General features: G+C 33.9%; 5 protein-coding genes and 2 pseudogenes across 8 annotated transcripts; 5 read left to right on the top strand and 2 right to left on the bottom strand.

The window, feature by feature from the left end:
• Positions 1-20,798: 20,798 nt before the first annotated feature.
• Positions 20,799-26,558, top strand: LOC18439246 (non-functional NADPH-dependent codeinone reductase 2). The gene is made up of 4 exons (XM_006849415.4): positions 20,799-21,194; positions 22,783-23,023; positions 25,022-25,201; positions 25,982-26,558. Exons 1-4 carry the CDS (start codon positions 20,872-20,874, stop codon positions 26,204-26,206), a joined length of 969 nt encoding a protein of 322 aa, XP_006849478.2. The 5' UTR covers positions 20,799-20,871; the 3' UTR covers positions 26,207-26,558.
• A 1,241-nt stretch (positions 26,559-27,799) lies between these two features.
• LOC148782214 ((1S)-1,7-diacetoxy-luvungin A aldo-keto reductase pseudogene) lies at positions 27,800-31,588 on the top strand (annotated as a pseudogene). Its single transcript, XR_016053211.1, has 2 exons — positions 27,800-29,277; positions 31,140-31,588. The product of XR_016053211.1 is annotated as a (1S)-1,7-diacetoxy-luvungin A aldo-keto reductase pseudogene (transcript).
• Positions 31,589-37,995: 6,407 nt separating this feature from the next.
• LOC18439247 (uncharacterized) lies at positions 37,996-38,712 on the top strand. Its single transcript, XM_006849416.2, has one exon. It carries the CDS (start codon positions 37,996-37,998, stop codon positions 38,710-38,712), a length of 717 nt encoding a protein of 238 aa, XP_006849479.2.
• A 2,125-nt stretch (positions 38,713-40,837) lies between these two features.
• Positions 40,838-41,954, bottom strand: LOC18439248 (protein MAIN-LIKE 2). Its single transcript, XM_006849417.1, has 3 exons — positions 41,523-41,954; positions 41,246-41,410; positions 40,838-41,158 (listed from the first exon to the last, which is right to left on the bottom strand). The coding sequence occupies exons 1-3, from the start codon at positions 41,952-41,954 to the stop codon at positions 40,838-40,840; spliced, it is 918 nt and encodes a 305-aa protein (XP_006849480.1).
• Positions 41,955-45,978: 4,024 nt separating this feature from the next.
• Positions 45,979-50,067, top strand: LOC18439249 (non-functional NADPH-dependent codeinone reductase 2-like; annotated as a pseudogene). The gene is made up of 4 exons (XR_016053900.1): positions 45,979-46,346; positions 46,427-46,670; positions 48,834-49,013; positions 49,262-50,067. The product of XR_016053900.1 is annotated as a non-functional NADPH-dependent codeinone reductase 2-like (transcript).
• A 2,959-nt stretch (positions 50,068-53,026) lies between these two features.
• Positions 53,027-57,856, top strand: LOC18439245 (7-acetyl-epi-neemfruitin B aldo-keto reductase). The gene is made up of 4 exons (XM_011626955.3): positions 53,027-53,599; positions 54,379-54,610; positions 56,301-56,480; positions 57,458-57,856. Exons 1-4 carry the CDS (start codon positions 53,283-53,285, stop codon positions 57,680-57,682), a joined length of 954 nt encoding a protein of 317 aa, XP_011625257.1. The 5' UTR covers positions 53,027-53,282; the 3' UTR covers positions 57,683-57,856.
• Positions 57,857-60,568: 2,712 nt separating this feature from the next.
• On the bottom strand, positions 60,569-67,113 carry LOC18439251 (uncharacterized). 2 transcript variants are annotated; one of them, XR_016053899.1, is made up of 12 exons: positions 66,867-67,110; positions 66,648-66,732; positions 66,241-66,328; positions 65,540-65,689; positions 65,196-65,327; positions 64,592-64,748; positions 64,458-64,496; positions 64,304-64,374; positions 63,787-63,846; positions 63,253-63,317; positions 61,582-61,672; positions 60,569-60,991 (listed from the first exon to the last, which is right to left on the bottom strand). XR_016053899.1 is itself a non-coding variant. In XM_006849420.4 (12 exons), the coding sequence occupies exons 1-12, from the start codon at positions 66,960-66,962 to the stop codon at positions 60,929-60,931; spliced, it is 1,101 nt and encodes a 366-aa protein (XP_006849483.1). In that variant the 5' UTR covers positions 66,963-67,113; the 3' UTR covers positions 60,569-60,928. The 2 variants fall into 2 exon arrangements, 1 of the variants encoding a protein (XP_006849483.1); XM_006849420.4 differs by having other exon boundaries at positions 64,304-64,378; positions 66,867-67,113.
• Positions 67,114-72,089: the final 4,976 nt, after the last annotated feature.

Genomic DNA, 72,089 nt, shown 5'->3' with positions numbered 1-72,089 from the left:
AGCATTAAGTAAGAGAAATAGTATTTGTGCAACGTGTGAGAAAGAGCCTTGTTTCTTGTAGAGAAGTAATTCCCATAGATATTTTCAATGGTACCCCTTTTGTAAAGAGAAATTTAGTTTTTTATTGCTCTCGCGTCTCTATCTAGTGTGTTTGGTAATAATTGCTAAAAATAAAGAGACTGAAAAACAACAAGTGACATAGGTCAAGAGTTCGGTTTCAAGAGTTGCTCAATTTAGTTTTTTGTTGTGGTCAGTAAGATATATATTACATCCCAAAATCTGTGATGTAATTTTCATTGATATAGTAGATTTCAGTTTGACATGTCCATAGATATAGCTCCTTTAGGATGAACTATTTGTTTTTAGCCTATTAAGTATACGATCCTGGTGGGATCCAACTTTTTAGATTCTTATTACACATCTAACAAGATTTTTAAATCGTAAAAAGGTATTTGTTTTTTGGGTATAAATGATGCCATCCTTAAATAAAAATCATTTTATCCATTTGCTCCCTCTGGTAAAACACAAGCTACTAGTAATTTTTAGGACGCCAAAATTTGGAATATAACCTATTGAACATAAAGACCGACTTCAAAAAAGAAGAAACCAAAAAACGAAAAAAGAAATCCAAATGGTACGTTTTATGTGCTTGAAATAATCAACATCTCAAGATTAAATAGAGAGAACCAAATTTTTAGAGGGCAAGATATAGGTGCTTAAGAACTCAAAATCCAAATTTCTTTGTTATAAAAGTAATTATCTGATCATTCATTGTTAAATAGATCCCAAAATTTCAAAAAGAAAGAAAGAAGCCTCCCAGGTAGCACTTTTGCCATACGCTTAGCTTAGATTAGTTGCTAAGTTAACAGGGTTCTAATGGGTCCCAACACTCGGTTTGGTGATTTAATTGGGCCCTTGTCTTGCTTGCGTTAACAATAAAACAAAGATTTAGAGTGATTTCTTTGTTGCAAAGATTAAGGGATGCAGGTGGCAATCCAACTCACAGGCCAAAATGGCTACATGAATGAATGATGGTCGCATTTTCGTGGTAGGGATGGTGGCAAATCTTTTTTAATACAATGATGTTCTCCATTTTAAAACCCAAAAAAGATGTCATCAAGAGATTTAAAGGTTTCATACATTGTAGATACAACGGGGAATTACAATTTTGCAGTCCTGTTTTATGCTCTTTGCACCCATGTACAATGGTGAAAATTATAGCAAGTTATATTACCAAATTTATATTAGGAAAATTTATCAAAATACACAAAAGACATCAACTATTTAAAATTGGATGCAGTTTGTATAAGGCCTGGGTTTTATGAAACAAAATAAATTCTCGCTTTGGATTATTATCCGAAAAGCACTTTGGGTATCAGAAATTTCCATGATGTCTCTAAAGTCAATTTTGAATAAGGACTATGAAATTTGAAGCTAAAAAAATGATACAAATCTTGTGGCTCAGTGAACACCTATTTTTGGCACAAAATGGACTGTCTAAATAATGTGTTTCAATATACATTGTTTTAGGATTTGAAATCCTAATTTTCTTTAGAACCATAATGATCAAGGCCGAGATGATCCATTTGAAGGTTTTCCGATGCTAGTACTGGATTTTTTTGGCGAGTTTTGAGGTGAGGTTTTACTTATTTCGATAGAGCTGCAGCCCTATCAAAATATTTTTTTTTTAAACTTTCATTCATATATTTAAATTTATTTTCAAAATACACATGACCGATGAGTTGAAATAATTGAAAAAAAGTTGGATGTGTTTTTTATAAAGGGCAAGCTTTTTATGCTTCCCTTACAGCATAAAACTTATATATTTCCCCTTATCCAATCGTCCATTCTGAATGGAGGGTTAAGATTGCCCCAATAACAGTGTCACGTCTTTACACTATTTTATTTTTAAATTTTTTATATAAACTATTTTGACATCAAATTTTGGACGTCCAATCCTCTATTAAACTCTCACTAGCAAAAAATATTAAAAAAATATTTTTCAATAAAATAAAATGACCAAAATACTCTTGAAAGCTTCAAGGGGTATTTGGGTCATTATATTTTATCGAAAATTTATTTTTAATAATTTTGTACAGGTGCGCCCCAATGAGAAGATGACACGTAGCAAATTTCATATTCATACAATTTATAAAAAAAACTAAAAATAAAATACTTTGAGACGTCGGATCTAAGATCAAACGGTGAGTGGCTCTCTTGATCAAAGATTGAACGGCTGGCTGATAGTGGAAGCATAGATCTTCTATGCTGTAGAGGAAGTATAGAAACCTTCCCCTTTTATAAATTTCCCCTTACATTATACAAAAACATCAGTACACCTGTAAGGGATGATACACACAAGTTAAAAATGTTCAATTAATAATAGAAATAACACTATGTGGCCCCGCAGGTGGCATCTTGCAAAAACCTAGCTGGGAGTATTTTCTAGACGCCAGGCACTGTAGGGGATGGAATCTACTCGACTAAGCAACCAACCTAAAAAAGGGTTACGCACTCAAAATTTATAAAAATTTAAGCACCAGGGTTTCCTGTTTCCACACACTCTTCATTTTTGTAGGGCCAAATATTGGTCTTCACGAACTCACGTTTTTTAAGTTACTCTTGTGATGATTCTAAAGTGATTCCCAAAGTTTCATATCAAATAAATCATTAACTGGGTGTTTATCTTGACTTAAATCTGTGAATTAGTAATCGATAAAAATTCCTGTATTTATCTCTTTACATATTTCATCCTCCAAACAATCGTCTCTCTCTCCCTCTCTTTCTCTCTCTCATATTTGTTCTTGGTGTAACTCACATGAATTTTAAAAGGGTTTGTATACTATGAGATTGTTTATCATGGTCACAAAGAGGTCACAATCATTCTTAGCCATTAGATCTCAAATTGGATGGCTTGGAGAATGTCTTAAAATTCGAGAAATGTTTTTGGAACTTTGAGTTTATTAATAACATACTTATAACCACCTGATTTAAAATCTGATGGACATGATAGATTGTGAGCTCGTTATATTAAAAGGAAAAGGTGTCTTTGTATACTTTTCCATTTTGAAATTTTATATAGAAATGAAGAACGTTTTGTTTTTAAGAGAAAGGACATTGCATGAACGTCCTTACGTTGCGATTAGCACAATAGAACCGCGGATGTAACCTCTTCAACCCGTAGATTAATCTCAATAAAATAAAAATAAAAAATCTAATTACACCCCCTATGCACATAAAAAAATAATAACTCGAGATTGAATACAGACCATTCAATTTTAAAGGCTGAGGTTGGTATAACTTCAGTGCCCTAAACCATCAAAGTAAGGTATAGCTTCAAATAGTGTCGAAAGATATTTCAATATTGGAAATCATTGTGATGGTCTGAAGATTTATTTTCATCTTTAATTACAAAATTTAACTCTTAAAAAATAGTGTAGATCGAGCATATCTATGAACACTTGAAAATCATAAAAATTGACGGTCCAAAAATGCATTGTAAGATGCACTATTCCCAAGACTTGAAATCTTTTTTTTCCTTCACATACTGAGGTTGATATTATCAATTAAGGATTTTTGGGTATTGAAATCACCTCTGCTAGTAAATTGTTGAGGTGCGTCTTAATTTGATTGTTTAGGGTCTCGCCCTGATACAAACATTTTTCAATTCTACATGGTGATATCTAATTGTTAGAAAATTCAACTTTCAAATGTTTTCTTTTTAACGAACGTTTCCGAAGAGACAAATTTACAAAATGGGAACAAGTGTAACGAAAAATGTTCTGAGAATAATCATCCAAATGTTTTCTTTTGAGAATAATCGATTCATAAGTAGTTGCAAAATTTCAGATTAAAAATAGCCTCCCAAGTGGTCTTCTGACTGAGGGAGTAGAAGTAAACTATGCTCCGAACAAAGCATAGTATTCGTGCAAGAGAAATATTGAAGAAAGATGAAGTAAATATTATATTTTCTTAACTCACTCAAAGCCCAAGGGCTTTGCATTTCATTATACCACCTCTCTTTCTCAACACTCCTTTAAACACCTCAAAACACCATCTTACACATTTCTAGAATTTGGTAAAATGGTAAACACTAAACTTATTCTCTATCCTTTCGCGATCCTCTTGTGTAGGTGTGTTTGTGTTGTTTTAAAGGGAAACTTACATCCATACCCATTTTTAAAACTGTTATAACAAAAAGGGCTTAAAATAGGCTGTTATTATTCGGAAGGACGGCCACTAAATTTTTTTTCTTTTTTTTTGACAAATATGCCTCCAATCCGACTTTTAATCATCGAACCACTTGAAAATATCAATTGCATATTTAGACCTTATTTTTTTGAAGATTTAATACGGTCCGATATTTATAATATCATACCTCATTTTTTGAAGGTTTAAAACGGTAACATCGGACTGCATTTAGGCCTCACTATTGGAAGGTGTAAGGTGGTCATAAAATCAAAAAATAAATTTTATATGCGGTTGATGTTTAAATCATCATATTAGGGGCAAACTTGAAAAAGAAATGACCAATGGTTGACAACGACCTTCACATAAATATTGCAAATTTTTGGACCATTATGTAATAACGGTCAAATAAGATGGTATGGACTTAATTTTCCCCCTTTTTTTTTTATTATGACTGGGAACACTAGAGAAGATACTCGAAGAAGAATTTCAAAACAACCAAAAGAATTGTAGGGTGTGAGAGTTCCCTAATCCCCGGTATATATGTTTTTGGTGGGATACCCCTATTTAACTCCAAAAGGTACATTAGAGTAGAGAAGTGAGGAGATGACAACATATCTCTTGATGCATGGAGTATGATTCTTTCCATTAACCTCAAATTTATGAGCTTGGGAAGTGAGTGTGTCCCCACAACTTAAGCCAAAATATTTTGTGCAGCTGGGTTTGCTATGCAAGGTTTGATAGCAATTCCATTGCTTCTGAGTTTGATTGACCTATAGACTAGCCAATGTTGATGAGTGCATGAGATTGGGTAGGTTGGGATTTGAGTTTCTATCTCTAGAGTTATCTGTCACTAGAAATCTCAGGGCTTAAGTCTTCAATGAAGCTCCAACATCTTAACATAAAAAATTACCAAGGCTTGGGCCATTTATATGCCAAGATAATAGAATGGAAGATTGAAAGTTCAGATCACCTAAGAGTGGATAACTAATTTTTTGCCCCTCTTGTTTTAAAAGGGTGAGTTAGATATAGCTTTTGGGGAAAGTTTGCCCTCTGTGTTGGGTTTATGTGGCCTTTAAAGGCCTTATGAGTGTTTCTAAAATGAAATGATATAACGGAACATAAATTCAGTGGGAGTGTGGCCCCTTGTGGACCATACTAAACAAACGATGGTTGATACCTATTTGTGCTTAACGATCTAGGCCAGTCGGTTGGGAAAAACCCATGTTACCTGAGCATGAAGAACAAACCGATGATGGTTTATGGGTTAACCCTTGATGAGGTCGGAGAACATACTCGGATGATTGAGCCGAGGGACTGTGTAACTCTTGTTTGTGATGGTGGCCTACTGAGACGGGGGCCAAAACTTCATCCATGTTCCATCACATGGCATGCATATTGATATATCATTTGTAAAAGCCAGATATCCTTCTTTAGGTGAAGTATATGCATATACGAGAGATACCCCTATGCGTCATAGAGCTGTGGTCGCATCAAGTCGTGGTGATCTTGACTCGTCTCTAGGGGAGGACCTATAATCCACAGACTGGGATTGCGACTCCTTGATTCATCGACCTGACTTTGGTGACTCGCTAATAAGCCCCTGCTTGGACTATGAGTCATGGAAAATACTGTTTCGGTTCGATAAAGCTACTGTGGTCTGTAGTCCACAGTTGAAGGTAGAGTATCCCGTTATTACATATTGGATTCCTAAAACCATATGGATCATTTTCCCATCATATTAATTTAATTATATTTATTTTATTATTGAAATAATTTTAGTTTTATTATTTGAATTTTTATGAATCTTTCAATATTTTATTTGTAATTTTTTGGACTTATAAAAATACAGTTATTGTTCTTACAAATTTATAAAATTCAAATATATATTTTAAATTATTTTATTCAATTTTAAAAATATTATTTTTTTATAAAATTCCATGGGGGCTCATAGTGCACATGGGGCCCCTATGTGGCATGCGGGTGGGCGCCCACATGTGACACAAAATGGTGGCACGTCGCACCCTCTTTAGATTCTCTTGTTTGCTTTTAAGATAATGTTAGTTTGATTTGTGGCATGTGGTCAAATCTGGGAAGGTATATATTGACCATGACTTTATCTATTTTGTAGCAAATTTGTTTTAAAAAAATATGGTCAATTTGAATTGATATGGATATTATCTTATTTATATTTTGTAGTATTTATCTACTTGATATTATTTGACATATCCTTATGGAATATGTGACATGGATCGTGTAATTTTATAGAATGCGTGATATTTATTTAATTTAAATATATTGATAGGAAAATGGTTTAAGGAAAGGGGGATAATGGTCGAAGCACCTTCCATAATGTTGATGACCCATCTATAGAATGGATGACTCAGATCTCTCACCCCACAAGTCACCCTTGATCGACGGTCTATGTTCAATCTCACAAGAAGAGGGAAGCCAAATAAAACCCTAATATTATTCAAAGCCTATAAAAAGGGATTGTCTCTACCAAAAAATCTCTACACTTTATCTCTTGTACTTAATTCTCATTTTTCTCTCTCATATCCCAAAAAGGGGGCCGCAACACTTTCTCATCTTTGATCTCTCTCTCACATAGTGAAAGAACCTAAGGGTTTAGGTTATCGAGTTCTTTTCTTCTATCTCTCAAATATGGATTTACGGTTAAAAGTTTTAGGGTTTAGCAAATAATCCATCTCTCTCAAACTAGGTTGCTAAAAGAATTCACGTAGTTTGCTAAGAGAATTCACGTAGGGTTTGAATTGTGATCAAAGGGGTTCATGTTCCATTGGTGTGGCTTAGCCGAAATTTATTTTCCCAGTTCGAGATTGAAGCTAGACCGTTGATCCTGCGCCATCGGATGGTGGTGATTCGGTGTGGGGTATAATAAGCCCAGTCGAGGTAATCTCCGGGATTCTTCCTTTTGTTTCTTGCAATCTTATCTTTTATTCTCAAGTATAGTGCATAATTGTTTCAATGGCATCAAGTTGTTAAGATACTGGTTTTATTGTTATGTTGATTTTATTTTGAAATTTATCTTATTACAATAAAGACTATCTGTAAGTGATCTTTTGTTAAAAGAAAGGGTGAAAAAAAAAAAAAAGTATTTCCGTGTAAAAGATCACATAGGTCTTTCTTTCAATCTGGATCAATTCATACTTCACTTTCCTTAAGTCATTTTAGCCGGATTTTGATGGATTCATGGCCATTTCCTTAAGTTATTTTGTCTCATGTTTTATTAAAAAGGGAAAGTACAAAACGAGACCATTTAGCTTTGGTACAAGGTGGTCACATTAATCTTGACCATTGGATGAAATTGGGTGGCAGTAATTAATCCATTGACCAAGTTCAAACTTTGAAAGAATTTTTTTTGAACTTTGTGACACATCCAAGCTATCAAATTTCACATTGGATGACTGTAAGTAATTGTGATCACCTTGTGTCAAAAGTAAATGATCTCATTGTAAAATCCCTATTAAAAAATGCCTCATATCCATGCAGTCATGGGGATTTCATCGACCAAAGTTCATTATACATCAATATTTAATTTAGAATACATTTGGACTTTAATCTTCAAATTAAGTATGCCAGGATATTATGATGGTTTGGGATCAAGTGAGGAGCTTATCTTGCAAATTTTTAGTTCAAAATACTATGTGGGTTGGGAGAAACCGATCAAAAAGTTGGGTGGCTAGCTGTGATCTTTTTGGTATCAATTGAAGAAAATAACCCCATCATCGTCATCAAATCTTTTTCTCAACTAATTCGGATCGGCTACATGAATCTTGATTTACCTTTTTCCTCAGCAAGCCTATAATTCCACATATATATCTTCATTACTGTCATCCATGTCCTTTGGGCCTATCATTTACTATTTTTGAGCTTCTACTTGAACTAACTTGCACCTCCTAACATTATTGTACTGGGTCTGCACCACACATGGCCAGCCCACCTAAGTCTACTTTCTTTTGTCTTATCGCTTATTGGTTCCATACTTAAATTCTCTTGAATGTGTGTGTGTGTATATATATATATATAATAATGAACAATTCCTCCAAATTTCAGTTTACTTCATCATGGGAGTTTGGAGATATGATCCGAAGAGTGCCAATATATCATCCTCTATGGTGCTTGTTTGGGCATCACTTATAAACTTTAACTTATAGTTATAATTTTAAACTCATTTATTAACGAATTTTGAAATTATTGTTATAAGAAATTCACATTTTTACTAATTATTAGTTGAGATTAGTTGTACTTTGAAAATTTTAAGTTGCCCATTTTAAGCATGTTTATTATTAAAAATGTTCATAATTTTAATTTTTTTTTGTCTACGGATATTATTCAGATATGAATTTTATCTCTGAGATACAAGTTTATTAGATTTAATAGCAAAATTTTTAAGAAAGTGATTTTTTTTTAAGTAATCACCCAAAAGTCTGAGATGGGCTAATGATGTAGAACTAATATACATGCTATGGTTCTGGTTAAAATGTGGTTTTTTATTTATTATTAAGGAAACCATTGAGTAGCTCATCACAGCATATTATGTTTATAGAGATACCATGTGTGCTGCCCACTAACCTTGTGTCCTAAGTTTAGGTGTTTAACTCTGTGTCATGATATACTCCAAACGATCTACTACTGATATAAAACCTCTCTCTCTGCACGCGCATGCACATTTATATGCACGCATCTGCCTATATAGTTAGAACTTGATTGCTATGACATTAGTTCATGTAAAATTAAGTTAAATCTAAGTTTACACGTAAAGAAAACTTTATTTTGATAAGAGAATAAAAATCAATATAGTTAAACATATGCAGTTAGTTTGATCGCAAATAAAATTTGGGAAAAACCTGACTATTATTGGAAGATTGTGACTTGTCATATGAGAGTTAGAACCAGTGTTAAAAAAAACGCCAAGTCGGGAATCGCCATGGACGGATCGAATCGGCAAAAAAAATGGGAATCGTCCCGTTCTAGAGAGAACCGGACGATTTTGCACAGTGACTCGCCGATTCACTGTACGGAATCGGCGAGTCCCGTACGGAATTTTTTTTTTTTTTTTTGTAATCCATGATAGATTTTTTTGTAATACTTGATCGATTTTTTTGTAATCCATGATCGAATTGTTTTTTTTTTTTGTAGTCCATGATCGAATTTTTTGTTTTTTTTTTTTTTTGTAACCCATGATAGAATTTTTTGTAATCCATGATCGAATTTTTTGTAATCCATGATCGAAATGTTTGTTTTTTTTTCTTGTAATCCATGATCGAATTTTTTTTTTTTTTTTTTGTAACCCATGATAGAATTTTTTGTAATCCATGATCGAATGTTTTGTAATACATGATCGAAATGTTTGTTTTTTGTTTGTAATCCATGATCGAAATGTTTGTTTTTTTTTTGTAATCCATGATCGAATATTTTGTTTTTTGCTTTTTTTGTAACCAATGATAGAGTTTTTTGTAACCCATGATAGAGTTTTTTGTAATCCATGATTGAATTTTTTGTAATCCATGATCGAATTGTTTTTTTCTTTTTTTGTAATCCAAGATTGAACTTTTTGTTTTTTTTTGTTTGTTTTTTTTTGTAATCCATGATTGAATTTTATGTAATCTATGATCGAATTTTTTGTAATCCATGATTGAATTTTTTGAAAATTTGTGATTTTTTTTTTTAATCCATGATCAAATTTTTTTTTGTAATCCATGATAGAATTTTTTGAAAATTTGTGATTTTTTTTTTTTAATCCATGATCGAATTTTTTTTTGTAATCCATGATAGAATTTTTTGAAAATTTGTGATTTTTTTTTTAATCCATAATCTATTTTTTTGAAAATTTGTTATTTTTGTTTTTTAATCCATATTATTCAAAGAGAAAATGAGAGAGATGATGATTCTGAGGCCACCCTATCCCAGCCATATTATTCACATATCGAGTTCCAACAGCAACAGTGTAGGGATGAGCACGACAGTACAGGTGAGCATGAAGGATGAACAATCTTCGGGGATTTTAGATTGGGAACACAACAAAATACTCACACTCAGGGATTTGGGAATAGTCAGACACCTGCTAATATCGATGATTCGTTTTTAGATCGAATCAATGAATTGTTAAACGAATTCAATCAATGGCACCAGCGTGACCAAGAAGAACAATAACGTCGTCTATCATTTTATTTTTAGATCATATGTTACTAATTTTATGCTTTATTGTAGTCCATGTATGTTGATATACTTATTCCATGATAATTATATGTTTATCCTTTTGTGTGAGGTAAATTAAATGCTGAATGACGGTTCATGCAGGGAAAGAACATATCAATATTCGCATATTCATTCAAAAACATGAAAATTCTTAATGGAGTACCCTCATTTCTTATTGAATTCCTAAAAAAATATATTTATAATGAATTTTAATAATTTTTTCGGATTTTTTTTAAGCTTTATTCTGACCGATGCACCCGATTCCCGATCAGGATCCCCGATTCGCCGATCCGGATCGGTTTTTTGGAAGCCCGATCCCGATCACCGATCCGTTTTTTAAACCATTGGTTAGAACTAATTAAGAGACTTCTGAGAATTCCTACATTCTATGAGCAATAGTATATCACATGTTTGTGACCAAATCAGCCTTTGATTACTCGGTCCGAGTTGTGAGTAATTTGGCTGAGTATTCTAGCTCGGCACCCTGGCGAGCCCAAGTTACCTTGAGTTGGGTGTCCCACTCATAGATATTAAAAAAATTCCAGAAAAATCATTAAAAATCCCAAAAGATAATAAATTTATTTGTTCTCTATTTTGTCATATGTTCTATCATTTCGAAAAAGATTGGAAAGTTTTGTAGCCATAAATACTTATTTTCGCTTATTTCCTTCGTTTTGGATTATTTTGAGAATACCCCCAATCACAAGATGATTTTTTAAAATTTATTTATCTATACTAATGTTTTAACCTATTTTTAAAGTGTTTTGATTAATCTTAATTTGATTTAAATATGCATTTTCTATTTTTAATTTTTATATTTTTTTTTATAATTTTATACCTTTTTTTTTTGGTTGCTATAATATTAGGCACTACTCAGGCCGAATTACTTAGACTCGGTTCGAGTACTCAACTCAGGCCTAGATCGAGTACACGGCCCAAGTCGACCTTTCTAACAATGGATCAAATCAATTCGTCAATCATATAGTTTAGTACATAACACTTTTTATTTTTAATATGGGGCTACATCCTAATTTGATCACCTAAAGTGATGGATAGATAATTAAAAATGTGCATGATTCAATGCATTTCTTTAGATTAAAAATAGTTATAAATAAAAAAATGGTTTATCAAATCACATCTTAGAATTGATTTTAAGAATGTTATTTTGAATAGATAAATGGTCATTACTAAAAGTGGCTTTAAAAAGTAAAATATTTATTCTATGATTTAATTAAATTAAAAAATTTGAGCTCTATTTTTTATTTAAGGTGAAATTTTAATTTTTTTGATAAGAAATTATATATTTTAATTCCCCTTATATTTTGTGTAAAAATTTGAATTTTCAAAACTATAATTCATAAAAATTTCAGTTTTCAAGCTATAGTTCATAAAAAGTTAATTCAATAAATTGTTCACACCTATTTTTTAAGAGCACTTATTATGAACTTTGATAAATTTAAACATGGTTAAAATGTGAATCATAAATAATTGTTAAATCTTAGAAAGTTAGTATGCGAATCACAAATAATTGTTAAAAACTTTATTTTATGAATATAATGTTAAAATAAATTAGAGTTATTTAATAAAATATTAGAGAATTTGACTTTTAAATTTTTAGGCAAAGAGCTTTGTTTCTTTTCTCTTTTTTAAATATTTAACAAATTAGAATTTTCAATACATTTTTTGAAAATAGCTTATGAGTAGTTTTACTTTCCTCTAAAATGAATTTATAATATTTTCAAAAAAATCATACACATTTTGTCTTCCATCTTCATTTTTCTTTAAAATAAATCATATACTCTCTCTCTCTCCATTCTCTCTCTACCCATCATGACTCCTATTCTCTCTCTATACCAAATAGTGTTGGGGTTTAGGGTATAATACAAAAAATGATGGGAGATAAGATATGTGGAAAGTTAAAATTAGGAAGTATCTATAATTTTTTTTTAAAATTACTTATAGTTGTCTTTTTACTGGTTTTTATTTGGATGCAGTAGTATTGCATACCTATTTTGAGAGATATTATTGAAATAAGTTTACATCTTTATTTTTATTCAGCTCTCTCTCTCTCTACGTTATGTTTGTGAACAACTATTGTTTTCTTTCATCTTAATATCAAAAGTAGTTTTGTTTCTATGAATTTCAATTTGTAGTTGTCATGATTATATTTTTTCTGACAATTTTACTCACAGTATAATAGTATATCATTAATTAAAATATTATATTATACATAGTGGATGTTTTAATAACACTTGCAATGTAGGTGCATGATACTAGTAATAGATAATAGATTAGCGGGATTATATGTGTTGCACATAGAAAATAATTAAGTGATTATATAAATAATTACGTAATATGCAATTGACAATGCATAGCTATTCAATAAGCATTCATGTAAATAATATTGTAAATAGGCAACCTAATATTACATTGATATGCGATAAGCAGTCAAATAAATTATAATGCGTAGATATACAGTAAGAATATAAAAGACTATCAAATTATTCAAAGAGCAAAAGGAAGCAGTAACTTCCATTTTTTTTGCTATTCTAATGGTGGGTTAGCCATATGTGTAGATTTGAAATGTTAAATCATTAGATAAATGTATGTATGAAAGAGAGAGAGAGAGAGAGAGAGAGAGAGGTCTTGAAAGAAGATAAGTTTTAATTGAAAGTAATAAGATAGAATTATATTTTTGGAGTTTAGATATATTAATTTAGAAATAATTGAAGACTTGAGGATTAGACAGCATGAGTTTGTGATTTCTTGTTTATATATCTAAATTTGAAAACACTGGATATTTGTTCGAATTTACAAAATATTTACAAATTATGGGAGACTTGAATATTGGAGAGCATAAATTAAAAAAACACATTCAAATTAAACTAAAAAAAAAAAAACACAAAAACCTACAAACATTCTATTGGTGAACCCTAAGAAATTTTATCATGCAAAGACACAAAAATAGAAAGAGAATGAAAGAGGCTACCACATTGAAAATACCTTGTCAGACTTGAACAAATGTTCTTAAAAGAGTATCGAAATTCTAAATCATTGGGTGTCTCACCTATTTAATGCACAAAAATAGTGAGCCTCCAATACACTAGAGTTACTTTTTATTTTTAGAGAGAGAAAATAGTTATCGTTACAAATTTACTTCTAGGGAGAGAAGGTAGTTTTTATTTGAAATTTGAGTGACAAAAATTGTTTATAAAATAAGACTGGAGAGCCTTATTTGTAAATAGAGAGCCTAATTTGTAAAATATATGAGTACTGAGTAGAGACTAGAGAGATGTAACTCTTCGTTGGGTAGTTATGATAGTTTAATTACCTATTAACCATTAAGTACTACAACATCCAATAATCACCTCATCTATCTTATAATTTCTCTGAAGATATGTTCTCTTCTTACCTATGGTTTAATAATGGAATATAGATAAGTATTGAGATGGTACAATATCCACAATACATGGATAGTTCAAGCGTGTACCAGTGCCATTGAACTGTTCAGATTAACGAGAGCCTTATCTAACTGCTATAAAATAATTTCTTTATATTTTTTTGTTATTTAAAAATTATATTTATCTAAAAATTGGGTTGTTAATTAATTTAAAGAGAATCAAATAGAAATAAAAAATATTTTCCACAAAAAATATTGACCCAAATACAATTAGAAGCATTTTGCTTCTTTTTTTTTTTTTTTTTTTTGAAAAAAAAGATTTTATCATTATTTTTGTCTAGTTCCCCTTGTAAAAATTAATTTACCACCTAAATTTTAGATAGATATAATTTTTAAATAAAGATAAAAATAAAAAACTGAAATTAGATTTTGGCCATTGGATATGGCGTTATTTAATCTTAAACCTACTTCTAACTGATCACATGATAAGAACGAAGACTTTATAAAAAGTCAGTAAGTGTTGAACCTGTAATTAAATGGTGTAGTAATCCTCCGATGGAATGAGATTATCGCGGAAATACGCTTTCTCCTCAGGGGCACACGTGCCATTTTCAGGCATGGAAATTGGGCCGGGTCGACCAACCGTCCCGATATTGGTCTAGTTCTAGACGTAAATATTGTATCTAGTGGGTTGGCTTGGCTTCAAATGACCTAGACCTAAGCTACTAGGCTTGGGTCGGGGTCACGGTCGATCTGACCCCATCTGATATTTATTTATAATATATATGTGTGGGGCAAGCTTTTTATGCTTCCCATACGGCATAAAAGCTATATATTTTCCCTCTATCCAACTATCCATTCTGAATGGATGGCTAAGATAGCCCCAATCACAATGTTACATCTCTATACTATTTTATTTTTAATATTTTTTACAAAATATTTTGACACCAAAATTTGAGCATCCACTTCTCTCTTAAACTTACATGAATATATGAAACTTCTCCCATATATATAGAAACTTTTCCTATATGCATATATGAAACTTTTCCCATATTCATCTTTTATGGAGTAGAGGGGGGGGATATGTGTCTTCTATGGAAGGGGAAGTATAGAAACTTTTCCCATATGTATATATGAAACGTTATGTATGGGAAAAAGTTTATATAAGGTGTCTACCTATATGCATCTTCTATGAGGTAGGGGAAGTATAAAAACTTTTCCCATATACATATATGAAACGTTATCTATAGGAAAAATTAAGGTATCGACGTTATATTGTTGAAGTAAGGTGCACATGAAAAATCCATTCAAAAAAGTTGTTCTAACATTGAAAAAGTCCTACAATTCATCGTCTCGACCACGAGATGTATGGATATAAAGAAGATAGGATTTCAAGTCCTAAAACTAGTACATTTTATAAACCATCAATTTTAAAAAAAATTAAGTGTTTATAGATTTACTTGATCCACACCATATCACTTTTGGAGCTTTAAGTTTCATAATTAAGGACTAATAGATTTTTAGACCATCGAAAGGGTTTCCAGTACTAAAAGTATATTTTTTAGCAAGATCTACATATGCGCCTTATTTTGATTGTTTAATATTGACAACATATACAAACCATAGCCTTATTTATAATAAAATTTTATTTTCTTTTATCTAGACCCTAACCCACCCGATCCGGTAGGTTGAGTTAGGTCCGCTTGGACCCAAGGTGGTCCAGCTATGAGCCAATAGGGTTGCTGTCGTGTTTAGGTGCAAGAACAATTTTCGCTAATGAATTTTTTGATTTTTGTGGAGGTTTCTTATTGGAGGAAATCATATATCAGTTTGTAAGGTCTATAGGTGTAATGGATGGAGAAGATATTTAGTCAATGTCTACTTTTTGGTCGTGATTCAAAACAATCCATATATGGATTATATCATTTATATACTCTTTTGTAAGAGCGCGGATCTTATTTTTATGGTCAAGCGACCATCTTGCTTGTGTAGGCCCTTATGTCACCTAGGGGTGGCAATGGGTCGAGTATGGGTTGGGTCCACCAGATCCAGGTCCAGGTTTTGAACCCAGACTCGGGTCAAAAAATTGGACCCATACCCGTACCCATTTGGTTGTTCACCCGTCAGGTCCTAGGTCTGGTAGGGTCCATTGCTACCTTTAGATTTCAAGTCATATGATTTGTCGTTTAATAGTTAAAGTTGACCACAAGTTCTTATTGTATGCGATATTTAGTATACCCGAACGAATATCACTTAAAGTAAAGTATTTTATCTCCAACGGTTTACAAGTACGGATTGGGTATGGGTCGGGTCCGGGTAGACCAGACCTCAACTTAAATAGTGTTTGAATCATTGTTCGCAAAATCACCCGATTTAATCGCTAACCGCCTGGTTAGATGGGAACCGGTTAGTGGCCGGTTCCGATCGGGTCTATACATCGGTCCCAAGTTTGGTCGGGTCTATTGCCACGTCTATGTCGACCAAATGAATTCGCCTGTCCACCAAATGTATTCTCTCCACTAGTCTTTGAACTTTTTTCTAGCTTTGTATGAGGATGGCGTGGGAGTGTTTGAAAGTCCCAAACCCTGGCTAGTGTGCTAATTGTGAAAGGGATGATCCTTAGGAGTGGTGGTGAGTAGTCAGGGCTAAGCAAAGGAACTGTAGAGGGCTGGGCCCAAGTGGCTTTATGTTTTGTTGGGCAATGTTGGTCGGTCTTGTTTTGGAAGTAGATGATTATGTCTCTATGTCTTTCTCTATTTTGTAATTTGGAGGTTGCCTCTTTTATCAATGAAAATTTACTATTAACATTTCCCCCAATTTTTATTTATTTATTTATTTTTATTTTTTATTAAAAAAAAAAAACAAAGAGGAAGAGGAGGAAGAAGAAGGAGAGGATGGCAGAAGGTCTCTTCAAGAGTGGTTGTATTTTGGCTCCTCTTGTGGGTGACAACGTGGAAGAACACTACAAAATGCCATGCCCCAAGGATCCCATCCCCTTGCCCTTCCTTCAATAGAAACTCCCAACATCCTAGTCATAAGAAGGAAAATATTTTTATAGGGCTGCAGCCCTATTAAAATAAGTAAAGTCTTACTTTCCAACTCATTGAAAATTGCAGTTTTAGCATTGAAAAACTTTTAATCAATCATCTTTGACCCTTATCGTTGTAAAAAAAAACCAAGAAGAAAATTTAAGTCCTAAAAGTAATACATTATAACACATTATCTAGACATTCTATTTCGTCTTAAAAATTGCAAGATGTATACTAAAAGCTTCAAACTTTATAGTTCGTGTTCGAATCTAATTTTAAAGCCATCATGAAGATTTCTTATTTTTAAAATGTTTTTTGGACGAGGATTCGAGATGAGGCTTTACTTTCCGAAACTCTCTCTCTCTCTAGTGAGGTATTTCTCTTTGAATCAGAAGTTTCATTATGAAGCCCCAAGTCTATGAAACCCTTCGTATCTCATGTCCATCATAATACTTATCTCATGCCTTAAGAGCATGATACATGTCTCATGCCTTAAAGACCATTATCGATGCCAACCAAATTGTTGATTTTTTATTTTCGTTGATAAAAAAATCAAAGGGATGTCTCGGTGTGTTTAATCCAAATATTGTTTAATACATGATGATTTTGGAAGGAATTTAATAGGATATTTTCCTCATCTATTTGTAGATAGAAGCAAATCCATTTTTGAATTTCAGAGCTACTAAAAAATTTTTAGGCATTACTACCCGTTAGTTTTAGTTTCTTAAGCGTGGTTTTATACAAGTAATTTGAATGTGCAATTAGGAGTCTCAGAGATTCAATAAGAACAGGGTGTACGTGCCGAGACCAATTGCACCTTAATTTTTTTTAGTTAGTGTGTTTAATACTTTAAAGAAAGTAAATTCTTTTGTAACTTCAGATCCACAAATTTTATCTCCCTAAACCTCTTTAATAACTTTAATACCTGCTTTTTTGAAACCCCCATCAAGAGCTCTAAGTTTTTAAAAAGTTATTCAGAAATCATGTTTTTTACCGCAAGAAAATATAAATTTATACTTTATTTTTTTAAGAATTTTTTTTTTAAACTACTCCTTCCCTATAACTTCATTCAAACTTCCATTCCTTCCAGTGATTTGATATTTTGGTTTTTTTTTTGTTTTGAGATAAGCACATTAAAAGTAGGATTAAACTAAGAATCTTAATTTAACAAAAAAAAATCCAATTTAAAAAAATTTCAACAAAATATTTCTTTAAAAAATATAGGACTAAAAAGAAACACAAGCAATATATTCCGAAAAAAAACATAGTAGCTCAAAACAATCGCATATCTCAAAATCATAGGTCGCGTTAGAGGAAAAGTAACCTACTAAAAAATCTTCTTTTTATTTTTGGGCAAGCTTTTTATGATTTCCCTACAATATAAAACTTATATATTTCCCCTTATCCAACCCTCCATTCTGAATGAAAGGCTAAAATGGCCTCAATCACAATGCCACGTCACTACACTATTTATTTTATAAAATATTTTTACACCAAATTTGGGGTGTCCAATTCTCTATTAAACTCGAACATGTAAAAAGTATTAAAAAAAAATTACAACAAAATAAAATGATCAAAATACCCCTAAAAGTTTTTAGGGGTATTTTGATCATTATATTTTATTAAAACATTATTTTTAATATTTTTGGCAGCTGCGCCCCAATGAGAATATGAAACTTACCAAATTTTATATTCATAAAATTTGTATAAAAAAATTAAAAATAAAATACCCAGACACATCGGATCTATGATCAAACAGTGGCTTACTTGATAAAATTGATGGCTAGATGGTAGGGGAAGCATAGATCTTCTATGCTATAGAGGAAGTACGTAAGCCTTTCCCTTTTTTTAAACCAAGAGCATTGTTATAGAGAGCGGGACATAGATTCATTCACAACAAAAAATTTAGGTATCTACGAATATAGGCAAAGTTTGAATATTTGCGTATATACCGAATAGCGATAGATATTGATGGGCTTTATAGAGGCTTTGGGCCAATCCCGAGCCTTGGTCCAAAATTTAATTATGGGCCAGACTGAGCCATGGCCTAAGCTTGTCTCATTCAAGGCCCGGCTCGTTGGAAACCCTTACCATCACCTTCAATCGATTCATTAATCCTTTGGTTGGTGAGAACACTTACTGCCTTTCCTTTCATATGATGATATGAATCATAAAGTCTTTTTAGAACGGTGAACTATATAATACAACGATGTCACAATCAATTATGGCTGTTAGATGTAAAATTGAATATCAAAGTATTTCATGGCTTAAAGTGTAAAAAAAATGTTTTAACTTTGCCACATTCCCCAAGTTGTTAGAATTTACATCCGATGTTTACAAATGATTGTGTACCAAAAGTAGATGGTCTCATAGTGTATAATTCTTTCCATACTTTTTTTTTTTATATATAGAAAAGTACATATCACATTTCAACAACCCTATTGTAGGGAAATCGTACCAAATCATGAAATAACGACAAATAAAATCTGTCAGTCGAGAATGCCAATGTAGTATCATACTTTCCATAATTAAATGAAAGAATATTGTATAAGACTATTTTGATAATTTTCCAATAGAATGACTCCACCCGATTCACTCAAGATCGATGCGCTATGACTAATCAACCACCAAGTTTGGTCCTTTTTTCAAACTTGATTCTAAGCTATACAATAAACCGGCTAAGACAGCAATAGACAACCAACTAGTGCAAGACCTGGTAAAGTTGTTGAATCGGTTTTTTTTTTCTTTCTTTTTGTTTGTATAAAAGAGTCAAAAGATTACAAATCACAATTGAAGGTATGTTTTTAAATTTCTATACCCCTTACAATGTGACTAAAAGGGTCAAAAGATTACTAATTACAATTGAAGGTATGCTTTTAAATTTCTACAACTCAGGTATATCCTAAAAAAAAATTTGATTCAGTATTGAGAAACCAAAACAATTAAGGGTACTTTAGTAATTCTACCTCAATTATCACTTGGTTTAGTATGTTTTGTGTTAAATAACCAAAGTCCCCTGAATTCTTCCGACTTTTTAATATCAAATAGGGACAATTTGAAAATCTATCATTTTTTTAGGGTATACATGTTGTTATAGAAATTTAGAAGCACATCTTCAAGTGTAATTTGTAATATTTTGAGCCCTTTAGTGATATTGAAGTGGTTTCAACCTTCTTTTTGATATTTTCCCAATAAATCCACATTTTAATAAATGAATTATGGTTCAAATTTTGAACTTGAATACTGTTCGGGTCCGGGTCTAGCCGTACCCGACCCATACCTAAAGCCATAGGGTCTATGATGGCAATCATGCGTTTTTAGGCACGCACTAGGTATTCATATTGTCACAATATTAAAAACAAGTACAATATTATTGGCAAAAAAAAGAAAAAAAAACAAAAGAAGCTCATAGTTATAGGGTATATGATGGTAAAAAAAAAAACAAATAAAATAAAATAAATACGGTGACAATATATCCAACAAGACCCGAGACCCCACAGACCCGGATATAGGTCCAAATTTTGGACTCAAAAAGTCCTAATACTCTTCGGGTCGAGGTCCAAGTCCAGATCCGTTGTCATCCCTAACAGAAACCCCCCCCTCTCCTCTCTCACAATCATTTAGGTTCCTTTATCTCTCATACAATTTATTGTCGTTTCCGACAAACAAACGCACCATTTGAGGTCCCCCACTTCATAAATTGGGCATCAGGGGACCATAGGAACCTAAACCGTCCAGAATGAGTTCACCTTTGCATCTCCCTCCACCTCCAAGTTTTCACTTTCAAAAAAGCGACAGCATCCTTATCCAGCACCCGTATCCAGCACCCTTATCTTTTAAGGTAGCACTGTTATCCAAAAGAATATTTCTTTTTATTTAATCAAAATTGCTTCCCTAAAAGACAAAACCACTGTAATCCCACTGCTACTATTTATCTAAACCTTCACAGCACTTCTATTATTGTAGAATCAGAAGCATTTGCTTTGCCCACAGAGAGAGGGAGGAGCTCAAATACTGAATTGAAGAGTAGGCATGGAGAAGGAAATAGGAGGCATTCCTCAAGTGGTTCTAAATTCGGGTCACAAGATGCACTTAGTGGGGCTGGGCACTGCAAAAGACCCCTTCATTGAGGACGAGTCCCTTAAATTCCCAATTTTAGAGGCCATGGAGCTAGGCTACAGACACTTCGACACTGCTATGATATACAAGTCAGAGAAAGCCCTAGGCCAAGCCATTGCCGAAGCCCAAGAGAGAGGCATCATCGATTCTCGAAGTGAGCTCTTCGTAACCTCGAAGCTTTGGTGCACTGATAATCACCCAGATGGGGTTTTACCAGCCCTTCACCAAACACTCCAGTAAGTTGTTAGCTTCTCATTTAAGTAGTGTTTAAAAAATCCTGACCCGAATCAGATAGTATGTGGGCAATTTTGGTTTGAGGAAACCTTGGAGTCGCCTTGATTCCCTCTGTCTTTTACAATTTTTTGTATTTCTTTATAATAATATGACCCAATTCCCTACAGGTAAATCAGCCCTCAGTCTTTTGCTTCTTCTAATTTCTTTATAATATATTGGCCGATCATCAGAAGGAAGACCCGATCGGGCCCTGCTTAATCATAGCCGTATTCGAATTTCTAAAATATTTGTTTTGGGTTTATCTGGGTTGCCTTAAGATTTTTTTATTTTTTTTCTTTTTCTTTCTTTTTACCCTTAAGCACCTAAAAATGGAGAAATCAAAAGGAAGGAATACAAAAGAAGTGTTAAAAATACAAGAAAACTATATGTTAGTTATTAATATGTTTTTAAAATCCTTTGATAATTGTTACGATGTTTTGAGAACTTTTATATATATATTTTTTTTCTTTTCTTAGGTCTTTTCTTTTAAATATTTTTTTTTATATTGTTCAGAATTTTAATGCAGTCTATTACTTCTTTTGGCTTTTGATTATTAACTATTCTTTTACCTTCTTTTTTTTTTTTTTCTTTTTGTTTTTGTTTTTACTCTCTGTAAATTTTTTATAATTTTATTGGGTGTACATGACTCAGCCGAGTCTACTCGGCCAAGTTACTTGTCTCAACCTATTGTTGAATATGATGATATCAAAAATAATGTTCTTTTATTTACTTTCATTATTTTATAAAACTAAGGGAATACTAAGACCTGTTTTTGTCCGGATGTCTTTATAATTATTAATTATAATATATTATTATAATATGAAAAATATTTATAATTATAATATATTATTATAACATGAAAAACATTTATACAGAGCCCATGCTCTAAACAATCAAATTATTGGCTCTAAACAATCAAATTAAAGCCTATCTCAAACATTTCACTAAAAAAGGTTGTTTTAATGCTCAAATATCCTTAAATTGATCATCTTGACATCAATATACATGAACATTAAAAACAAAAAAACAAAAGACTTCAAACTTTAATAATAGTATATTTTGTAATGTACTTTTAGATTATTAATTTTTAAGATTTTCAAGTTTTCATATATATGTCGAACTACACCTTTTTTAAAGCTTTCAACTTTATAAATAAAAATGAGAATATATTTTTGGCTTTTTGGGATGAACCACATAAATCTTAGTATTTTTGTCCCGAGTATGTTTTAGGTTTTATTTATCATATTATGACATGTACTCTCACCTATTTTGTTTTAAGCTGGATTTTAGCTGGATAAGTACATGTTTGTAGTGGATCCAACTAGGATTCTTGTTTCAACATCTAAGACCCCCTCTTGAATCCCAAGACCAAGGCCCAAAGACTACGACCAAGGTGATTTCGTAAACATTGGTTCGGATAAAGAAAATTCTCTTTTCAATATAATCCTCTTATTTTTACCGTTTTATCGTTCTTGATGTATGTTACTACTTTCCTTTCTTTTCTAATTTGAGATTGAATCTAAAACATACAGATTTTGGAACCAATTTCAGGAGATTGCAATTAGAGTATTTGGATTTGTACCTCATTCATTGGCCCGCAAGGGTTAGGCAGATGGAGGAGGGATCGGTGCAAAAGGAACACCATCTCCCTTTTGACATGAGAGGGACATGGGAGGCCATGGAAAAGTGCTGCAGAATGGGGCTCACTAAGTCCATTGGAGTCAGCAACTTCTCATGTAAGAAGCTCGGAGACCTGCTCGCTCATGCCACCATACCCCCTGCTGTTAACCAGGTCCGCCAATTAAACCACTTTTCCCTAGAGAGAGAGAGGGGTTTACGATTTATATCTCAAATATGGGATATAAACTCTTGTGTGTGAGAGTTTATATCTCAAATGTATGTGAGAGAGAGAGGGTGCAAGCATGTAGACCCGGTTGAGTTACTCAGCCTCGGCTCGTAATTGAGGGGAGTTCCCATATACGTACTCTGGTATACTGGAACTTGTAAGTATTGTAATAATGGACTTGAATAGGGAAGAGTTCTTGTAAATTTGGTTCACTCGCCCAAGTTCTACAATTTCAGTAGGGGTAGAAACGGGTTGGGTCCAACCTAGTGGGTCCAAAAATACCCAAATCATGGGGTCCTGAGTCTGGTTGGGTCTATTGCTGCCCTGTAACTATGAAATTTTTTTTTTTTTTATTAGCCCTATTTTTATCAGCATATACCCATAATATTGACTTTATGAATTCCCGCATTATTCTGGTCGGGTCTGGGTGGACCCAGAATCGGAACCGAATAGTATACAGATCTAAATTTTGGACACTCGACCTTTCTGGTCCAAATTTTGGACCCATACCCAGACCAAGGTTTGGTCCATTGCAACCCCTAAATTTGAGGTCACATGCATACAATACTCATCCGAGTATTTTACACAGTATTCAAAAAAATAAGAGGTGATAAAATCCGCGACCTTTTCCAGCAAAAATTTGTCAATTGGAGCTCTAAATCCAATTCATTTGATCCCAACATTCATTTTTAACTAGGAAACTGATAAAGATATCCTAAAACAAGCATCATATCTGAAGATCCAAAAATTGGAGAATTTTTTGCATGATTTGGGAAACTTCGGTTTCTTCAGTTCTGGTTGCCCATCTGTTATGAAAATCGAAGCCTAGATTCATCTTTCGGTCCTTGATGCATTCATATTTTTGAAGTAAGAAATTCTGGTTCTTATTTTGGAATTTTTTATTAATCAGAAATTTTGAAGTCCTTTGGTCTCATATATTCAACTTCAGATCCCAAAAGTTGTTTGGAAAGGTGACCCAACTAGAAACCCGGACCGATATCTTAAGATTTGATATCTGATAACCAAACTTATCGTTGCCAAATGCTACCATAGTCAAATTGGCATTACGAGAAGTTAACAACTCTCACTGTGTTATTAGATTAATGAAAGAGTGGCACAATATTCAAAAAAATTTGGTATGGACTTTGTGAATAAATAATTACATATATGCAATGATCGGATTTCAAATTTAATGGTTAGTAATGATTATGACTCTTTTCTATCAAATATAAATAGTTTATATTTTCAAAAAATATATCTCTACTAACATTTTTTTTTTTAAAAAAAAAAGTCATAGTAAAAGTAAATTACGTGGATAGGTGTGCATGAATATCAAGAAATATGAGGTCAGCAAGTGATCTTTCTTAAACTATCATGATTGCCTTTATACTGGCTAACAACATTGCAACTTGCACTAGCCATGGAATCTAATGAAACAATATAAAAATTTTATCAAAACAAAATTTTAATATTTTTATTTTGATAAAATATCACTCAAACCACTTTCCAAAATCATAAGAGTAGAACAGCATTTGAATGACTACTTGAAACGTTTCATTTCACTCTAGTGCCAATTTAAAAATACTCAATTCAGTTTTTGGAACACTAAAACTTAGGGGTATTTTAGCAAGTTAGCTCCAAGCAAATCACAAAAAACTACGATCTAAACACTATCAATACACAAATACCAATACACAAATATACGTGGTTCATCTTAATTGGGCTACATGACACATTTCTCTCCACAAAATTGGTCTTTAATCTTCATTTCACAAATTCATATTGGAGATAAAAATGCCTCTAAAACAAGAGAGAATTACCATTGGGATAATTTTTGTGTCGCAGCACACCTTTTGCATTAAATTTCATAGCAACACTGATCTCTTGCTGCTTTATATTCCTTTTAAATTTTAATTGTCACTTAAGAAAGGTTGGGGTTGTTAGGTGGAAATGCATCCTCTTTGGCAGCAAAGGAAGTTGAGGGAGTTTTGTGGGGAAAAGGGGATCCAAGTGTATGCATATTCGCCTTTGGGAGGGGCAGGAGCCACTTGGGGCACCAATGCAGTACTCGACTCTGTGGTTCTCAAAGAGATTGCTCATGCCCATGGAAAGAGCACTGCCCAAGTAAGCATCTCTCTCTTTCTTTCTCTCTCTCTCTCTCTAAATAACATGGATATATTGAGGTACTCAAAGAGAGAGCCTACGCCCATGGCAAGAACACAAAGATGGCCCACACCAATGGAAAGAGCATTGTTCAGCTCTCATCTTTCTCTCTTCCCCAAACAAGTTTTAGTGCATGGAAGCTCAAAAACCAACGGGTTGAAATGTGACTACATCTTTAGGTGAAAACGGTCGACAGCTGATCAAAAAAAATAAATTTACATGGCACTTACCGTAGAGAATCAGAAATACAAAATTTAATGTAACATTTCTTTCTTTACAATTTTCTCTCTACTCCCCATTTTGCTTCTTGCTCCTTTATGTTTCTCTCTCTACCAAAACAAATAAAGAAACCCCCAAAACCAAAGGCCTCCCTAATTTTCTAGCTTTTTATGATACCTAACATTATCCTTTCTATTTCGTCTCCATGACCTTCCTAATCCAATACGATCTTATCTCCCATAGCTCGTATTTAATAGGAAGTTAGTTAATGGTAATAATAAAATAATAAGAACCACCTAAAAATTAGAAGAACAGAAATAAAAAGAAACTAATCCCTATTTAATAAGGATTCAACACAAATTAACAGCAAGTATCCCTCTCTCATAAAATGTCATTGATGGGTTTGCCTAAACTAGGCACCTATTGGCTTCAGTGATACCACAAAATTTTTGTAGTGAAACATGAAGCTTATAGCATTGTAGAGAGAGGTCCATTCACAATACATTTGGAATGGTTTTGTAGGTTTCTTTGAGATGGATCCTTCAACAAGGGGCTGGTTTGATTGCCAAGAGCTTCAAAAAGGAGAGGCTGAAGGAGAACCTGGAAATGTTTGATTGGGAGCTTAATGAAGAGGAAATGCAAAAGATTGGTGAACTCCCACCAAAGAAGGCAATTCTCGGTGAAGAATGGGTGTCACCTAATGGGCCTTACAAGACTTTGGAGGAATTGTGGGATGGAGAAATATAAAACCTATGCCCAATACCTCAATAAACTTAGGAATTGAGTTGGGGCTCGAGTGGTTAGCGGTTGAGGTTTAGTAGCGCAACCTCTTGAGTTCGATTCCTATTATTGAAGTACTCAAAAATAAAATAAAGACTTCAATAAGTTCTTAGTTGTTATTATGGGTTAATACTTATTTCCCTTTGGGGTTCTAGATCTTGTTTGTACAGAAAAATAATAAGTTCTTAGTTGTTATTATGGGTTAATACTTATTTCCCTTTGGGGTTCTAGATCTTGTTTGTACAGAAAAATAATACAATAAGTGCATGTTTGGTTTGTATGAAATAGTTTTCTTATAATAAATTAATTTTGTAAGAAATGGATTTCTTAGATTTAGATTTCATATGTTTTTGTTTTCTCATGTTTGGTAATAGTATCAAGATTTCTTATGGAATTGTTTTCTTTCGTTTGGAGAATGTAAGTTATTTTTAACTTTAATTGTTATTACAAATATTGTTGGGAAGGCTTTGATAATTATCTAATGAATACGATATCTTGAAAATTACCTTGAAAATTACCCATCTATAAGATGACTAACAAATTAGTTAACTATTAGATCCAAACTTATTTTAATTTGTTATTCTTTATTTCCCTCTCTCCGAGGGCATGAAATTCCAATTAGATATTGGATGTTACCAATGCAATCTTGGGTTGAGTGAGAGTTAATTTTTTTTTTCCTTTCAGGTTGATTGTCAGGTTCTCGAGATCACATCCCCAAAATTTGGGATATATAAAAAATATTTTTAGTATAAATTTGGCTTGTGGGAGCAGATAGATAGTGTATAAAAGATTTTTCTACAAACCCATTCTCTCTTTAGAAACCCAATCACTCTTTTTCTATATGAAAATTTATTCTCTCTCTAGAAACAAAATCTCTCATTCTATTTTTAAAAACTCATTCTCTCTCTAAAACCCATTATCTCTTTATCTGTTTAAAAACTCATTATTTCTTTCTCTCTAAAACTCATTTTTTATCTTTCTAGAAATCCAATCCCTCTTTTTATAAACCCAATCTCTCTCTCTCTAAAACCCTATTCCCTCTCTAAAAACTCAAAATATACTAGTGAAACGACAATGTAGGAAAAGCCGCTTTCCATTTTCCTCATCACTTTTGCACAACAAACAGAGATTCACTACACCTCAGAAGAGAAGATTTTGTCTTGACATAATATCCAAAGGAAAATCTTGACCTTAGTTCATTTCCAAACTTTATGAAATCGCCTTTCATTCCATCTTATCCAATCATTAAATTGCAGCCGATATACTGATTTTACCGAAAGTACCCCATCACTTTCTTTCTCCCAAATCGCCTCATCTTCTACCCTTGAGACAAGCTCTTGCAATGAAGGGTGCAGTTGGCATACAAATGCATCCGTAGCTGTAGACGTACGGTGCACTTCCAAATTTTATCATGGTATATAATTTTGATGTAAAATGTTCTCAGGATTATCTCAAAATCTATTTTTATATCTAATTATAAAATTTTAAATTTAAAAAATGGTAAAATCAAGTAGATCTATAAACATATGAAAGGCTTTTTCGATAGTCATATATTTCGATGTCAAGATGATCAATCAAAGGCTTTTTTAACATTAAAACTACCTTTCCCGATGGATTTTTGTGAGGCATCTGTAGTTCTACATTATAAGGTAGCATCCTTATATAAACTTTTTCTTTCAATGAATTTAAAATATAAAGAAAATGACGTATAGACCAAATTGAGAGAGGTCTATTACCATTTGGTGTCAAATATGCACAATATTAGGAGCACGCCCTTGGCCCTGTTTTCTTTTTTTTTCTAGGTTTCCCCTTGTCCAGCAATGAAAACATAGTTAATCTTTCCGTGAAAAAAAATTAGGCAAATCCACCTCGCATCCTCAGCAACTCTACTTCCATGGTGGAGCCAAGCCTGAGCAGTTGCTCATCAATGGCGCCTCACCATGCAAATCTTGGGCACGCGGGGTAGCTTTCCCACTCATCAGGGAGTCTCTCTTTCTCTTTCTATCGCTTTATCTCTCTCTCTAATTATCTTATCTCTGTTCACTTTCTTAATCAGCACATGGAAAAGACCATAAATACTTCTGCGAATTCTGTTTGGCAGATGTAAAACCCAAATTAGTCAATCCAAGTTCTTGACCTGTACTTCATTCAGACTTGCTGATAACTAATCCCTCGTGCAGTTCGTTCTACTCCATCATCTAGCAGAAAGGAGCTCTTCATTTCAATCACTTGAGTTGCATGTCATAACATCTTTTCAATCCAAAATTTGGAGATTTGTAAAGGGGTTTTAGGTCCCTTGCAAGCGTTAGGAGACAGCATAATCTTTCACTCTCTTTTCTTGTTCTACTTTTCCAGCTTTAATTAGCTTTTTCCTCTTGGTTTTGCATAAAATTTTAAGCATATCATTATATATTCGTGTTTTGCATCCTATGAGTATTGCAGGCAACAAGTTAGATTAGATCTCTCGAGGAGGACAGCTACAAAGAAAGAAACTAGAGAAAGTTATCAAAGTGTCCACAAAAAGATGAACCATTCAATATTTTACCCATTAGCCACTAGTTGGTAGTGATCATGCGTCATTTTAAAGGTATTTTGAAATTAAATCAAAAAACATATGAAAAATGTTAAGTTCATCTCCTATGGCTATTTTGATAAATTTCCCAAGAAAATGTTGGGATGAAAGAGGTTGAAACTTTCAATCTTTGAACGGCTCTTCCGTTACCACAATACCCGTATCTCCAATTGCGTACTGGTTTTAAGTATTTGGTTTAGCCGTTTAGAGCAAATGAACTCTAAATTATTACTTTATTTGTTATAGAATTAGAAAAAATATTGTAACTTGGAAAATGTCAATTTATGAGGTGGAAATGCACCCCCTTTGGCAACAGAGGAAGCTTAGAGCGTTTTGTGATGCAAAGGGGATCCATAGTGCATATTCTCCATTGGGAGGACAGCCAAACACCTCGGGTGCCTCGGCAGTTTTGGGATGTGAAGTTATTAAAGAGATAGCGCAGCCCAGAGGAAAGACTGTAGCTCGAGTAAGCTCTCTTTCCCTTTCAATCTCGATCTCCATATTAGGTTGGCTCAGACCGAAAGAAAGGTTAATGTAATCTTTTATCGGGGAATCATAAAATTATTATTATTATTTATATCTTTTGTTTTAGCAAAAGATCACTTACAAGTGGTCATATACATGTTTTAAAATAAAATCAACATAACAATAAAACATAAATCTTAAAACTTGATACCATTGAAATAATTATGCATTATGCTTGAAAATAAAAATATAAGATTGCAACTAATAAAAGTGAAGAATGTCGGAGATTACTTCAACCGGGCTTATTACACCCCACACCGAGTCACCACCATCCGATGGCGCAGGAACAATGATCAACCTTCAATCTCAACCTGGAAAACAAGTTTAGGCCAAGCCATACTAATAGAACATGAACCCCTTTTAATTACAAACTCAAACCCTAGGTGAATTCTCTTAGCAACTTAGTTTGAGAGATTTGGATTCTCTTTTTTGCTATACCCTAAAACCTTTAGTCATAATTCCATAGTTGAGAGATAGGAGATAGAATAACCCCATAGCTTAGCCCTTTTTACAATGTGGGAGAGAGAGATCTCAAAGATGTGAGAGTGGGACGTACCCCCTTTTTGGGCTTTCATGAGAGAGGTGTGCTCCTTTGTGGAATATGAGAGAAAAAGATGAGAATTAGGTACAAGAGATAAGGTATAGAGATTTTATGGTAGAGACAATCCATGTTCTATACGCTTAAAACAAGATTATGGTTTATTAGGATTTTTTTTGGCTTGCCTCTTCTTGTCAGATTGAATATGAACCATTGATCTTGGGTGACATGTGGGGTGCTGAAAATCATCTAAGGCTCCCTACTTTCATGGAGAAAGGTTAGGGGCTTGACTATGCTAGCAATTGGTTGTGCTTGCGAGTTCACACCCTTGATTCTACTTCCGTCCTTCTCTAGTTTCAGTCTCAATGTCTGAACTTCGTGTTCGGAAATGTAGAGCCATCCATTACATACATGGGCTATCAACATTATGGAATGTACATGAACCCTTATCCTAATTTCCTAAATCATTTTCCATCAATAAAAATTAAATAAAGTAAATCTAATCAAAATATTATGCATACCATAAAATAACACAAGTCTACTCAACTGTAGACTACAGACAATCATGGGGGCACTCCACCTTCAACTGTAGACTACAGACCACACTTGCTTTATCAGATTGGCTCAAAGTCTTTCATGACCCACAGTCCAAGCAGGGGTTTATTAGCGGGTCACCACAATCTGGCCGATGAGCCAAGGAGTCGCAATCCCAGTCTGTAGATTACAGGTCCTCCCCTAGAGACAAGTCGATATCACCTAGACTTGATGCGACAACAGCTCATATGGTGCATAGGGGTATCTCTTGCACATGTATACGTTTCATCCTGAAGGTGGATTACTTGTTTTTCTGAACGATCTATCAATATGTATGTCGTGTGATGACACATGGATAGGGCTTTGGCTCTCGTCTCTTTAGGCCACCATCACACACAAGGGTCTCACTGCCCCTCAGCTCACTCATCCGAGCTTATGCTCCGACCTCATCAAAGGATGACCTATTAGAACACATTCTCGGTTTGTTCTATATGCCCAGGTAGCATGCGTTTTTTCCAACCGACTGACTTATATCGTCAAGCACAGTCTGGTAGCTACAAACATCGTTTGCATAGTATGGTCTACGAGGGACCACACTCCCATTGAGTTCATGTTCCACTATATTATTTCATTTTACAAGAATTCATAAGGCCTTTAATGACCATACTCACCCAACATAAACTAAGCATCCATGATTCTTCACCATGAACATCACTAAATTTTAATGGTAAAACGGAACAACAAATGAAAACATGAGTCATCGATTTTGTAGGTTTGAGCAAGGGATTACTTTGGTGGTGAAGAGCTTCAACAGCGAGAGGCTGAGGGAGAACCTGCAGATATTTGATTGGGAGCTACATGAAGAGGACTTGCAAAAAATCAGTGAACTCCCTTAAAAGAAGGTATATCTTGGTGAATTTCTTGTCTCGCCTGATGGAACTTTCAAGACTGTTGAGGAACTTTGGCCCTAAGACCCTAACAAAGGTTATATACCACTAGTTTTACTGAAGTTTTAACTTTTTCTTTTCTTTTTCCTTTTTCTTTTTTCTTTTTGTAATGCCTTCAAAGCAGAGGTCATATAACTATATGTTCCTTTAGCCTGTTATGAAGAAAACACGACCCAAGTGGCGGTTTTTCTAATGAATTTATGTACAAGGGTAGGGTCATCCACCTTCCAAAATCTATGTTGAGATGGAAATTGGAACTTAAAAATGAAAGTGTGACAATCTGTTAGGAAACCTCTATTTTAATTAGGAGGAGTTAGTTCCACCATTTGAATAAGATTTAATAGATTTAAATATTTTAATCTAAGATTTAGGAGTTATCCTATTTGGATTAATTTCTTAATTTGAATAGGTTTGTAATTTTGACTTTGACTTGAATTCCCCATTTACATGGGAAAGGGCTTTATGTATATCTATTGAGATTAAATAGTGAATTGAAAGAGAGAGAGAGAACCATTTTCTTAAACCTATGCATGTTTGCACTAAGGAAGTAGCACAGTCTTGGACTGTATCATAATCTTAAGTACGGCAAAACCCCTTGTTGAAAGATGCAATTCAGTATGGGAAACCCTTGTGATGGTTTGAAAATTGGAAAAATATCACTATATTCTCTATTTTGAAGTTTCATTTCTTGATAAACGTAAGGTTTCAAAAAAAATTTCTAACCCCCTAACCACTTTAAAACTATTTTTTAACTTAAACAAATATGAGAAATATATGATATTTCTAAACACAATCATTTCTCTCTCTTCACTTATATACCCCAAATTCTCTCTTTCTATTTCTTTATATGTCTCTCTTGCCCTCTCTCTCCTCCCGTGTTTCTCCAAATACCTCTCTCTTTCCTCCTGGTAACTTCTCACCTCCATGAAACCCTTCTCTCTCTCTCTCTCTCTCTCTCTCTCTCTCTCTCTTTAGAAGTTTGGGAGGATGGCTTTTAAAAAAGATATATCTTTTAAGATTTGTTTGGCCTAAAAAACAGGTTTAAATTAACTCAAGGGATTAGAAGAAATAAAATCTACAATTTTTATGCCCAAAAATATCTTTTAAAACCTTAGGTCCATTGTGAAATGAAACCTAAAAATAAAAGATATAGGGATATTTTATCTTGAAAATTTGCTTCCACTACAAATTATGAAATTTAAAGCTCTAAAATAGTGTAGATCGAGCAAATTTAGAAACACTTGAAAAGTTTGAAAAATAGACCGTCCAAATAGTGTATTACAAGATGCATTATATTTAGGACTTAAAATATTTTTTTCGATATCCATACATCTTGAGGTCATCTTGATTAGTTGAAGGATTTTTCTCACCACAACAACGTTTTTCCAATGATTTTTTAAATGTACATTACTTTTATAGTAATACCTCACATAAACTTTTTCTTTTAATGTGATCAAATTATTTTTTTCCATAGTAGAAATCAAAAGTCGAGAAACCTTGAAAATATCAAGGTAAATTCATTGTTGGTGTTTTAGAGATGATTAAATGAGTCATTAGGGGGTATGTCCATCAATGGGCCTAGGCAAACATGCAACCTTTGAGATCTATGTTTTGTTTATTAATATTTCTTGTTTTTCACTTTGATTGCAAAGGGATGTACTTGCTTCCAAAATTTTCAAAAACTACTTTTCAATGTATTGATGCGTGGATTTATTGATTCATTATTAATGGACGTGCATAAAGTCGTAGCTAGTGTTTTTTAATTTCCTCGAACCGATTTTTGCACGGCCTAAAACATAAAAAAAGGTTGTACAATGAGAACATTTAGTATAAAGACGTCATAATTACTTATAGCCACTTAGAAATATGATAGCTTTGGGTTTATCATAAGATTCGAAAAAATTTCTTTTGAACTTTGAGTTTGGTCAATAAGATAAATGCAATCACCCAATTTCATATCCAATGATCAAGATCAATTGTGATCAGCTTGTATCAAAAGTAAATGATCTCATTGTGTACTTTTAAAAATAAGGATTGCCTGCAATATAAACATTTACCTTTGGTACAAGAAAAGTAAAAAGAAAATTAAAAATTGTAAAAGAGTTAGAAATTTTTTAAAAAAAGGTAATAGAAATCATTAGATTATTCAAGGAGATAAAAAAAATCTATAAAACATGAATTATTGAAAATTTTGATTGGACCTTGAATAATTTAGGGATATTTTTTAAAAAATAACAAATAAGAAAGTTCCTAAATTATCTTAAAAACTATCAAAATAATTTAAAAACATAATTGTAATGGTGTTTTCCTTTTTTATATATATTTTTATATTTTTTATGCCTTTTTTTATGGGTTTTTGGGGTTTGCTCGGACTTGGTCAGAGTTTCTCAAATGCGGTTATTGAAGCATTAGTTGCAACTTTTGAAAGAATCGAGAAAGGCACCCCGCTACATGCCACAAAACCATGGACGGTTGCAAGAACAGTCTAATGTTGTCCTCGAAATCTTGACCCAAAATATTGTGGTGGGTCTATGAGGAACTGTGTTGATTGATCTAGCATAATACTAAATGGAAAGTTGTTTCATGTGGGTTGGACCGCATTTCTACATATGCAGTTCAGAAAATGTAAAGCATCTATCTTAAAGATGGATGCAAGTAGGTTTTTTTTTCTAAAACCAATAGAAATTAACGGTCCAAATGTTTTATTTTACTAGAATTATTATTTCTTGTGTTTAAAATTTATTTATTTTTTCATATTCATGATCTCCACGTTACAGATTACATGTCCTTAAAAGTTAAGTCTTAAAATCCATCTTAAAAATAGATTTATAATGAGGTTTGAATTTTTACATGTTTGCCGCATACAAACTGGGTCCATATTACAAATACGCATTATAAATTTAAAAAGGATTGTCTACAAAAAGATCATTTATCTTTTGTATATGGAGGTTACAATCCCACCAATTAATTGGAAAAGGCCTCTTAAAACGATGATGATGATGATGATGATAATGATGATGATGATGATGATGATGATGATGATGATGATATGGAGGTCACAATCATTCCCACTTATTAAAGTCAAATCGGATGGAACATAACAAATTTAAATTTAAACTTTATATGTATTCAATAACGCTCTTACAACTACCTATTTTGAAATTTCAAATAGGGCATAACAAATTTAAATGTTTCTTACCCTGTTCACTGGAAGTCCAATTTCCTATAAACCCTCAAGGAAATCTAGTTCCTTGAATTTTTTTTTTTTTTTTTTCAGTAGTTATAGATCTTGAGATCAAGATTATCGATTTGAGGGTCTCTTGGTATCAAAATAATCGTTTCTTGTAGATTTTTTGGGTTCACCTTACTTTTATAATGCAAAAATTAATTTTTATAAACAAATTGCAAATTTAAATGCTTATTATGTTAGTATTTTTGGTTTGGATAAATACCTATGTGTATTTTAAAATAACAATATGGTTTTGTGTAGTTTTCCTAAGCAGTATTTTGTAGAGAGACATATGGGTTTTTAGTCCCACATTGTAGAGGAGAATGTGAATTGAGTAGTATTTAAGTGTAGGTATTCTCATATCTTATACTTTTAGTACAAATGTGAGAATGGTGGTGTATGTGTGGAACAGGCGTGTAACACGCCCACGTGTGGGCGAAGGCATGGATGCAAGGGCACTTGATGGTGCACGTTGCACTTCGCTCGCATCGGAGTGTGAGGTGCCCCTTGCCTGAGTACGTATATAGGTCGGGTTCGAAGCTTAATATCTTTTTGTGAGTATGGCTCGAGTTTAAGGCTCGATATCTTTTTGTAAGTGTGGCTCGTCCGGGACATTCAACAATCACTTGTCGTTGAAGAGGGATCATTTTTCCATTCGAATTACACTTTTTCTCACATCATTCTCTGTAAATTTCCTAAGTGCATAACAGGGCACTTATGTCCTCTCTCTACTCGTTTTTCTCTTTTTTTCTTTCTAAACAACACAAAACTCCGGTGTTCGTAGTAGGCATTTGATTCGAGCACATAGAACGTTGAAACATTGGAAATTGAGTTTCTAGTTTTATATATCTCGATGACAAGTTATCCTGCTTATGCACGCTATTACAATATCAACGAAGGACAAATATCGTTTTGAGAAAGCGCTACATGCCACGGTAATCCTTTTTGCTCATATTTTTGTCCCTATTCACCCAACTGATTTTTTCAACACATTATCCTTTGAAAAAATTACATATATATCCGTTATACTTTACATTATTACGGTTGCACCTAATAGTTTCCGTTATACTCATCTGTCCATTTTTTATCTTTCATAACGTCTTTTTAAAATAAAAACACTTTTACCATTTTTCAGATGTTCAACATCCGAAAACAGATGCAGCTAGAACAGTCACTTATCAAATTTCGGATGTTGAACATCCGAAATTTTGAGCGCCAAGACTTCCCGTGCACGGGCAAAAACTTATATGTTTTTGTTTTTATAAAGTTGGGAAAAACCGATCATTGAAGGAACGTACCCCCTTTACTGTCCCTTATACAGTAACCCACAAATTTGAAGATGTTGACTCACTATTTGGACGTGATTGGTACCGTTCTTACTCTTTCTTTATACAGTTGATTAATTAAAGTTTATTTATCTCTTATTATTTAGATATTTAATTTTGTTAATAACATTTGTTGCGTATTTGAAATTAATAAATAGAATTTGTTTAATATTGATGAAGTTGTTTTTTTATATAATTACTTGTTGTTTGTATCAAGTTGATACATTGTATTCTTTGTTTTGGCCAAAAAATTATTAAACTTGTTTGTTTGTAATAAAATTTGTTGTTTATTTTGTGTTTATATGAGTATTACTCACAATTTTAGTAGTACACTATTTCAATATATTATGTAATACTCAGATTTTATGAACCCTAAAGCAGTTAGAAATATCCTAATTTTTTGGTAATTTTTTTGTAACACTAATTTTGCTATTCATTTAATACATGAGTATTGATGATCGCTACTGACAATTTTAGTAGTACACTATTTCAATCTATTATGCAATACTCATATTTTACCCTAAAGTAGTTAGAAATATACCAATTTTTTGTAATTTTTTTGTACTGATTTTTTATAACACTAACTTTGTTATTCATTTAATACAGTAGTATTGACGATGGCTACTGAGGGAGTACAACTGGTCTTCCGATATGGGGGGTCATTTGAGACGAATGCAGATGATGGAGGTGTTATTTATAAAAGATGAAAATTGAAGGTCACCAAGTATAATGGGAATAGTTCCTTCGAGGAACTAAAAAATCATTTTGCAAATTTAACGAAGTGTGATCCAAGCAAATTAGCTATTATGTACCACAACACAAGTCTATTTAGTGGGCTTGATTTGATTGATGTTAGTGACGATATAGATATATCTTTTATGTTGGGAGGGGAATCTTCGAGAATTATAGTATATATTGCCGAGGCACGACAAGAATTTGTTGCTGAGGGCCCATCTTCAAGGAATAAGTGTATCTACAATTTATTTTTTCATCTATAAATTGCTTTATTTTAATCTTATATGTGTAGAAATTGTTGCTTCATCTTACATTCTATCGTTTGTCAACAGTCGGTGTAACACTTTACCTGAGCAAGATCAAAACATTGGAGTGGTGCCCAACCCTGAGCTCATACCAGAGCGTGATATGGAGAACATTGAACCATTAGAGAGTCCATGTAGAGGAGTTAGTAATGAGGTTCAATTGAATGTTGGGCAATTTTTTGAAAATGTTAATGAATGTTAGCATCATCTAGTTGATTTGGCAATCCACAATAATTTTGTTTTGAAGTTTGACAAAAGTGAATTAGGACGGATGTGGGCAAGTTGTAAGGCAGATGGATGCACATGACAAGTGCAATGCTTACGAGTTGGCAGCACCGCATACTTTAAAGTGAAATCTATGGTTAAGGAGCACACATGTAGCGGTCCAATGGGGAGGGTTCATCAGCCAGTAGCTCGTAGTGATTGGGTGGCAAAAAAGATTAAAGGCCGCCTTCTTGACCAACCAAAAATTAAAGCAAAAGATATTGTAAAGGATGATCAACGTGATCACTGGGTCAGGCTGTCCTACATGCAAGCTTGGCAGGGAAAAGAGACTGCTAGAGAGATGATAGATGGATCACATAAACAACAATACCTCGACCTCCCCCCTGTATATTGAGAAGATTAGAAGAACCAACCCGGGAACTTAAGTTCGCATCCACACTGATGAAGGCAGGTTCAAACGACTATTTATTGTCTATCGTCCATGCATTATGAGGTTTGTCAATGGATACAAACCATTAATTGGTATTGATGGAACATTCCTAAAAGGAAAGTATCAAGGCATTTTATTGTGCGTCATCACATTAAATGCAAATAATGGGCTCTTCCCATTGGCATTTGCAGTGGTTGAGAAGGTACCAGAGTTCGTATTGGTTCTTAAGTATATTGAGTGACCTCTTAAATGGAAACCCTAATCTGCCTACCTTAACCATTATATCAGATCGACAGAAAAGCTGTCATAAGCAATATAAAAATGCTTTCCAACATATTTTCTATCATTTTTCATGCGACATATGGGAGAGAACTTCAAGGGCTTTATGAAGATGTCAGCAAATACTGAAATATTGCTGATGGTGTTTTGGAAGGCTGCTCGTAAAGCGACCATTGGTGGGTTTGAGAAAATGATGTTTAATATACAGTATGCCGACCTAGAAGCATATGATTGGATTAACAATATTCCACCCAAATTTTGGGCAGATGCCTATTTTTCAAGGTCTATATACAATCATCTTACCTCAAATATGGTCGAGTCTTTCAATGCTTGGATTTTATCGGCTCAAAAGAAACTGATTATTACAATGTGTGAAGAAATAATGATACAATTGAGGACCAGGTTTGAAGAGAAGAGGGAATTAGGTAATACTTGGAGCAGCATGCTAGTACCAAAGGCCCAAAAATTACTTGACACGCGAAAGATGAAGGCTCGATTTTTGCACAAAGTTATATCCGTCATGGACATGCTTTTTGAGATCCACTATCTTGGGAAGAAGTACGTTGTCGATTTAATGCAGTGGACATGCAGTTGTAGAAAATGGCAACTCAGTGGCAGTCCGTGTGCCCATGCTATTGCGGCCATTAACCATATGCATATGGATCCCACTGTGTACTGCCTTAAGTACTTTACTGTGGAATACTTTAAAAGGGCATTTGAAACTCCCTTTGCACCTATCTTGGATGATATTAAGTTGACAGGTATTTACAACCGGACAGTGTTGCCACCAAGGACTACACGCCTTCCTAGTAGGCCAAAAAAGCAATGAAGAATATCCAAGACGGAACATCCGATCACCAAGCCTTTGAAGTGTAAACTATGCGGGGCAAATGGACATAATAGGAGGACATACAAAGAACCGATAGAGTGAACTTCATGTTAATATTGTATTCTTATATGGAATTATGATTTTCATGAATTAATGAATTGAGTGAATATGGTGTTTTTGTTGTCAAAATTGTGTCAGTGCAATCAAAATTCTTTGTCGTCATAAATCTTCTAATAGATGAGTTTGTCAATCTTTGTATCGAGATAGATGATTTCAATATTGGAAATCTTTGTGATAGCCTTAAAATAAGAAAATGAAATTCATATCCATACATCCATAAATGAGTTATTCTCATGTCCATGCATCTAAAAATGATGTCCATTTTTTTATTATGTCAATGCATCTTGATGTTCATGATCAATGTGATGTCTAAACAATTTCGGATGTTTGACATCCAAAAATGGTACTGTCAAAATCTAGGAAGCTCTTGGATTTTCACAATGAGTTTTCGAACATCCAAAAAGGTAATATTTTCGGATGTTGAACATCCGAAATTATCATATTACCGAAATCTCACTATGAATATCCAAGATTTTCATAGTGAGTTTTCGGATGTTCAACATCCGAAAAATTAATATTTTGGAATGTTGAACATCTGAAAATATCATATTTGAGGATGTTGAACATTCGAAAACTCACTATGATCCAGGAGCTTGCTGGATATTCACAGTGAGTTTTCAGATATTCAACATTTGAAAAAGTAATATTTTTGGATGTTGAAGATCCGAAAAATATCATATTTTCGGATGTTGAACATCCGAAAACTCACTATAAGTTTTCTGGATATTCACAATGAGTTTTTGGATGTTCAACATCAGAAAATATGATATTTTTTGATGTTCAACATCCGGAAACTCATTGCACTAACATTCATGGTGATTGAACCAACATTCATTGCATGTTGTTTCTTTGATTCCATATTGTTTCCATCAGTGATTATATGATTTTGGATGCACAGTAGCTGTCATTTTCACCACCATCAATCACAAGAAGTAATGTAAATAATGTTAAATTAATAAATCTCATTAATCTTATATCAAATGTATACTGGATAACTCTAGACAATGATATGATGTTAAACCCAATACACATATGCAACCACTAACAATCAAATTTCACCAAGACTCCAAGTCTTCTCAAGATGGCCCATGTAGCAACCAAAATGAAGAGAAAGAAAGGATTACTGATATTGGCACATAAGCACAATAGCACACATTGATATCAAGAGTGATACTGAAGATTCTGTAATATATTTAGTGAGTAGTAATAATACAAATACTATGACTTTTCATTAAAAATATGCTAGCTCTATATACTTAAGGTGGATTAATTTGAGACTCATGTCAAACACAACCATCTAAAAACATCATCTTATAATATAATAAAGAGAGCCTAGAGCTGGGTATGTCAAAATGACCAATACATTACAAAATGACCAATACAAATTGGGATCCTCAAAATGACTCATTACACGCCTCGCCTTCTCTTAGGCTGATACCATTTATTTCGTGTATTATATCTTCTAGGTTCCTCAACTGCAGGTTTTGTGGAGGGAGCTAGGTCTTCTACAGCTTGACTACTTTGACCCACTCCATCATCTCCAGCCTCATCCAATACAGCTTCATCATAATATTAATATTGTAAATGCTTCATCATGGCTTTTACGTCACCCATATCCACAGGCACAAACTTAGACAACATTTTAAAATCGTTGTTAACGAGATTAAGAACTTTCGGGTACCACTTCTGTCTAAGTGTAAGTGCCTCTGCCTAACATGATTGTAGATGTCTTAACTGCACTAACATGCACAACAAGATTACATAATTAGCATATTTAAACAATTAAATAGAACTAATAGGTAAAGAAAATACTATAAGAATTTATAGGTCAATATAAACGTACCAACTGGTCCTCATAACCTCGAGGTCATATTATATATTGTGGTTCATGAGCATGAACCGCTTTTTATTCTTCATGGATATGAGGTTGCAATATGTCTTTGGGTCGGTTAGCAACATTATGTATCAAAGGATGGGACACCAAGTTGTACCAGGCCTTGTACTCCTATGAGTGCAACCCATTGTCAGTATCTTGTTGAATATCAGGCATGATGCGGTCATGGCGAGACAACCAGTTAGCGATTTTATCTGCATTGACGTTTCGCCAGTCTCGCTGTCCAAATTGTATGCTTTGCCTCTTACTAACAACCAAGGGATTCCTAGGAATGCCATATTTTACTCCAAATTGCCAGCATACTCGGTCTGACATGTAGTGCTCAGCAATATCGTCAAATATCAATGTTGTAGGGCACATTACAGTTTGAAATGCTTGTTGCCTATCATCTGAAATGACCTCATCAGGGTTGAAATAGGGATTCCAGATTACCTGTTATATGATATGCAATCAGTCAATAAAAATAATTACAAATACTTAAAAACTATTGAAAAAATCAATATCAAATTATATACTAACCTCATTAGGTTGGAGGTTATCAATTTCTTGTCTGATGGAAGGCATTAAGTTATGTGGATTGCCATGATATTTCTTCGGAGGCTCCCATCTTTTGCCCCTAGGCATATTTGGAGGGATACTATGCGGTATGGGCCTCATATGCATAATATGCTCATATGACCAGCACTGCAATAAATTGAATAAGATAAATATTAAATATATTCAGATAAATATTAAATATATTAAGAAAACAATCTAAACTATTACGCTTATGTCATATACCAAAACAAATGGCTACCTGCATGAGAGTGGTTGAACCACTAAAAGGTCTTCGCTTGAAAGTGCAAGCTTTTCCAAGTGCGCGATAGAGGAATGCAAGGGTTGCAGCACCCCAAGCATATGTGCTGGCGCCCTCAATATCTTCAAAAAATTGTAGGTACCTTGGTGACACTGTTGAAACTGATGCATTAGCAAATATAGTTACACTGATGAGGAAGAGCAGATATGCTCGAGTATATCTATAAACTTGAATTGAGGTTGCATCAGGTGACAATTCCCTAAAATTCGCCTTCAGCCATGTATGCCTCAGGCTTGCCAAGTTGCCATCAGGGACTATACCCAAGTTATCTTTTATAAACTTTCGCAGGTCCTTGATAGGACGACATGTGACTGGGTCGCCATCCACAGCCAGTCCTAATATCTCGTATACGTCAAAAAGTGCTGGTGTCATCTCACTAATATGAATGTTGAAATGAAAGGTGTTGGTCTCAGAACGCCACCTCTCTATATTAGCTGCGACCAAAGGATGATCAATTCGGCCTGGCCGAATGATAGCCAACGGACCCAACCCAAAAGCATGAACTAACTGAACGTGTTCTCTTGTTAATTTCCATTCATTTAATTCTTCTTATCAATTCTAATTTCTTCTTTCTCCTGAAATACAACAAATAGACAACATATTAGAATCTATATATATATATATATATATATATATATATATATATATACATGTACTTTCCATCGGATGTTTGAACCAGATTACCATTTATTGAAAATTAACAAATAAATAGAATGGGCAGATGAATATATGCATATACCTGTCATTCCCATATGAAATATGAGCAATGTTCTAGATGAAGTTGCAACAAACTAGGGTCCTGAGGACCTCCTGGATATCCTCCATCGGGATGTAAACGATCCATATTCACTGAAATCCCATATGGTCACCATGTTAATCATAAGGCTACACATGTAGAAATTAACTAGATAACAAAAAAATAATAATGACATACTATTGATGAAAAAGAACATTGCTACAATCCATTAATGAAAGAAGAACAGTTCTAAAATGAAATTGTTATGCTAGTCCAACTAAGGATCGTATACTTGAAAATCGAAATCAATTAGTGAATATGGTGGCCAAATAAAGAATTGATTCTTTGAATCAAACAAACAACTAAGAAGAATTCAAAGAGTTATTAAAAAACTACTAAACAACTTCCATAATTAGCTACAGCGAAAAAATAGTCCCCTATCCAGTTCTTAAATCCAATTTAATATCTCTACTTGAAGAACTACTATGCAGACCCCTTAATTAACCAGATATGTACAATCCTCATCCACTTCTTTTATCAATAGCAAATTCAAAACCACATGAAATACTACACTGAGTCCAATTCAATGGACCTTGGCTAAACAATAACCAAACGCTAGATGGATAAACAAAAAAAAAACACAGTAGTCCCCTTCCAATAAACCATCCTCGACCAAAAACTAAAGAATTCAACTTTAATGAGTAACAAAAGTATTTCAACGGAATTCGACATTGATAAACAACAAATCATTTCATTATAGGACAAGAATCCAACTTTCATAAGCAACTAAATCATCAAATCAAAAACAAAGAATTCATGTTAGCTCAGTAACCAATCCATTAAAAAACCACGCAATTCAATCAAAAACTGAAGAAATAGATTTATAAATAGACGAACGGCTCTATAAAAAAAGAAAAAATTCAATTTTATGCCAAGCAACAATTTCAAACAATAACATAGAACAATGCTACTTATAATACAAGCAACATATTAAATCTAAAATATTCAAATAAATGTAGTCATTGTTACTTGAATCATAAATCATAAATCATAAATCATAATTCAAATAAATTCACTCATTGAATACTTTGCAAAATATTCAAAGTAAATATGTACTTGAATCATAAATCACATACAAATTTTATTTTTTAAGCTACTCAATCTATCAACTACAAAAATCAACAATTTACTAAAATATCAATAAATCTAACACAAATCTGTGCTTAAGACTATCTAAGAATATAAACCCCAAATTTAAGTAATTTATAGTTATACAGAGACCACAAAATTCCAAGTTCTCAAAACCCCCAAATTATAAATATCTAATTCAATCACAATGGAGCCACAAATTAATTCAATCTATACCAAAATCACAACAAATAATTAGTATGCTTGAGTACCCTAACCAAAATTCAAGTGGCAATCTAACTAAAAAATCGACCCACATACCTTCACAATGTGAAGTTGCTTCAAAATCCAAAAAATGCCGTCTGCCAAAGACGAACACTGTCGAAAATCAAAATAAAATTCTTTACCAATAAGGCAAACAATATCAGTCGCACTCTCAAAGAATGAGAAAAATGCAAATGCACCGTGAAATAATAAAAAAAATGTAGAAAATAGGGCGGACGAAGTTTACTCACTGTTCCGCTCTTTTCGGATGTTCAACATCCGAAAATTCCAAATTTTTGGATGTTCAACATCCAAAAATTGATAAGTGAACATTTTTTTTTAATCCTGTTTTCGGATGTTGAACGTCCGAAAAAGGGCAAAAGTGTCTTTTAAAAAAAAAAAAAAGATGTTATGAAAGATAAAAAACGAACCGATGAATAATAACAAAAACTATTAGATGTAACCATAATAATATAAAGTATAATAGATATATGTGTAATTTTCTCTTATCCTTTTCACTGGAAGTCCAATTTCCTGTCAACCATTCAAAAGACTGTTATATGGACAAAAAATTGTTTTCTTGGCGTATAGTGGACATAAAGTTCTTTAAAATGGCAGTCTCTTGGCTCCATGACGGAGCTTTTGAATCCTCAATTAGGAGACGTGTTCAAGACACTGTTTTGGAGATTTTGCATATTTTGTATTGTGTTGAATAATTCTCATTAATAACCATGTCATGTATTTTAAAAACAAGGGATTGTATACTATTAGACCATTGATCTTTATTATAAAGAGGTCACAATTAACCCTAGTCACTAGATATTCAATCGGATGGTTTGTGGTGTATCACGAAGTTCAATAATAAGTTTGAGTTTAGTAACAAGTACACTTATAACGATTTGATTTGAATTTTGATGGACAAAAATTGATTTGAATTTTGATGGACAAAAATGGTTGACTGTTTTATACTAAAAAAATGGTCTTTTTAAGTACTTATCCTAAAGGGATATGTGATGTAGTGGCAGCAACCATTAGCAAGAGAAAAACAAAGCTCTCTATTTCCTTTAAATAAAAAACAAGGCTTTTCCAATCAAGTAATTGTACTTGTGTGCTTCTGGTCGCCTACACTCCATGCCTACCTTTTAAACCCTAACAAATTGGGAGAAGTCCAAATATATTATACTTCTATGGAAGATGTGTACTCCCTCGAGTAAAACCCCACATGGGATTAATTTAGGGTTTTAAATTTCAGGGACGTAACCTCATTTGAGAGATGTAACCTCTTCGACCCATAGATTAGAGAAAAAATTCTTAATTGTACCTTTACACACTAGAAACAACGTAGTGTCTCTGGATTGAATATAAACCAGTGTAGAAAAAATCAGATCGGAACGATTAACTAGACATGGGCTAGAAGCGGTTACTTGGCACAAACTGGTAACCTATCCGGTACAATCGGGCAAGTCCCGTGCAGTCAAAAAAGTGTTAAAAAATAAATATATTTATTTAAAAAATCTAATAAAATATGAAAAATATATTTAAAGCATGATTAAATGAAGAACATCCAAATGAAGTTGAAAATTAATGAAAAAAATTGAATTTAAAGAATCGATTTGTGCCCACGTATTTTTGAAATTTTTCAAAAGAGATGGAAAAATGTAAAAATAAATATCAATGGCCAAAACAATTTCCAATCTTTGCCAAAATGAAGAAAAAAAAATTAAACAATACATTAAAAACAAAACCCTCATTTTCTGGGATTTTATATACTTTTTATTTTATTTTTATTTTTAAATACCCAGTCATTTCACCAAAATCGGTTGAAACTAAAACTAGACCGGTTTCAATCTTACCATGAGGTTAGAATTTGAACCTCCCGATTTTTACTACACTGATATAGACCGTCGAATTTTCAGTGGGTAAGATCTAAGTGTTTTGAAAACTCAAGATCAAAAATTTTTATTTTGAGAATAATCATCTAGTGATTCTAGGTGGTCCCAAAACTTCAAATTGAAAAAATCCTCCCAAGTAGGTTTTTTCCCGAGAGAGTAGATGTACACTATGCTCCCGTGAAAGCATAGTATACGTGATTTAAAATTAAAAAAAAAAACGATAACCATTACTTTGTCAACGATAGCGGTCGGCCCAGCTCCCACCTCACGCCTTCACATCTATCGGTTGAAATTATATCCAAGACTCAAGCCTCATGGATTATTTGCACAGTGGACCAATTTCTAAGGACATGGCTATATAAATGGTGATACAACATCTTTATGTTATGACATAGGGCTTCCTTAGCAGTACTGAGGATGGGGGGGAGAAGAAATGAGAGAAATTCCTCAAGTGGTGCTAAATTCAGGGCATAAAATGCCTTTAGTGGCCATGGGCACTGCACAATTTCCCTTTGTTGAGGATGAGTCCATGAAAGCCCCCATCCTAGAGGCCATGGTGCTTGGTTATAGACACTTTGATACCGCTAGTGTCTATTTATCAGAGAGGGCCCTAGGTGAAGCTGTGGTCCAAGCAGTCGATGCCGGCATTGTCAGATCCCGAGCTGACCTCTTCATAACCTCCAAGCTTTGTCCCGGTGATGCATATCCAGAGGGAGTCTTGCCGGCCCTCCGCGAAACGCTAATGTATGACCCCCTTACTGTTTACAGTCTATAGCTTAGCTGCTCTTGACGAAGTCATTCACTGTATTTTAACCAACTTTCAGGCGCCTGCAGTTAGAGTATTTGGATTTGTACCTCATTCATTTTCCGGCAAGGTTGAAGGGAGGAATAAAGACGGCCGAGTTTCGAGAAGAAGATATTCTCCCCATTGATCTCGAAGGGACATGGAAGGCCATGGAAGAGTGTTGCAGATTGGGACTCACTAAGTCCATTGGAGTTAGCAACTTTTCATGCAAGAAGCTGCAAGATTTGCTAGCCATCGCGACCATTCCCCCTGCAGTTAACCAGGTGATTCACGCTTTTTTTTTTTCTTTTTTTTCTTCTTCCTCTTCTTCTTCCTCCTCTTCTTCTTTCCTTTTTTTTTTTTTTTTTTTTTGTCAGACAAATAACATTATGCAAATGAGTTCTTGGTAATGACCATTACATTGTAGGAAAAGCTCCTTAGATTAAAACCCTGACTAGAAATATTTTTAGGACCCCAAATTTTGACTCCAAACCTAGCAGCAAATCTCAAAAAAAAAAGTAAACATTCATGTTCTCTCTTTACTCCCTTAGACAGGATCTAGGATTATTTTTAGGACCCCAAATTTTAAGATATAACCTCTTAATATAGCAATTAACCTCAGAAAGAATAAAATAAAATTGCACGCTCTTTGTGCCTGAAAAAAATAACATCCCAAAACTGAATAGGGACTATGCAACTTTCTAGGGTATGATTGAAGAACTAAAAATTTGTTAACAAAAGTCATATGATGATCTTGGACTCAGATTTCAAATGAAAAAAAAAAAAAGAACATCTAACTAGAAAGGAGCACATAATAAAGAAAGTAGCACCACTACTTTAATTAAATCACACCCTATACACGCTCAAAATAGAATAATTTAAATATTCTTATAGAATCAACCTAAAACTTAATTATTTTCTAATTAATTTACTGGAATATTATTAGGAAAAGGTTTATATAGAGCCGAGGCTCTAAACAATCAAATTAGAGCCCACCTCAAAAATTTCATTAGAAGAGGTTGTTTTGATGGCCAAATATCATCAAATTTATCATCTCGACATCAAGATGCATGGATATGAGAAAAAAATAGATTTTAAGTTTTAGAAATAGTTCATCTTGTAACGCATTTTTGGACAGTCAATTTTCAAGATTTTCAAGTTTTCAAAGATCTGCTCTTTCTATACTATTTTTTAAGCTTTAAATTTTATAATTAAAAATAAAAATATATTTTAAGGCTATCACAAAATTTCCAGTATTGAAACCACATTTCTCATCACTATTTGAAGGTGCGCTTTACTTTGATTGTTTAGAGCCTCGGCTCTATACAAACTGTACCCATATTATTATAGTATACATAACAAAGAAAGCAAGCAAGATCACTAATTTTAAACTTTCAATCAAGACCCAAAAATCACACCTAAAACCCTCTTTTGTCTTTTTCTACAAAAATCAGATCTAGGTTTATAAGAATATATGGCATAAAGCCATAAACAAGTAGCGTGTAGGGTGGTGACACTAAGCAAGAAAAATAGTCTAATGATTATATTACAAATAATAATAATTCTTTCATGTGAGGGCCACCAATAGCGGAGCTATTTCAGTAATCTAATAGCAAAAATCATGTGGTTTCTTAGTAAGTCAACTCACAACACAAATTTTAGAGGGAAAGAGTAGTTGGGCACTCACCCAAAAAAGAAAAAAAATAGTAGTTGGGCGATCAAAGATCCTCAAATATATTTGGACCCCAATTTTTATTTTAAATTTCGTTTTGATTGTTTTTTTATATATAAAGAGACCATTGATTTTCAGCACATAGATTGTTTACAAAGAGACCAATTATCAAAGGGTGCGGTTTCTATGAGATTGCAACCATAAAAAATTCAATCAAGGTGCCTCTCCAAATTTTATCATAATATGTGATTTTGCTGTAAAAAAGTTCTTAGGATTATCTGAATATCTATTATCATATTTAATTATAAAATTTCAAACTCATAAAATAGTTAAAATCAAGTAGATCTATAAACATATGAAAATATTGAAAATGGCCGGTCTAGATAATGTGTTGCAAGATGCACTATTTTCTGGGCTCAAAATTTTTTTTTTTTTTTTTTCATATTTATACATCTTGATATCAAGATGATCAACTTGATGGTTTTGTGAACATTAAAATTACATTTTTCGATGAATTTTTATTATGCATCATTAATTCTACATTTTAAGGTTGCAACCTTACATACACTTTTTCCTTTATCAAATTACTTCTTTTTTTTTAATGTTAACAGGGGATTTTAGAAAGAAAAAACGCCCCCCTTACATCAAATTACTTCTTTTTTTTTACTGTTAACAGGGGATTTTAGAAAGAAAAAACGCCCCCTTACAGTCTTTGACACCTTATATAAACTTTTTCATTGAAGCAAATAAGGTGGTTGATAGTAAAAATTGACAGGTCGAAATGCACCCGCTTTGGCAACGAAGGAAATTGAGAGACTTTTGTGGAACCGCGGGTATACATGTCGCGGCATATTCTCCTTTGGGAGGGCGAGGAGCTGTTTGGGGTTCCAATGCCATTTTGGAGTGTGAGGTTCTGAAAGAAATAGCTCAGGCCAAAGGAAAGACTGTTGCTCAAGTAAGCATTCATAATCTCTGCTCCCTTTCATCTTCTTCCTTTTTTGCATTTCCTTTTGTTAATCCAGCAATAGAATTTGAACTTGGGATGTAGTTTTGCAATTGTCAACACCTTAACTGATCGAACTCGAGCTCAAATCTCGCTGCCTCTTCTTCTTCCCTCTCTTTATTTTCATTCGAGTCGTCGATTATACAAGTGGTATTAGAGTTTTGCAAAAATTCTTACACAATTTTGAATGGGTTTTGCAGGTTTGTTTGAGATGGGGATTTCTACAAGGGGTAACGTTGGTGTTAAAGAGCTTCAACAGGGGGAGGATGAAGGAGAACCTCCAAATATTTGATTGGGAGCTCAATGAGAGGATCTGAACAAAATTAGAGAAATTCCTCAAAAGAAGTCATATCTTATTGAGATCTTTGTGTCAATTAATGGGCCTTACAAGAGTGTGGAGGAAATATGGGACGGAGAAATATAAAAGAGTGATTTACTTACGGACCTTAAAATTTTAGGTAAATACGGAATGCTCCGTTTATATATGGAAATTACAAAGCAAGTCGACTAACTTGCTTTTTTTCCTCGTAATTGCCTCTCGGTCAACTTGAATTTTGATTATTATTTTTTTAGCTTTTTAATTTTTTTCAGTAGTAGGGTAATGCCTTAAAGTTTGGGGCACTGTCCTTTTAATGAAAAATACTAAAAAAAAATAAATCAAAATTCGAGTTGATCGAGAAACAATTTTGAAAATATAAAAAAAAGTGGGTTGACCGTCCTTTTTTGTAATTTCTACTTTTAAACGAAATATTTTACATTTAACCTAAACTTTTAGGGTTCGTACATGAATCACTCAATATAAAACCTTGGGCTAGTAAGTCCATAAGGCCGTAATAAGATCAAACTTCTGTAAGTATGATGGTTTATAGGGTCAGTCTACACTCCACATCTATTTTGATTTGGAAGTTGTCAAAAGCTGTTCAGTTATACGAGTTTCTTCCCCTTCTTGATCACCATGAAGCATAAGTGTTTTCTACTAATTGTTATAGTCAAATGCTGTGCTGCAGCCTGAAACTCCATTTTGGAGATGGATTGAGGACCTAAAATATTTCTGATCACCTTCAAATCCATTTCTGCTCCCAAATATTGAACCTGGAGCTCCAAAATTGGCACATGACAGATCTGAGGAAAGTTCAAAATTCAAAGGTTGTTGTTCGATCTTAAGAGATTATCTTTTTCTAGTATATAGAGAATATTGGGCTTTATCCAAGGGAGTAAATAAACAGTATTCTCTCCCGAGAGCATAAAATCATTTCACTTCATGACAGATATTGAATCACTATTATGCCCATTCGCATGGTAAATCCCATAATTCCATGTGATACCCTAACTTTGCAATTGGAGTAAAATAGTCGATTCTCTCTATCTAATACATATATTCGAACAAGGGAAATGTTTTTATTTTTCCCAACAACATATAAATTATATGTGATCCTATTTCTTAACCGTTGGATTTGAATCAAACGGCTATGATTGTTCACACGACAATGTCATGGTAAATATTGTTTTATTTTTTCATTTTTTTACAAAAAATTATTCGATGAAATTTTGTGTGATCCATCATAAAATTAGGGCAAACCTGAAAAAAAAAAAAAAACAAAAACAAAAAAGTAATAATTTTTGTAAAAAAATAACCAAAATGCCCTTGAAATTTTCAAGGGTATTTTGGTACCTTTTCGTCATCCAAAATATTTTATTATTATTTTGATAACGTGCGCCCTTGTTAGATATATGCATGCCCCAAATTTTACTTCAAAATCAAAAAATAAAAAACTATGAGCCATCTAATCAATATCTACTGGTTAATAGCTAGCTTGTGACATTATAACTCAAGCCATCCCAGCCAACTACTCAGATCATACCACCGAGACCAGAGTTCACATATACTATGTGTCTTAGTAGGGTCACATAGAAAGCCCTCACTTTAGACAAAGAGAGTGTATATAATGAGACCATTTACATTTGGTATAAGGAGGTCCCTATTTCCCTCGTTAGATGTCAAATTGGATGGCTTGGGTTGAGTCATGGATTCGAGAATATTTTTTTTGGAACTGTGTCTAATGAATGACATTCTTACAATCATCCATTTTGAAATTTAAAGAACAATAATAATTGTTACCCTCTTATACAAAAGGTGAATAATCTCATTGTAGACAATCCTCGACAATAAACTATTGTACCGTGTATGGGAGTATATTTTACCCTTTATTTTATGGGTACGGTTCATATGGAACCGTGGCTCTAAACAATCAAAGTAAAGCCTACCTTCAAATAGTGTCAAGCAATGTGGTTTCAATATAGTAAATCTTTGTGATAGCCTTAAAATATATTTTCATCTTTAATTATAAAATTTATAGCTTCAAAAATAGTGTAGATTGAGCATATCTATAAAAACTTAAAAATCTTGAAAATTGACAGTCCAAAAAATGGGTTACGAGATGCATTATTTTCACCACTTGAAATCCATTTTTTTCTCATGTCCATACATCTTGATGTCAAGATGATCAATTTGAGGATATTTGGGTATCAAAACAACCTCTTCTAGTGAAATTTTTGAGGTATGCTCTAATTTGACTGTTTAGAGCTTTGGCTCTATATAAACTTTTCCCTTATTTCAATAAAAGAAAAAGTTTATATAAGGTTGCAACTTGTACTATTGAAGTAAGTAGCACCTCAAAAAACCTACAGTGGAGAGTGTTCCGGCATAGGAGAACCCTCCAACTGAGCATTTCAACCTTGAGTTGAATGGACATGAAGACAAAAAAGAAGTCCAATTCCAAAAACTTGCGCATCATGTAACAAATTATCTGGACCGTCTATTTTCAAATGTTTCTCGATCTGCTCGATATTGTACTATTTTTAAATTTTTAAATTTTATAACTGATAATAAAAAGAGATTTTACAGCCTAAGGTTTCCAATGCTTAAATGACATTTTTAAATAATTTTTATAAATGCGCCTTACTTTCATGAGGCAACCTTATACAAAACCTCACTCTTCATTAAATATTATTTTAGTCTTCTTATTAACCTTACTCTTGTAGAGCCGACTCACACCCTACCAACCTATAGCGAAAAATCTGCCTCTGTATTCTCTCTCTTGTTTCTCTCACTACAAGGCCTCTATCTCGAGAGTGCACCCTCTACAAGCCCATTTCCATCTCTCTACATTTTAGCTTTTTGAACAGCAAACACCTCCGCGCAAACATGTTTCTCTCTCACTTCCTCCCCCTCTCTCTCTCTCAAAGCAACAATTTCATCTCTCTCTAACAGCAAAAAAAACCATGAATTGCATCTCTCTCCAATAAAAACAAAAATCCAATCCATAAATCTCTAACAAAAAGCCATGAAGAGCAGCATCTCTTTCTCTCTCTCTAACACCAAAAACCCATGGATGAATTTCAATATGCTTTGTTCTCTCACGATTTCATGCTTCTTGTTGAGAACTACAAAAACCCGACTCATGAATTTCATCTCTCGCTAACAGCAAAAACCCATATATTGCATCTCTCTCTCTCTCATTATCTGAATAATAACAATACTCAATATGTGAAAGGAAAAAGTTTATATAAAAGTGAGGCCCTAAACAATCAAATTAATGAGCATTTAAAAAATTTACTAGAGGAGGTTGTTTCGATGCTAAGATGTATGAACGCGAGAAAAAATTAGATATCGAAACTAGTACCTCTTGTAGTGCATTTTTCTGGAATTAAACCATTATAGAGAGAAATTATTTCAAATATTAAGTTTTAGATAGAAAAACAATGTCATATTCAAGTTTTCAGATAAATCTCAAAAGAGAGAAACAATCTCAATTTTTTAGAGAGAGAATCATGGATACATAAAGGATGTTTTCGCCCAAAACAAAGCCATTTTCTTCCCTGGGGACGGCAAAAATAAATAGTAATTGCATTGATTGTGCGGTCTAAAGAGTATTACAGCTAACCATGCCTAGAAAGTTTGGTTCAAGAGGGTGTAAATAATTTTTAAAAAATAAAAAATATTGTTTTAGTGGTAAAAAGTGGGGAAGAAGGAATCGATCCGATATTTAAAAGTTGGAGGGGGTCTATGGGATATACATAGACCCGAGAGTCTACTACGTTTAACCTTTTTAATAATACATGCATATAGCATAGCATAGCATAATGATCCACTTTTCAAAGGGCATGGCGGTTGTTTAATGCTCTGTTCTTGTGATACATTTCAGTTGTTTGTATTGACTGATGGGGGAAGAAGACATGAGGTTTGTGGTGCTAAACTCAGGGCACAAGATGCCCCTTGTGGCTATGGGCACTTCCAAAACTCCCTTTGGTGAAGATGTATCCATAAAAGGCCCCATCCTAGAGGCTATGATGGTGGGTTACAGGCACTTTGACACTGCTAGTGTCTATAAGTCAGAGAGAGACCTTGGTGAAGCTGTGGCCCAAGCCCTCGTTACAGGTGTTCTCCGGTCTCGGGCCGACCTCTTCATCACCTCCAAGCTTTGGACCACTGATGCATATCCAGAGGGAGTCTTGCTGGCCCTTCGCGAAACACTGAAGTAATGTCAGCCCTTCCTTTCCATTTTAGCACTTTCATGACATACTTAACCAATGTTTGAAGAAATGCCGATTTGGATTAGGAATCACCATTTTAAAACTGATTTTGAGGGTTGCCAGGTTCTGGAGATCGGAATCAGTCCCATTCTCTTTAAACATGAGGAGAAAACCATGTTTTCTATGTTTGATGAATTTGAAATCTGATCATCAAACAAATACCCGAAAGCCGATGGCCAACCCACACTTTTGATCCGTGTTCTAAAAGACTGCACTTTACCATTTTAGTGTCTTAGTTTGGGTCTAGCCTTTCTTAATTAAGTGAAGCAGAACTCAACTAGTCTAACTCAGTCTAGTTTATGTGCTCTCAACAGGCCGCGAACTCCATAACCAAACATATTTGAACCTGTTTTGCCGGTTTCTAAAATTTTATTATTGTGTTTTAAGACTCGACCGAGTTTCAGACAAACTCAGGAAGTCTATAGACTTGACTCAAGCTCAAGACCCTAGCGAGTCCAGACCTCGGTCCTTTTAAACCACTTCCACTAATATCCTTTGGGGTCTGCTAACTGTGTCTTGTGTCTATGATATACAGTACATCATTTGGGGCATCCACTCTTTCTTCTCAAGATGGATGGCAGAGATGAGACCAAGTTCCAATGATGGAAGTACCCCATCGATCTATGCCTCATCTCCACCACCCATCTTTAGAAGGGGTGGTTATGCCTCCGATGCATATCCGAGTTGAACATTTTCAGGATTTACGTTTTAACCCAATTCTCAGGCGATTGCAAGTAGAGTATTTGGATTTGTACCTCATTCATTTTCCAGCAAGATCAAAGACAGCAGAGTTTGGAAAAGAAGAAATTCTCCCCATTGATTTGGAAGGGACATGGAAGGCCATGGAAGAGTGTTGCAAAATGGGACTCACCAAGTCCATTGGAGTCAGCAACTTCTCATGCAAGAAGCTACAAGATTTGCTGGCCATTGCCACCATTCCCCCTGCAGTTAACCAGGTGGGTCTCTTCAAACTGGCTCCTAGGAGCCATGCACACTCTACTCGTGTGCTCGCGCACACGCACACAGATTTTTTTGTTGCCTTAAGAAATTGTGATATTTAAACCATGTAGCTGGACTCGGCCGAGTAACTAAGCCTCGACGTGTGGCCGAGGCTGGGAAGTGGCCAGTGCCAAGGCAACTCACAAAACATCAAAAAAATACCTTATAAAAGAATGTTAAAAATATAAATGTTGGTGTTTATAGAAAACATCAATTTTTTAGTTCGAGATATGTTTTTAGATGATTTTGATCAATGAATCGGGACTCGTCCCAGCCAAAGGACTCACCCCTCCCTGGCTGAGGTGAGTTACTTGGCCGAGTCCAGTTTAGCATTAAAAAATAAAAAGCAATAGAAAAATATTTTGAAAAGTGAAAAACATGTAAAAACAAATTGATACCTAAACAATTTTAAAAGGTTAAAATAAGCTTAAAAATGTAAAAGAAATGGATTTAAAAAAAACTGATTTGCAAAGTGGGAAATTTAAATAATTCAAAAAAAGAAGAAAACACAGAATTAGTTATCGTAGCAAAAAACACTCACCAATCTTCGCCAAATACATCTAAATTAGTCTCTATTTAGTTCCCGATATCACAAATAAATTTAACAAAATGGTATCCAGTGTCCCCAATTTCGAAACCCGAACATTAGAAAGAAAATAAGTCTCCATTTCCTTGGAATCAAATACAAAAGCAAAAGACAAGTAGTGTCATGGCGTAGTTGAAAAGAGCTATCCATCTACAAGGACAAATATCACATCATTGATCAATAATTCAAAGGAAATTCATACAAATTCATCTAAGAGATGTGTTCTTTAACATTGTACTTATATTTTAATTTAATTTTAAAAGTCCCACCGAATACACGTGTTCTCTAACATTCTACTTGTTCCTTACGAAGAAGCATCCAACAAGGACGCGATTCATTGATCCTCCCCTTATTCCCTTCCCTCGTTTTTGATATCCAAATATCTCTTTTTTTCTTTTTCTTTTTTTCCTGATTTCACTTTTAATTAACTTTTAACTATTAAAAAAAAGAAAAAATGTATAGAAGATGCAGCTCAAAAATCCATCGAAAAGGGTTGTTCTAATGTTGAAGAACCCTCTAATTGATCATCTTGACATTGAGATGTATGAATATAAAAATAAAAATAAAAGGGATTTTGAGTCTCAAAAATAGAGCTTCTTGCAACATATCATCTACACTGTCTGTTTTCAAGATTTTCATATGTTGATAGATCAACTTGATTTTAACCATTTTTGGAGTTTAAAATTTTATAACTAGATATGAAAATAGATTTTGAAACAATCCTAAGAATTTTTACACTTAAATTACATGTTATGATAAAATTTGGAGGTGCGCCTTAATTGAATTATTCAATGTTGCAACCTTATAGAAACCACACCCTTAAAAAAAGGGGCTATTGTATCTATCTTCGCCTCTTAGCATCATGCAAGTCCTCAGGAAATTCATGTCTAGCCAAAGGTACTGTACTAGACTAGATTGGAGGGCAGCACTCTAATTATAATAAGCTCTTACCATAATGTAGGAAGATCAAAATGGAAGATGTGGAAAAATTTTCAAATGGAAATTCTAACATTCACTTTACTAAAGGAGGTCACTAATATTGTAAGGGTCTAGTTTTTCAGGTGGAAATGCACCCATTTTGGCAGCAGAGGAAACTGAGAGGCTTCTGTGAAGCCAAAGGTATCCATGTGGAAGCATTTTCTCCTTTGGGAGGGGGAGGAGTCACCTGGGGTCCCAATGCAGTTTTGGATTGTGAGCTTCTCACAGAAATAGCTCAGGCCAAAGGAAAGAGCCTTGCGCAGGTATGTATTTCTCTATTTGCTAAAATCATTTCTTGCTCACACAGAAGCACATTATCCACTTGCTCCCTCAGGCAAGACTTATCTTAGGAGTACTTTTGGTTTTTAGGATCCCAAATTTTCGGCATGTATACTTCAACTTAGCAATGAACGTAAAAGAAATGGAGAAAAAAAAAAAAAAAAAAATCAAAACATACTCTTTGTAAGCCTCAAAAATCCTAAAATTGAACATAGACTATCCAACTTTTGGAAAGCAAGATCTAAAAGCTCTGCTAATTCCAGATCCTAATATCTTCTTTTTCTTTTCTTTTTTCCCAAAAATAACCATCTCATGACTTTAAGTAGATCCCATAATTTCAAATCAGAAAGATCTTCCTAAGGCTCCAACGAGGGAGCAAGTTGACAGTATACTCCCACTGGAACATAGCATAGAAAGGGTAATGATTGAGTAACAATATGATGCATGTACAAGTTTATATCTTGTGCATACCTGTGACGGGTGAGGTTTGTATACGGTTGACTCCTTATACTATAGCAATAAGGTACACCTCTAAATTTTACTTGGAGATGTTGTTTTAATGTCGGAGACCTTATGATGGCTTGAAAATCTATTTTCATCCTTAGTTATAAAATTCAGAATTCCAAAAATGATACAAATCGAGCAGAAAAGTAAACACTTAAAAATCTTGAAAATAAACGGTCCCAATAACAATGTTATAAGATGAACTATTTTTTGAATTTGAACTTCTTTTTTTATTTTCTTTATTTCTATACTTCTCGAGATCGAGATGTCAATTGGAGGTTTCTCAAATATCGAAAAACTATCTTGTGTTGATTTTTAAAGTGCACCTTACTTCAATAGTATAAGGTTGCGACCTTATATAAACATTTTCTTGCTGCGACATCTTTAATTTTCTTATTTTCAATATGCATTTCATTCAAAACCCCAAAACATGAGGAATATAGAATGGGTTCTGCAGGTTTGTTTGAGATGGGGATTTCAGCAAGGGGTAACACTGGTGTTAAAGAGCTTCAAAAGGGAGAGGTTGAAGGAGAACCTCCAAATATTTGATTGGGAGCTCAATGAAGAGGAGCTGCACAAAATTGGTGAAATTCCTCAAATGAAGTTTGCTCGTGCTGAGAAGTATGTAACGCCTGAAGGACCTTTTAAGACTTTGGAGGATATATGGGATGGAGAGATATAAAACCATGGCCAATAAGACTGTAGTGAGTCAAGGTCTTTTACTTCTACAAATTTGATGGTTATGGGGTCATTTAATGCTTACTAATTTGAATTGTTCACAAGAATAGGGTTGGAGCTTGAGTAGTTAGCAGTTGACACGTTAAGCAATGGTACATCTTAAGTTCTATTCCTACCACACTGATCTACTAAAAAAAAATCAAATTAAACACAAGTTAGTTCGAATTCTAAATATTTTCCTTTGTGAACCACTAAGAATAACCATGCTCTATCAATTATTCTAACTCAAGATTACGCGGCCTCAATGATTTCAAATGGGAAAAGGGAAAAGTTTATATTAGGTTGACACCTTAAAATGTAGAATTAAGGTGCAATTCTAAAATCTTTAAAAAAAATGTTGCTTTGATGCTAGAAAACCATTGAATTAATCATCTCAACATCGAGATGTCTATATATAAAGAAAAAAATAGTTATCTAGACTTAAAAAAAAAAAAAATCATCCAACACAATAGCTGGACTGTTCATTTTCAAGATTTTTCATATGTTTATAGATTTGAATTATTTTTGCAGTTTAAAATATTATAACTAGAGATAAAAATAGATTGCCACACCATTCTAAGAATTGTAGACACCAAAATAGCATCTCACGATGAAGTTTGAAAGTGCACCTTACATTGATTGACCTTAAATATATAGAGAAAAAATAGATATCTAGACTTATTAAATAAAAAAAATCTTGCAACACAATATTTGGGCTATTCATTTTCAAGATTTTTCATACATTTATAGATTTGAATCATTTTTGCAGTTTAAAATATTATAACTAGAGATAAAAATAGATTGCCACACCATTCTACTAATTGTAGACACCAAAATAGCATCTCATGACGAAGTTTGAAGGTACACCTTACTTTGATTGACCTTAAAATGTAGAATTAAGGTGCAATTCTAAAATCTTAAAAAGAAATGTTGTTTTGATGCTAGAAAAACATTGAATTGATCATCTCGACATCGAAATGTATATATATAAAGAAAAAAATAGATATCTAGACTTAAAAAACAAAAAAATCTTGCAACACAGTATATGGACTGTTCATTTTCAAGATTTTTCATACGTTTATAGATTTGAATCATTTTTGCAGTTTAAAATATTATAACTAAAGATAAAAATAGATTGCCACACCATTCTAAGAATTGTAGACACCAATTTGATTGTTTAAGGTTGCAGTTTTATGCAACTACACCCTATTAAAAATAATCAGAAGATTCTATACATGCAGGAGCAATTCCTCCATTCACTCCTTCGACTAAAACCCAATATACCAGTATTTGTGGGAGACCAATTAACAACCAAATCTCAAAAGAAGAGAAAAGGTCAAGCACACTGTTTGCCTAACAAAATAACCATCCAACTTTTTAAGACAATCAAATCTAATTGTTTAAGAACTTCAAATCCATTTATTTAGCAAGATAGATCAAACCATAGGTGGATCCCAAACTTCCATGACAAATCCTCCTAAATAGCTCTCTCGTATAAGGAGGAAGGTATAAAACATGTTCCCAAGTGTATATTCACACTTCAAAAAATTAGAGATGCGTAATTTGTTAATAACCTCACTACCTGCTAGAAATGCGAATGCATCGAAATATAATTAAAGCGAAATTTATCAAAATACCCATGAAAGACGCACAATCTAGAATTTTACAATTTTGACACTTACTCCAGCTCATGAACATGTGTCTTTAATGGGTATTTTAAAATTAAATTAAACAATATAACTTCTCAAATGGGTATTTTGATATTTATCTCAAATGGGTATTTTGATTATTTTGGCATAATTAAACCCCCAGCACTTGTGCCAAGCATTTGTAACTTTTTTCCATGTATTTGGTAGTGTGTGTGGACGGTGAGAGGACCCCATGAAAACAAAAACAAGGATTCCAAATTTTATAGAGAGCGAGAGGAGCCCATTGTGGATGAATTAAGGAAAATAATATGGTGAGTCACAATATTACTACTTTTTTTCAAGGGAATTAGGACTTCAAACACATAAAAAATCACTGGTTTTTGTCTCAAATTCATGTATTTTGGAGCTCCAGGAAAGTGCGAATATGATATTTGAGAAACTAAAATAAACAGCAAAAAACAAAAAAACAAAAAAATACAGAATTTCAGATTGATCATGGAGATCTAGATGATAGAACTACAAAAATTTGGACCTAAAATCCATCTCCAAGATGGATTTTGGTAGGGTGGACTCACCGTAACAGGTGCATCCCTAAACCGTACCCATTAAGGAAAGCAATAGGAAAGGATCAGAACTTTTAGCTCAAACCACTTGACGTTTTTTTTTACTTGTGAAAGTAGGATCCTCTTAAGGCAAAATGAACTAGTAATTGTGAAGACTGAGAAGAAGAGCATTCTATTTCAAGTAAAGAGGAAAGTAAATAAGGTAGAACCAATAGAAACTGAAATCTGAAGGAGCCATCACCAAGTACCCAAACAGAATTTCACAAAAACATCTCTATTCCTGGACGACAACCCCTCTTTCCCCCAACTCCTCAATATCACCTTTCCACAGTTCTTGACAATTTGAAATTCTTCTTACACAGGGCATTTGAACCAGAACCAAGAACTCACAATGCCTCTCTCTCTCTCTCTCTCTCTCTCTCTCTCTCTCTCTCTGAGGTCAACCCAGTCATGTACGGTGTACCTTTCCGCTAAATTTCAGTTTGTTCTTGTTCCTATACAGGGTCAATGGCAGCCACACATCACATGAAACAACCCTACTTCAAAGATTGATATTACCGCTGTAAATACAGAGAAATTTGAATATAGAAATCCCAAGGGATCATCATACAAAAGAATTCTTTAAAAAGAAAAAGAAAAGAAGCAAAATTCCTTATCCTGGATATATAGTATGAGAAAGATCCTCAACATTTACTAAAAACCAACCGTCCAGTGCTTAGGGGACACATCTGGCTTGGTCTTTTCCCAGAGTATTTCCATAAATGAATTATAAGTTATTCAAAACAAATCACGAAACCAAGAGAGGAGAAAATGACATGTTAACGAATTAATGCTTGTTCAAAACAATACAAGGAAAAGAATACATAATTTGGCAAAAGGAGAAAATAACATGGTAGTCATGAATGATTCTCACAGGAAGCACACACAACTGAACTCCTGACCTTGCCAAAAGTATAATGATGAGGGTCTGATACTTTAGTAAGCTCACAGTCCAAATCCTTAGTGATAACGTGCTATAGATTTTTTGCTCGATGTCCACCCATATGTACGAGTAAGACGGATCTGTTGAATAAGAATCAGCTATGATTGGGAAATCAAATAGCATTTCTCAAATCTATGTAGCACCTTCATATTCATGTAAGGGCCTTGCAGTAGCAATCAATGTTCAGAAACAAGGCTCAGACTCGGGACTCAGCAGGGTCGCCCAGTCTGAGTCATCCGTACAGATTCGACCGAGTCTGTACAACTTATAGAATCCAAAAATTAGGTATCGACCAGCCAAGTTTGGCCGGTTCCAACTCATACTCAGCACCTTGCCGAGTCCAAGAGTTTTAAAACCATTGTTACAATTGCAATATGAGAAAATATCAAGCAGAGTAACTGGGGGACATGCATTGATCATGCAGGCGGTAAAAAATTACAATTGCTAAGACAACTTTGATATGTCAATTATTTTCTGAAGACTACTATACTCTCCATCTGAGGTACATAACTGTAAGGGAGGTCAGAAAGGTAAAATGGTGGATGTAGTCACCCAAAAATATTTGACATGTACAGATACTCTCCTGACATTTAAGCATCTGAACCGCCTGCATGATCCATGCAGATGTTTCAGGTACCATATAAAATTTCCTTAAAGAATATCACATGACCTGGGCAAATGCATAAATAGCTCGTAAGATCCTTGAATAGTCCGTGCCAATCATTTGAATAACAACATCAGCTAGAAAAGTTCCCCAGAGCCTGCATAAACCCAGCAGAATGATTCCCTTTAATCGGCTGGTACAGACTTCTCAGAAGCACCTCAAATATGACTATGCAGCATCAAAAACACTGATGTTGATATTCTTTCTTATGTAATAGAATTTTTCTTTTCTTGGTAACTAAAAATACCATATTTTATATGTTAGCCCTAAAAAGTTGAAAAAAAGGGATTAGAAATACTTTCCATAATATGAATTACATAATAACATCAATGTCAAGCCAAGAACCAAGCATGTATTCATGTCAACTTAAAACTTGACCACAAAATGTGCAGTGAATAAATTCATAGAATTGTTACGTGAAAAAGTAGGTAGACAGCCTAGAATGTTCATCTGATATTATGAGGATTGTCATGTAAAGTCTTTGTTGCACTCCTTGCCAGGAACCTTTTCAGAACCAATCACCCTATAAAAGAGAGTCTGACTATTTTGTATATTGGTGTGCATCTCAGGATATTGCAGATAATGTTTGACCGAGAGCCAGAATGAATGTAAATATGCAACATCGCATATGCATGGAGTACTTTATATGAAGCCAAATCATTTATTCCACTAACCTTATATCCAATTGCCATATGGCCACAATGCGAACTTCCCACAACAGTGTTTTCCTATGCTTGACAAGCTGAAACCCTAGTGGTTCCTAAAGTGTTGCCTATCCGATTTACATCTAGTACTCTGGAAGGACACCAAGTGGATACCAACTGCACAAGCACATGAAATTTCATTCCTCAATACTAATAGGAGTAGCATATGTGGGACACCTTTCTACATGCATGTACATCTCTTACAAGCACACTAAATCTATTGCATGAATCGTGGAAAAGTTTTGGCAAAGCTCTACGTTGGCTGCCTACCTAACACAACCCACCTCCTTTACCCAGGCTTGGAATGGGTTAAGGGAAAGTTTAAAGTCTTCACCCTTCTTGGACCATATTACACGAATCATATGAGCACAAAATACCACATCAAAAAATATGTAACATGATGCACGGGAGACCTCTTATATTACAATCACCTTATATATACTAACCAAAAGGTGCATCATGTAAGTCCAAGAAAATATGCATGATACATACACTCACTTCATCCACATATAACACAGGGTTCACATCCATGGAATGCACTTTACAAAAACAAATGTGCACAAAATCTCACTAGTTTAGAGAGCTTAAGCACATAGATCAGCATGCAATATGAAAAGTTTATCACAATGATGTCTTGCATTTTGATGAATCATGTGAACAATGGAGGCCGAGCTTTTTCTTCATCAAGGAGCATGTGGATTAAAAGCCAATAGCCACCTTAAACTATTTCACAACAACCATTCTCGAAATAAACATTATTAGATAACATATATACTGCAATCTAAACATAGACATATCAAAACTATTAAGTTGTTTCTTTAGCTGTAACAAAGCATTAACAGAACAAGGGTCTATCTGAGCACATCACATCAAAAAGAACAACTACAAAACGCCATTCACCAGCCTGTTGAGTCTATTCCATGCCAAGATTTATGTTGTGTTAAATTGTGAATATAGAAGAACAGAGCCATACACTGGACCAAGTAACATCATCAAGCTGCGAAGCCCAAGGTACCTTGATGCCGCACAAGCAACGCCCTGACTCGTCAAAGAAACAAAAGACACTTTAATTAGGACAAAGCATCAATACTTGAACACCAGTTAACTAGATCATAAATGTCAGAATGCTAGTTTGTATTACATTATCATATATCCCTCCTCTCTCCCTTTCCCCCTCCCTGCATGCACACAGCATGCGCACGCATGCACAAATGTGCATGGATATGTATGTAAGTATGTATGTATGTATGTATATATGTATATGCATATGAATATAAGAAAGCCTGATCAATAAAAAACAAAGTATAATATAAAAGCCTTTAAACATCAATACAAAAATCATGTATGTGTGCCTGAATGTTAAAAGTTTCACAAAAAAAAATAAAAGATATATGTGTGTGTCCCTGTGTGTGGATGGATGCCTGTGGATGTATATGTTTTTTTTTTGTGTGTGTGTGTGTGTCAAACCCCACGCCAGACAGTAAAAGATTGAAGGTAGCAGAATCACCTGTCTTGCAGCAAGCAGTGCCAATCTAGACTCTAAGTTAACAGCTGCCAATTGTCCACCCTAAAGGAAATAGGAATCATCAATGGCCAGTCCATTTCGATTACAATAATTAGTGGTCAAAGAGAGAGCAGACTATATCAAGTTCAAATCATACATAACTAAAGAGCAGCCACAAAATAACCTCCAAACAAAGTGAGTTGTCACTTCCAATCATCGATGAAAAAGGACTACATTTCCATATTCCAAACTAGTAATAAATTTTTTTTTTTTTGTTGGCTTAAAAATACCCCCATGGCCAACAAAGGATGTCCCTAAAAGCAAGCTTGAAATGCACGACATTAAACATAGACATGCAATTAGGTAGGTCAGCGGATCAGAAAATAAGGAAAAATTCACACATAACAATTAAAAGATAGTGAAACCATAAAGTGTGTCCAAATAACATATACTGCCCAAATTATTTGTAAAGAAACACAAATAGAAATATGGCATACTCAATCTCTACCGTTCAGGATACCTTCTTGATAATTTCTTGTTTTATCTGATAGTTGGCAGCCTCCATTAGCATCTTTCCAGATAATCTCCTTGCTAACTAGCAAGGAAGGTGCATCATATCATATCAATAACAAAAAGTTATAACATGAACCAAATTGTATCGCCTTTCTGCTTACCAACTGAGAAATCTTCGCGAATGTCAGAACTCCACCTCCCTATTTTTAAAGACATCAATATAGTCAGCAGATTTGATAAATGAATCAATAGAACAAATTTTAGAGTCCAGTTATGAGCACAAGACAAACCCAACCTTCAACATCGTTGAAGTAAGCTCCTCAGCTCCAACTTTCAATGCAGCAAGCAACTGCAGCTTCAACTGACTTAGCCCACGCCGCCAAGGGCCATCAGGACGAATATTGGAAAATTTAGGGTCATCCCAAGGGAGAGAGTTCACCTCTGCATCTTCACTGCAGATGAGACAAATTGTGAATTTCCACTAAATCCATCATATAAATGAGGGGACCAAAAACAAAGCGTACTGTTACTTGCATAAGTGAAAGTGTTATAATATCATAATAATAAATTTCCTTAATAATCCAAAGAAAATGATATAACGCATCCAAGAGTAATTCTAAGAACAAATTACATATATGAGTTGTGAGTTGATACATTTATAGCTAAGTGAAAAGGAAGTTAATGGTGGAGGCTGTTACAAATATGGCACGTTCTCATTACGACAATATATCTGGGAATGTAAAAGCTACCACATAAACATCAACCAAACCTCAGAATTGTAGCAAGGGCAAGCAATCTTGACTTCAGCGCATGGCCAATAAAGAGACCCAGTAATCTTTTCCGATAAACAAGCAAGACTTTTTAGAAGTTATCCTTGAAATGGGTTTATAACCTATTACCTCACATATTCTTGCAATAAATGAAGAAATATCTCTGCCTCCAAATCCTCTGTTGATAATTTATTAGAACAAGGAACATTTAGCTTTCTCCTCACACCAAGCAAGACATTTCTATATGAAGGCCTCCAACCCCTTCCATAAACAAAGAACAGTTAAACAAAAAAACAAATCAGAAATCATCCAATTATTTATGGTAAACAATAACAATGTTGTAGACCCAAAAACTTGAAAAAAAACCATGAAGCTCTACATTCAGAAGATTGCCAAAGCGAATCAATATATATGAATCAAAAACTACAAAAGGTTAACAATGCAAGCGTTCCATACAGAGAGTGGCTATTTACCTTAATGTAGATTTGGCATCGGCTGCTAGAAACAAGAATCTAGACTCAAGTATATCTATTAATTCTTCCCTTGCATCTTGGTCTTCTCCAAGCACAAAACCATCGGCTCCACCTCCATTTGCAATTGATTTTATTAAAGGACTAAAGTAGCTGTAAATCAATGAGAGAAGATAAATCGATCACAAACCCTGCAAATTTCTCTTTCTTTAGTTTCATTCATCTCATGAAAAATTTCTCACTTTCACAAAGTATCTATAAAAAAGTAATAATAATACCATCCAAAATTCATTTCTAAAATGTTACTTCTTGTTAGAATGATTTTCTACTTCCCATTACAGGTTTAACTTTGAGAATTTGATAATATATAACAGAACTAAAACCAGTTCAGCACAGATAAATGCACACACATGATTTACCTCATATACCGAGCATAAGAGTGCAGAACTTGATAAGTAACTTTCTATCATTAATTCAAAAGCGATGGAAAAGACAAAAGGGAAGTACAAAGAAGTAAATGATTTTTATTTGAATGGGCAACTTGCGGAATACTTCCATTGATTTTAAATTTTATCTAATAACAGTTTTCCAGTCCCATTCGTGATTTTATTTATCCAGGTTACATGCAGCAAATCGGTGCGTTCATTATAAGTAAACGAGAAAAAAACCAAAAGAAATTTAAATATGGTGTTCTGAGAACCCACCTTGGACCAAAAAGAATGCCCTCCAATTCGTATAGTTCTGAATCGGTTGCCAATTCAAGCACGGATCGAAGTTCAGGATCATAACTTCCTTTATTTCCAGATACAAAAGGAGAAGAAATTGAGCAGAGATACTATGCCAATAAACAAAATTCCAAAGAATAGAAGTCGAGAGATAGAGAGGTTCCGATAATTCAAAAAGGAAACTCATTCGAGGTAAAAAATGAAACCACCCAAATTTCACAAGAATAAAAAACTAGAAGAGCTAAAAATCAGTACCATAAATATGAAAGACTGAAAATTCGAAGTAGCTAGAGAGAGAGGAAACGGGGGGATCTCAAATTCTTTGAAAAACAAAAAGCATCTCACTCTCTCTCTCTCAAGATTGTTTCGAAGAGAGGGAAAGTTACCAGTAAGGTTCCCAGAGACCGCAGCAAGTGAAGAACCAGCAACCCTGAGACGTAGAAGACGACGGCCACCTCCTATTTTGAGAGCCTGGTAATAAAAAATCAATCAATAAACGCAGCTGATTACTCGTGAATTTAGGAAAAACTGTGTAACGTTTGTCATGAGAAAGAGAGAGAAATGTTAGAGGGAGGGGGAGCATAATGAGGATTTGGGGACATTACCAGTGAAGAGTTTGAGTGAAAGGTAGTGAGAGAAAGAGGATGCGTAGTTGTAGAGAGAAGATGAGACATTACGTTCGCTGCCGCAATTCCCACCATTTCTCTCTCTACAATCTCTCTCTCTCTCTCTCTAATGTACGATGAAGATTCAACAAACGGGCTTCTTGGTTCTTCCCTGGTTCACGACTCACGTCACGACAACACGAAGCACGTTTGGTTCGCGTGTAAATGTTTTCCAAAAAATATCTTCAATGGAAAAAAAAATTATATATATATATATATATACATTATATATGTTATATTTTGTGATTATCAAATTACCAAATACTTTTCATTATTATTGAAATGTTTTTTTTTTTACTTCATGATATTTTTAAAAAAGATATTTTCACCCCTTTTCTGTTGTTCAACAACCGAAATGGCTAGAATTTCGGTTGTTTAACAACCGAAAATGGCCCTGATAGTTTTACGGTTCATTTTTTCTGCTCTCTACGTCTATGCTATGTGAATGCTTAAAAAAGAGAGTTTTATCCATTTTCGGTTGTCCAACAACCGAAATTAGGACTGTGTTTTCAAAAGCTTGCTGGAATACGCAATCTTAATTTCGATTTTTCAACATCCTAAATTGAGACATTTTTTGTTATTCAACGAAAATGTTTTGTTTTCGGTTCTTGAACAACCGAAAATGATAATTCAAATATTTAACATGTCTATTTTCGGTTGTTCAAGAACCGAAAAAAATACATTTTCGGATGTTGAACAACCGAAAATGTCCTACTTTCGGTTGTTCAACAACTGAAATTAGACCTACACTTTCCAGAAGCTTGCAGGAATAAACAGTCCTAATTTCAGTTGTTCAACATCCGAAATTAAGACATTTTCGTTTGTTTAACATCCAAAAATTTATTGTTTTCGGTTCTTGAACAACCGAAAATGACAATTCAAATTTTTAACCTCATGTTTATTATCAATTGTTCAAGAACCGAAAACAAGACATTTTCAGATGTTGAACAACCGAAAATTTCTTATTTTCGGTTGTTCAACAACCGAAATTAGGACTGTGTTTCCAAAAGGTCGCTAGAATACACAGTCCTAATTTCGATTGTTCAACATCTGAAATTAAGACCATTTCGGTTGTTCAAAGACCGAAAATGGGTAAAACTCTCTTTTTTAAGCATTCACATAGCACAGACGTAGAGAGCAAAAAAGATGAACCGTAAAACTATCGGGGCCATTTTCGATTGTTGATCAACCGAAAAAGGGTACAAATGTCTTTTTTTAAAAAAATCGTTATAAAATGAAAAAAACAGACATTCCAGTAATAACGAAAAGTATTTAGTATTTTGATCATAACGGAAAGTATAACGAATATATACGTAATTTTTCCAAAAAAAAATACTCTTTCATATGTTAAATGAGCAAATATTTGCATACTAATTGATCCAGTGCATCTTTTCATATCAATTGATAGTTAATTGGAGTGAAAGTATCCTCATACCTAACCGCACGAGAGAATTTGTTACATGAAAATATCTTTTGGAAAACAATTTAACACGAACCAAGGATACCTTAGCTCATAGCTTATTTAAGTAGTTAGTGTTGTGCTCTGATACCACTTGTTGTGCACAGAAGCTCTAAACTCGATGGGTTAATATTTAGCAAATAAAATATGAGAAATAAATCATGAAATACATACAACAAGAACACAAAAATTTACAAAAACACAAAGATTTACGTGGTTCACCCAAGAGGGCTACATCCATAGGCACAACAAACATAAAACCACTATACCAATGAAAGTTACATCAAAGATTTTAGAACATACCTCAACAAAAATCCCAAGTCGAGAAAGCTCTTTTAAACAACTCTCAATTCCTTCTCTTTACTTCTGGCAATATCGACAGCACCAGATAGAGACGTGAGAGCAACGAGAAACTAACTTTCTCTCTTACTAAATTGGAAGCCACCCTAAATATCAATGAGAACAGTTTCTCTATGAAACAAACAAGTCTTTCAATCTTCAAGAATCTAAAAGAGGCATTATTACAATTTTTCTATCTAAAAGAATCTTTCTTCTCTCTAAGAAGAAATCGCATCTTATGCACATGAGGTTAACGTTTCATCTTTCTCCAGAAGAACCACCATTCCTATATAATGACCTAAATAGGGCACACCTTCTCTCTCTAAAAATAGCTCATTATGTAGAGAAAGGAGACTCACTAAAAAAGGCTCACCTGATGAGCCTTTCTATTTCTTCTTTTATGGGAAATTAATCTTTATTTCTTTAAATATGACCTTCAAGTTCATCATAATCCAAATAGAACTCATCCCAATAACCAACTCCTAAATAATATCTAATTGGTTAATAGCGATCCCACATAATATGAGGATATTTCAATCTCACATAATATGGATCAATATCAATCAATCCCACAAAATATAAGATTTCTTTATGTGGGTGATTTTGGATAGCACCAAATCCAACAACTAGAACTTAGTAGTCATTACTAGGAATCACAAAATTACAAGTACTCATTATTAGGAATTACAAAGTCGAACCCACAGTTACAAACTCAAATCAAGCCAAGAAAATATGATAGATGGGATTTCTCTCTAGTCTTCTTCAGTCTCGCTTTTCTTTTCTTTTTTTCCTTTTTTTCTTTGCATAATTCCATTCTTTAAATCTTAAGTTTCAACAAAGTGAAAAGTAGTAGTAATTGGTTTGTAGCTCGAATATCAAAAACAAGGATCTAGACCACAAAATATACTTAAAGGCTGAGTCTGGACGAGCCACCACAGCCCAATGCCCAGGACTAGGGCCACTACAAGGTTGTCGCGGCCCAGTCTTATTTTTCTCTTTTTTCTTTTGAATCTATTGGGCCTGACCTACCCAATGTGACCCTACCCAAGCTTGGGCAAGGGCCCCTTTAGCCCAGGTCAAGCCTAGGCGTGCCCTAAAATGACTTGGACTGGGCTGGCTTGGCCCAAGCCCATCTCGTTGCCAACCCTCCTGAAAAGATGATAAAATAGAAAATCACTTAAATAGTTATTTATAACTGAGGTGTTAATCCACCACACGAAGGGGCATCCTATCTCTTGTATTGGGATGCCCATCACTGATGGAGGGTTCTTAAGGTTGTTTGGATTCGGTTATTTAAAGGCTTTAAATTGGATCTCTGAAAAGCCAAATATCTTTTTTGGTGGTGAGGATTACACTTACCAAATCGACTTAGTGTAATCTACCCCTTTATTTCATGTTGTTGTTGTGTATACTGAATGATATGGTGATTCAGCTTGTGAAGTTAATGAAGTTGTTCCTTTGAGGTGATTAGTATTGGATTTAGTGCTATCCAAAATCATCCACATGAGGAAATCTCATATTTTGTGGGATTGATTGAGAAATTCTCATATTTTGTGGGATTGAGATATTCTCATATTATGTAGGATTGAGATTGATATTGATAAGTTTCCTAAAGGAAATAGAAATCCAAAATGATTAGGACTTTTTGATTTATCTCGTGGTTTTGAGATATATGTAGTATCAATAAGAAGGTTATTATTGACTATAGACTCTTAATCTTATATATATGGGATGAACGTATAGAGAATTCATGTGCCTTATTTGGATCACCATAGAGGAATGATGGTTTTTCTAAAGAGAGAGTTAGAGCCTCCTGTGCATAAGATGCAATTTTCTCATAGATAGAGGAGAGCTTCATATGAAGCGAAACATTGATGATGCCCCATGAAGACTCCTATAGAGTAAAAGGTTGGTTTCTTGTAAAGAAGCGGTTCCCATGGAGATTTTGGGTTGTTTTATATTTTAGTGAGATAAAATCTCGTTTGCTCTTAAAGTTGTTCTCTTTCTAGACAGTGGTCTACTTATAGAATAGAGATGAGAGATCGGCATGGTGCTGTTTGGGAGAGCAAGTTCAAAGAGTTTGCTCGATTAAGGTTTTTGTCGAGGTTTGTTCCAAAATATTTGATGTAACTTTCATTGGTATAGTGGATTTCTATTTATCGTACCCCTGGATGTAGCCCTATTGGGTGAACCACATAAATCTTTGTATTCTTCTGGTGTGTATTTCATGTTTTATTTCTCATACTTTATTTGCCAAATATTAACACATCGGGTTTAAAGATTCCACGCGCACAACAGTTAGCAAGATAATAATAAATTACATTTAGATGGATAGGATAATGTGTGTACTCCAAGGAAGGAGTTTGGAGATTGAAGGTTATTAGTTCTTTTAGAAAATGGTGGTAGAGGAGTGCTCAAGGACATGATCAACCATGGAAACATGTGTCGTTGGCTAAATACGGTTTTGATAGATCTTTACGTCTTCTACGGAATTCTAGGTGTTCAAAAAATGTCTTTTATTTGGATGGGGTTTGGCATTGTTAGCCTTTGTTTTTTAGGAACCTTAGGTTTATTATTGGAAATGACGAGCATATCTCCATTTGGCATCATAGGTGGTTGGGAGATAGACCTTTGAAGTTTAAGTTCCCAAAAGTGTCTAGAATGGTGGAGTATGAGAATGTGGACGTGATAGATGTGGTGTTCAGTGGAGGCTTTCAATCATCTTGGAACTTGTGATGTCGAAATAATCGTTTACTCAATCTTTTTGCAGGCAGTAAAAAATGCAGGGTTGGTTCTGTCCAAAAAAAAGAACCAATTATTTCAAACCAAAATCAAATTTTTAGGACATAATATCCAGAACCAATCAATTATTCCCATTGACAAGGCAATAAGCTTTGCTCAACATGTTCCTTATGAAATTAAAGATAAAACAAAACTTCAAGCAACTCCAAGGAGAATATGAGTTTCTGATTAATTCTTTGTCAATGATGTCTTGTATTTCTTTCTTACAGATTTCCAAGAGTCTACTATTCATTTGAATTGCTCGAGATTTTGTAGGAATAAATTTTTCATTGAAATCAGGTTCATAAGGTAATTCAACAATATGTTTTTTTCTTTTTCAAAAAACATTTGGAATATCAGCACCTTTCCTTCAGTGTACTGGCTTATTTGGTTGATTTTTTGATTTTGTACAAGCTTAGTCTACCGACACATTTAAGACAAAACAAAAGATAGGTGTCCCTACTATACTGACAGGTGTCCCTACTAAGATGCTGCCGACACCTTTTTATCACACCAAAGGACAGATGTCCCCAATTTTGAGCACGTCAAGCGGAATGCGATTAACAAAACATAACAAATAAAAT

Source organism: Amborella trichopoda, chromosome 4 (genome assembly GCF_054954075.1).
Source record: "Amborella trichopoda isolate Santa Cruz 75 chromosome 4, AtrichopodaSantaCruz75HAP2 v2.0, whole genome shotgun sequence".
In the NCBI taxonomy this organism is placed as follows: Eukaryota; Viridiplantae; Streptophyta; class Magnoliopsida; order Amborellales; family Amborellaceae; genus Amborella; species Amborella trichopoda.
This window is presented reverse-complemented; position numbering and strand designations above follow the sequence as displayed.

Coding starts and splice junctions, on each gene's coding strand:
- LOC18439248 (XM_006849417.1), bottom strand. CDS start 41,954: ATGACACCAGCACTTTTTGACGTATACGAGATATTAGGACTGGCTGTG. Junction 41,411..41,522: donor GTTCAACCACTCTCATGCAG/GTAGCCATTTGT, acceptor AATTTATTGCAG/TGCTGGTCATATGAGCATAT. Junction 41,159..41,245: donor ATAACCTCCAACCTAATGAG/GTTAGTATATAA, acceptor ATCATATAACAG/GTAATCTGGAATCCCTATTT.
- LOC18439247 (XM_006849416.2), top strand. CDS start 37,996: ATGTCAGCAAATACTGAAATATTGCTGATGGTGTTTTGGAAGGCTGCT.
- LOC18439246 (XM_006849415.4), top strand. CDS start 20,872: ATGGAGAAGGAAATAGGAGGCATTCCTCAAGTGGTTCTAAATTCGGGT. Junction 23,024..25,021: donor TACCCCCTGCTGTTAACCAG/GTCCGCCAATTA, acceptor TGGGGTTGTTAG/GTGGAAATGCATCCTCTTTG. Junction 25,202..25,981: donor ATGGAAAGAGCACTGCCCAA/GTAAGCATCTCT, acceptor ATGGTTTTGTAG/GTTTCTTTGAGATGGATCCT.
- LOC18439245 (XM_011626955.3), top strand. CDS start 53,283: ATGGGGGAAGAAGACATGAGGTTTGTGGTGCTAAACTCAGGGCACAAG. Junction 54,611..56,300: donor TTCCCCCTGCAGTTAACCAG/GTGGGTCTCTTC, acceptor CTAGTTTTTCAG/GTGGAAATGCACCCATTTTG. Junction 56,481..57,457: donor AAGGAAAGAGCCTTGCGCAG/GTATGTATTTCT, acceptor TGGGTTCTGCAG/GTTTGTTTGAGATGGGGATT.
- LOC18439251 (XM_006849420.4), bottom strand. CDS start 66,962: ATGGTGGGAATTGCGGCAGCGAACGTAATGTCTCATCTTCTCTCTACA. Junction 65,328..65,539: donor GATGCCAAATCTACATTAAG/GTAAATAGCCAC, acceptor TGTTTATGGAAG/GGGTTGGAGGCCTTCATATA. Junction 61,673..63,252: donor ATGATGTTACTTGGTCCAGT/GTATGGCTCTGT, acceptor GGGTTTATGCAG/GCTCTGGGGAACTTTTCTAG.